At 43.6% G+C, this 72,089-nt stretch overlaps 1 long non-coding RNA gene across 1 annotated transcript; it reads right to left on the reverse strand.

The window, feature by feature from the left end:
• Positions 1-20,092: 20,092 nt before the first annotated feature.
• On the reverse strand, positions 20,093-42,023 carry LOC146864064 (uncharacterized). The gene is made up of 4 exons (XR_014976604.1): positions 41,975-42,023; positions 41,370-41,483; positions 20,892-20,955; positions 20,093-20,182 (listed from the first exon to the last, which is right to left on the reverse strand). It is a non-coding gene; the product is annotated as an uncharacterized LOC146864064 (long non-coding RNA).
• Positions 42,024-72,089: the final 30,066 nt, after the last annotated feature.

A 72,089-nucleotide genomic window follows, 5' to 3' on the forward strand; every position in this document is an offset into this window, starting at 1 on the left:
TACCTATGCGTTTATGGAATAAAGATGCACCTAAGTTTGAAACTGATTCGGATGAGACTGTTTTATCTTTTATTGACGACTATTTCACATGTTCTATACTAAAACAAGAGAAGAAAATACGTTAAGACAACAAGTTTTACAGTTTCAAACTCATCGATGTGGCAAATACTATCGACGGAAGTACAAATCAAAGGAAAGGTTTTATACTAAATGTCGTTTTGGATTTGCACGTCCAGTAATATCTAAAGGAAGAGTCAACAGTTTCATGTCAGCAGTGAGGCATACCATCACTAGAAAATCTCCCAAAAATACTTACAATTTAAAAAGAAGTGAACAGTCAAAGTATATTAATGATTACAATCCAGTGATTTTGTTGATGTGGAATGCAAATATGGATATCCAGTATGTTGTGGATAATTCCATTGCTGTTGCTCGGTATATAACGTCATACATAACAAAATCTGAAAAGACGGATTTGAAAGAAATGTGGGAAAAAATTTCCCAAGAGAGATTGGATCCTACGAATGTTCTGATCGGTTGTCATCTGCAAGTTTATATTCAAGAGGAATCAGTTTGATTAGTCTAGGTCTTGGTGCAACATGAAATCAAGTACATAAATCTGCACAAGAAATCGAATATTTAGCATTAAATGATCCGAAAAGCACAGATATTGTTAAAACAAACATGTTGGATACATACTATCCAAATAGAAGTCCGCATCTTGAGAATATATGTCTCTATGAAGTGCCGCAATATTACAGTTTTAGGAGAAATATTACAGAGAACACAAATGAAGAAATGCAATGATGGGTTCAGAAGGATGTTTGGTGAAACATAGTAAAGAAAATCTGATTAATCACAGGAAACTGAGTTGCGATACACCAGATAAAAGGGCATTTTACTATTTAGCTCTTTTGTAACTCTTCAAGCCTTGGCGTACTGAAATGGAATTGCTTGGAGATTTTCAGTCGTATGAAGATTCTTTTAATGTATGTAAAGATACCATTGAATGCACAGTTTTTCAAAATTATCTATAAATGTTGAATGAAGAGATTCAACAAGAAGCTACTATTGCAGCTGGCATTGCTAGAGACAGTTCTCAAGACAGTCAAAATTCTGCTCCACTGAGTCAAGATCCACTGGAAGAACCAATTCTTGAAAAATTAAGCAACATGAGTGGAGTTGGGAAACTTGGAAGAGAAACAAAATATTGAACAGAAAGAAATATATCAGCAAGTTACAGAACAGATCGACCATGGTTTACTTCATGAAAATAAAGAATGCAACTGCGCATCATTTCAACCTATTTGCGACAGGCAAGTGATGAAGATCTTGGAAGCATTCTCCAAGATATAAGAATTGGTGTATTGACAGAACATGGCAAAGAAGCTTTGCTAAGTCGTCTACTTACAAACTTGTTTCCATTTTTTTATTTTATTTTAACAATTTTATTGATTTGGTGCAAGCGAGTGACAATACAGCCTGTAAACTACTGGATCGGAAAACATACATACAAACCGCCAATACAAAAATAAAAATAAATATACATATGAATTTGGTTTGCCAATCCATCTCAGACCACAAATGTAAGCAACAAAAAGATAAAAGAAACATTATAAGAACAAGCGAGAGCAAAGAAAAATCCAAGCAAAAGAAAAAAAAAAAAAGATATTTTCACAAAAAAAAAAAAATAGGGGACAAAAATAGGACCAAGAGTTAGCCCACCTCCCCCTGAATCCATTGCAGGATTGGCGCCCAGATTTTCATTCCTATAGCTTTTTTTTTACTCCCCCTTGTTCTATAGATAGCATATTCCAAATTATACATTGCTAGTAAACGTGCCCTCCAGGTGCAGAAAGATGGTGGTTCTGGGCTAATCCATTCTTGAGTAATACAGCCCCGATAAATTGCCATGCAAATGAAGACCAACTTTCTGTTATATTCATTCGGTACCTCAAAAGACACTCCTAACAATATTAAATCTGCAGTTATTGTTATTGGAGCTCCAAGTACTACAGTAAGAAAAGATTGAATTTCATGTAACAGAGATGTTAAACGTGGACAACAACAAAACATATGCACTGCGTCGGCAGAAAACAGCCCGCATCTACTACATGCGGATCCAGCTGTTGACCCCCATTTCGAAATTTTTGCAGGGGTATAATATAAATCAAACATAACCATATAATGCTGTGAACGCATTCTACCTGTTAACAGAACAGAGTTAGCAAGCAAAATGGAACTCTTAATCATAATATCAACGCAGTCCAGCTTCTGTGCCCATCTCTGTTGAACAACTTGCATATCATCTGAGCAATATGATAATAGTAAATTATAATAAATACCAATCCTTTTTTTAGTGTATAAGGAGTCAATAAGAGGTATCTCCCCAAGTCCAGAACAAACCAGAGAAGTCAAATTCTTTAGAAAACTATGCAAATGGAGGTACTTAAAATAATCAACGTTTGTAAGATTAAATTGACATCGAAGTTCTGAAAATGTTATGATATGATTGTTATGCCATAAGTCGCCTAAAAGGTTAATACCCTTGTTCTGCCATCTTAACATTGTATGATCTCTAAAAATGGGGGGAAAAATATGTGAAGACGTCAAGGGAGTATATCTCACAATTTTAGGAATCCCTACATGGCGCCGGATTAGATTCCAAGCGAAAAACGCCGCTTTCAAAATCTTAAATTTTGTTTTTTTATAATAACTAGGTTCTATATTTTTTAACAAGTGTCCGCGCGCCTCGACTCCCAAGGCAAACTCATAGATTGACGGGGTATGGGATTCTAATATCTGCGTCTTAGCACCAATTATCAAGGGAGAAATAAACTGTAATGCAGACGCCAAATAATAAAACAAGAAATATGGTGTACTCCACCCGCCCCTGTCCTTAGGGAGAATCATCTTCTTGTATGCTCTACGTTGACGTTTATAACCCCACAGAAATCTGGTTGCCGTTCTCTCAAGTTGTTTAAAGAAAGTAAGAGGAAATTCTAAAGGCACAGATCGAAATAAGTATAAACATTTAGGGAGAATTAACATTTTCAACACATTATTCCTCCCATATAGAGACAAATGTAAGTGGTTAATACGTTCCAGCATAGAGTTAGCCTTTTTAAGAACAAATTTATAATTGAGTTCCGGGATAGCAGAGATTGGTGAAGTAATCTTAATGCCCAAATATGTCGCCACAGAAACTATATTAAGATGAGCCGGAGGGTTCTGGCCCACCAAAAGAATTTGAGTTTTGGACATGTTAAGTTTATACCCGGAGAAAGCACCGAACTTAGTTGCCAGCTCTTCCACCTTTGGAATAGCTCTTTCAATATCTGTAGTAATCACAACCACATCATCAGCATAGGCAAGAGCTCTATAGTTAACTCCCGTGACCAGAACAGGGGAAATATCCTCAGTTTGATTCAGCTCTTTAAGGAAAAGATCAATATAAGTGGCAAAAAGTAACGGAGAGGCTGGACAACCCTGTCTAGTTCCCCGGTGGATAGAAAACAAGGCAGATGAGTTTGTCCCGATTTTAATACAGGACGTGCGGGATTCGTACAAGACTTTCAAAGCCATGATCATCCTATGTCCGAACCCTTTCAAAGAAAGCATGTCCCAAAGATAGGGCCAGGCCACCCTGTCGAATGCTTTTTCAGCATCCAACAGGGTGATTGCTATAGGTGTATTAGTGCCTTGAGCCCAGTCCATTAGAGCGATAACCCTGCGGACGTGATCCGTAGTATCCCGCTCCGGTATAAACCCATGCTGCCATCTCGAGACAATGGTAGAAATTACCCCTGATATTCTTGAAGCTAAAATTTTTGAAAAAACTTTGCTATCTGCATTAATTAACGATATTGGCCTATAGGAGGCCGGATTAGTTGCAGGTTTATCTTTTTTCAAAAAAAACGTTACTATCGATTGTCTCCAGGAAGGTGGAGCTTTCCCTTTCTGTGCTTCTAAAAAAGTGGCCAACATATCTTGTTTCAATAAATGCCTGAACAGCCTATAGAACTCCAGAGGGATGCCATCAGGTCCCATCGCTTTGCCTGCAGCCAGAGAAAGTAGGGCCAGCTCAATTTCATCCCAAGTAATGTCAGTATCCAATGCCTGGCTTTGGACGATGGTTAGTTTTGCAACATTATCCAAAGAGGAGAAATTCAAAAATCGCTCATTAGAGTACGGTAAAGCATCTTGCTCATAGAGCTGTGAATAAAACTGCCGAAATACCTCAAGAATTTCCTCAGGATTATTATAAATCTGACCGGTGTCATCCTCTATGGCAGTAACGGCATTAATAGCCGCTTTTTGTCTTATCCTTTTCGCCAAAATCCTGCCGGAATTTTCCCCCATCTCATAAATCTGTGATCTAAATATTGCCGCCTGCTCTGCCACTTTAGCTGCTGATACCTCATAAATTCTAGCTTTATGTATATCTAAGATGGTTTTAATATGCTCGGTGTCTTGTGATAAACTAATAGTGATAGTTAATTTTTCCTCCCATTCCTGCATTGCTTTATAATAAGTATCCAACTTATTCCGAATATTTTTTTGCTTCCTAATCGAGTAGGACAATGTCTCCCCACGTACTCCTGCTTTAAAAGCATCCCAAACTATTTGGCTCGAAGCACTCCCTCTATTAAACTCAAAGAAATCCCTAATCCACTTCCCCATATGTTCTATGTATGATGGATCCGCAAGTAGCTTCCGCTCGAAAGACCAAATTCTCGCCAGAGGTATACCAGTTACGGCTATTTTAACCTCTATCAACACCGGGTTATGGTCGGAAATAATTCGAGGAAAAAGTTGAAACCCGGTATTGATACTAAGTCCTAACGTAACAAAAAAATAGTCCAATCGGCGGAGCTTCTGATGAGGGGCAGAGAAGAAAGTGTACCCTGGTGACAATGGATTTTTATCAAACTCCACGTCACACAGACCAAAATCCAAAATTAAAGCTCTTTGGGCCTCATGTAGGTAGCCAAATACCGGTCGGTAACGGCCGATTTTCGGTAATTATACCGTTACCGACCGGTATTTTGGCTTTTGAGATGTAGGGGGAGAATTTCTGTATTCGGAATTTACCGAATCGGTAAAATTACAGATTCGGTAATTTTACCGATTCGGTAAATTCCGAATACAAAAATGAGATGTAGGGGGACTGTGTGGTGTGTGTGGGGATTCGTTATTTACCACCAACTAATAGTTGGTGGTAAATGACGAATATGTGTGTAAATGCAATATTTTGCCCGTAGATGTGTGCAATGTGGCAGACACACATGCCCTCAGGGCATGTATGTGTGCCACATGTGCACACATGGCCGAATCAGGGGTGCAACAGGGTGTCAATGTGACACCCTGCCACCCTTGCATGTGCTCCCCCATTACCGAATCGGTATTTACCGATTCGGTAATGAGGCATACCTTCCCATCAATGGGAAGGTATGCCTCATTACCGAATCGGTAAATACCGATTCGGTAATTACCGAATTTTTCCGAATCGGTAATATTTACCGACCAATTACCTACATAGCATTTACCACTTCATAAATACCGAATCGGTATGATTCGGTATTTATGAAGTGGTAAATGCCAGCCCACCTACATAAGGCCCTTAATGCCTTAAATGTCTTTTTTTAAGCCTAAATATGTTGAGGTGCCCCGTATATCCAGGCCCCCTTCCAAATGAATATTTAAATCTCCGCAGAAAATTAGAGGGGAAGGCCAATCAACTAACTCTAAACTCAAGAAATTCAGTATATCAGGATCATCAGTGTTTGGGGCATATATTGAGCATATAGTCCATACTTTACTATCAATACAGACCTCAATGATCAACCATCTGCCGTACTGATCTACCTTAGAGCGTTTCAAAGTACCCAAACCATTCCTCATGAGGATGGCCACACCTTTAGTGGTAGTTCCTTGACGAGTGCATTGCAATAGCTGCATACCCAGATCATTAAAAAAATGTCTGTCATTCCAAACCAAATGCGTTTCCTGAAGACAAAATAAATCCAACCTCATATTCTGTATTAGTTGGGCACAAACACCCCTTTTTTCCCTATTGTTTAGACCACAGATGTTCCAGGAACAAATCCTTCTACCCATCTTATTAATGTTAAGCCAGACAGTATACAACCCCTATCTAACACTAATTTGACGCAAAGCTCCCCCTTAAGAAAAGAACAAAGAAAATACTCTCCTTTTTTTTTGTGGCTCCATTTGGTATTAATATTAAACTTAATATATATCACCACAGACAAATTCATAATCATCTTATAACATAAGTCATTATCCGAGCCAATTTTCCTAACCATGCTTGCCACCTCCTCACCCCTCACCCTCCGCCCCACTCTAGTCCCCCCCTACCCCACTCCCTACCCTTACCCCTACCCAAAAAGGGCCAAGGGACTGAACAGTCCCTGACGTGATGTAGTGAGAAGCAGCCTGTGCCTCGTGTCTCGCTCTCCACCTTGTGTAATACCGTGAGAAAAGCACGTAGAACTAAAAAAAAAAAAAGAAAAATTCAAAACTGATACCCCACAATCAAAGTACAACAGAAATACTCATAATACGGCTAGTAATTCCTTAGCTGCTCCCTCAGATGTTAAAAAATGCGTTCTCTCCTTATAAATTACCTTCAATTTAGAGGGGTTAAGGAGGAAGGCTTGGGCACCCTTAGCCTGAAAAGATGGTATTAGTTGGCGAAACTGCCAGCGTTGTTGTACAGTGGCATGACAGTAATCAGGCCGAACAAAAAATTCCAAGCCCTTCCCCCTACGCTTTCGAACCGGTCTAGCCATATCATACAGGGCCTCTCTGGCCAAAAAATTGTTCAAACATATCAATATAGCTCTTGGTTTGACATTACTGCCAGATCTAACGTTCCTTTGAAATGGGAATCTATGAACCCTTTGGAGTTCAACGTCCCACTTCCAATGCAATAATTCTGGAAAAGCTTCCACAAAGAGTTCACTAACAAATTGTCTAGCATTCCCCCCCTCACTCCCCTCGGGAATACCCAAAATACGTAAGTTATTACTACGTGATCTATTTTCTAGGTCAACAAGCTTCCAGTTAATCTCTTCCTTTAAACCTTCCAAGGAGGATAGTTGGGTTTTTTGGGTGTTCATCATATCTTCAATTTCAGAAATCCTACCTTCAGCTTCAGCCACCCTAGCAGTCATTTCATTACATGATCTAGCCACACGCCTTAGATTGTTTTGCAACTTGCGTACTGCCCCTTGTGTTCGTAAGTTCTCAATTCTTGTTTCTTCTCGGTGTTGAAGCATAACCTGATATAATGTACCCAACTTGATCACAGGGGCCTGGGAGTCAGCTACATTGCTTGAGGATCTAATAGTGGGAGAGCCAACACTGGTTCTTTGTATCGTCAATACGGTATTTTCCTCTGTCTCCGATTCTGGGCTGATTGTTGGGTCCTCCGCTCCCTGGTCGTAGTCGTCTGGAAAGCTCCTGAGATCCGGTACTGAGCTGCTCAAGCTGTTAGCACTTCCAGCGTCTCCTATATCCCCTTCAAGACTCTCAGATTCCAAGGCAATGGATAAGTCCAACATGGAGTAAAAGTTCCCTACGGAGTCAACTGTATCTGAATCTGCATCCCCCGGTACTGGGAACTCCTGTGTGATAACTCCAATAGCCCCGCTCCCGTCATTGACGGCCTCTTTGATACGTGAAGAGGCAAAAGCAGCCATCAGGGGCGGGCTTGCATTCTCCTTCTCATTAGCGATGTCCTTGACTGTATGATCATCACCAACTGTCCCGTTAGCTGGCTTAGCTGTAGTCTTGTCGCTATTTTGAATATTTTTCTTTTTAAACATTCCCGGTATTTTTGGGATAGCGCCAGTCCTACAAGTCCCAGAATCCACCTGAGCCGCCTGCGATGGGGCGGAATCCCTAGAATCACTGAGCAGAATAGGATCAGTAGATGCATGAGATTGAATTCGTAAGTTAGTTCTGCTATCACCAGCTGAATCAACAGGGGGCTCGTTCTGATCAGGGACCACCGCTGCCGCAATAGCCGCCCTAGTTTTTGGTTTCTGGGTCTTTGAACTCACAGCAGGGGTGGGATTTTTGGGTGCCATTTCGATTAATCTACTTCTTTCTTGATAGCGCGGCAAGAAAACCCGCTTCCCTCCTTGAGCCAAACGGCCGGAATCTAAGTCACCTTCAGGACCCCACTGCTCCAGTCTCCAAAGTCGACTCGCCACAATAATTGAAGAAGAGCACCAAACCCGCTGTAGTGAGCGCCAAAAACAGCAGCGAAGATCCGACCGCATTCCGGGTAAAACAGAAAAGACAGTGCTCTTAACTCGAGAGTGGCATTCTCCAGAAACATTTACTCGGCGCTCACGGTCCTTTGCAGCAGGCAGCCGGGGGGTAAGCAACAGATGAATTTTCACAGCTGGTTCATCCAAAATAAAGTCAGATCTCAGATTGGCATGACTGGATACCACCACTGCTTCCCGCCGCTACAGTCCAATGCGAAAAGTCAGCCCGTAGCTTCTCCGAGGCGAGCACAACGAGAGCACCTCAGCGGCTTCTCACACGAACGCCACTGCGTCCGCCATCTTACTCTCCACAAACTTGTTTCCAAATGAAAATGTTACTCCGGAAATAATATACCAAAAAATTGGAGAAGAAAAATCTATAATCTGCCTAATGCCAACACTGCGAGAATGTTCTACATTCAATGAAGAACTTTTAAAGCTGGAAAAACAACAAATAATAAAAATGGATGCTATTGATAAAATACAACACAAAGAAATTACTATTATGTTGTCTGAAAAATTAAAGAGAAAAATTGATTCTTTGTAAAAGTCTATATCTAAGACTGCTGGTTTAGAAAAGAATGTATATGTATGTGAAAACTGTCGGGTAATTTTACTGCGTAATTTGGATGTGGAGAAAGGTTTAGTAAATGGAGCTATGGGAAAAGTTGTTGATTTTGTTAATTATCCAATTCGAGATGGAATTGAATTTTTGAAGATTAAATTTGATCAGATTGAAGAAGTAAAACAGATTGGACATTGTTCTGTTAGTTTTTTGCTTATTAAAGATGTGTATGTTCATAGTAAACAGTTTCCTCTTTCTTTAGCATATGCAGTGACCATTCACAAATCTCAAGGTTTAAGCGTAGATAGTGGTTAGGTAAACATTGGAAGTACCGTGTTTAAAGAGGGCATGGCATATGTTGCATTGTCCCGAGTCAGAACTTTAGCTGGATTATATTTGATTGATTTTGATGAGAGAAAGATTAGTGCCAATGCAAATTGAGTAAGAGAGTATGATCGGTAAAGAAGACTGTATGCTCCCAACTTAGGTGAATATCCTGTATATGCAAAGCATGGAGTATGTCGAAAACGAACACGAGGCACTCTGTAGTGAGGTTAGAAACAAGAAAAAAAATCAACAGAGAGTTGAGGTTGCAAACAAAAAGAAAAAGAACACTGTTGAAGACATCGTAGGATATCAGTTAGAAAATAGTTTGGGTATCAACTGCTATGCTAATGTAGTTGTGAACATCATATTTTTTCTAGAAAGTCTTCAACAACAAATTATGGAAAATCGAGAAGAAAGATTTTGTTCTTTATTACATTCTATTTATGAAAAGTTGAAAACTGATATAACTAAAATCCAAAGTGCTTCTGGCATTCGGCATCTTCTAGATATATGTTCTGGTTGTTCACAATTTACACAGAATGTATAGCAAGATGCTCATGAATGTCTAATGTTTATGCTTGCGGTATTGGAAGATGAAGGAATACAAATTGAAAATCTGTTTGGACTACGTTACAGATGGGACCATAAATGTGATAGCTGTTCATTTTCTACTACCACTGAAATTGAAACTGAAAGATTCATATATTTGACAAAACCAGATTGCAAAACAATGTATTTTAACAAATTAGTAAAATCAGCTAATCAAAACATGGGATGTAGTCACTGCAAATCTGAAATGTTTTCAACATTATTTATAGAAAGATTTGGACAATATATCATTTTAATGATACAACGTTGTAGAGCAGATGGAAGAAAATTGGAAACTTAAACTGTCAATATCAGGAAGAACTTTCAAAGCAGTGGGAATTATTTTCTACGATGGACCTTCTACAACATCTGGACACTATACTGTGTATTTAAAGTGCAATAAAGGATGGACCCATTGTAATGATGCCCATTTGGAATTCAAAAGTCGGTTGCCTTATGAATTAACAAATTCATATCTAATATGTTTGATGCCAAAGTTCTGAAAACATCATTCGGCCTATTGGGAAGATGTCAACATGAATTAATGAGTATACTTTGGAAATCTTAAATACAAACGATTACAGAAATATAATTCGGCCTAGTGGGAAGATATGGATATGAATTAGAAGTGTGTTTTGGATAATTTCAATGCAAATGATTTGGCAAACATCATTCTGCCTATAGGGAAGATGTGAAGATTTACTGTTTCAATTATCATTTTTATTCTTTAATATTGTATTTTGAAAATCGTTTTTGAAAGAAGCAGTTCATATATTTGTTCTTTGTAGTATTTGGAATATAAATGAGTGTCCATTTTAGAAAATGTAAACAGATAGTTGAATTTGTTGTAAATATTTTGAAGAATCTGACTGCCCTGCTGGGCTATACTAAACATGTTGCCAAATCTTACCGCAAATTTCTTGACGTGGCCCTCCTGCTGGCGAATCGTCGAATTGCATGTAGATGGGGCAGAGGGCGCGCACCGAAATTTAAAGAATGGCTCACCGAATTAATATTCTGTCAGGAGCAGCTTACTAACTACGCAGACTCACTTCCCCGGGCTTCACGCCCTAGGGATATATGGGACCCTTTAAAAGCATATCTTCTCACACATCATACACAGGTCTCCCAGGACGATGCACCTGAGCGGCAATCTCAATAACATCCCCTGTTGTTATTCAGGGACTAGTCAGCGTCCATCCCCCCCCATGACGCTTCATTGCCTGTTTCCCATGCATAGCCTGGGTCGATACAAGAGTGGGTAGAGGGAATGCCATTGTGTCAGGGCTGATTATGTATTGTTCCCAATATTTCTGTCTGATAACATAAATGTAACAGGAATGTGACTTGCTGAGCAGGTTGGAATGTGTAATGCCCCAAATAGCACGGTCAGGTGGCCTTCATTATTAATAAGGGGAGTGATACTAAATGTATTCACCGTGAAACACCCTTGTAAGAATGAAATGATATGTATGCAGTTTACCAATCACATGAGTATTCATATATTTTCAAGGGTGAAATGATGTTTTTTGTTTGTGCATCAAATGTTAAAATCAAATAAAAACAGTTAAAAAAAATATATACATCTATTGAAGAATGACTTGTTTTTTTTTAACAATCTTATTGATTGTATTTTTTTTGCCCACTGTAACATGATGATCAAGATTGAAATCACTGTGTGTGGTGAAATTCAATAGAATCTGAAAACAGCAAAAAAGGCAAAGTGAATATGTTATGTAATTGTAAAATTATGTTATGTTTGTAAAAGTAGAATATTATGTGTAATAACAATATTGTTTCTTCTCTTTTACAGAAACTAATTCTAAAGTATGAAAATATTTTACATTTACATTATAATACAACAACTGAAAAAATGTTTCAATCAGTTTCATACCTACTAACAAAAAGGTAAGATTAGGTCACAAAAGCACTACCCATGCACTGATACAATCCCCTGTACACTATCCATGCAGTCCTCTGAGCACCTAAAAACTGCTCATTCATTCCGTCAATTCCCCAGGTAATACCTGTGCACTCCTGCATCGCCCAATCACTCTCCATAAACTCCAATCATCCAGCCAGTACCATGTTCTTAAACAATCACTCCACCACTACCTAAGCACTTGTAAATTCATCATTCACTCCCCTTGCAATACTCTAATAATTTAGTCGGTACCCATATACTGATGCAATGACCCAGGCACTAACCATGCACTACTACAATCACCTGTGCACTACCCCTGCAGTTCTCTAAGCAATTAGAAACTGCTCATTCACTCCTTCAATTACCCAGGTACTACCCATGCAGTTCAGCCATCGCCCTGTCACTACCCATGCACTCCTCCAATCACCCAGCCAGTACCATGTACTATTCCAATCAGTCTGCCAATAACCAAGAACTTATAAATTCACCATGGACTCCTCTCAAATGACTATAATCATCCAGTCAGTATCCTTGTATTTATGCACTAACCATGCACTGCTACAATCACCTGTGCACTACCCATGCAGTCCTCTAAGCACCTAGACACTTCTCATTCACTCCTTCAATTACCCAGGTACTACCCATGCAGTCCAGCCATTGTCCTGTCACTCCCCATTCAGTCCTCTAATCACTCAGCCAGTACCATGTACTTTTCAAATCAGTCCGCCAATAACTAAGCACTAGTAAATTCAACATTTACTCTCTTTCCAAGACTCTAATCATTCAGTCGGTACCCATGTACCCATGCAATGACCCAGGCAGTAACCATGTACTGCTACAATCACCTGTGCACTACCCATGCATTTCTCTAAGCAATTAGACACTGCTCATTCACTCCTTCAATTACCCCAGTACTACCCATGCAGTCCAGCCATATCCCTGTCACTACCCATGTACTCCTCCAATCACCCAGCCACCCAGCCACTACCATGTACTTTTCTAATCAGTCCGCCAATACCCAAGCACTTATAAATTCACCATGCACTCTCCTTGCATGACTAGAATCATCCAGTCAGTATCTATGTATTCATGCAATGACCCAGGCGCTAACCATGCAGGTGATTCTCATCCAAAGGTCTCAAAGGAATGATGAATTTGGGTGGGGTCTTCTAACTTCTAGAAGGAAAAGCTTCTCAATCAATGAAATTATGTGTTTGAAAGTCACATGGATTCATGCAGGCAGCACGCACACAGTGTGCAGCCATCGCAAATTCGTAAAATATATTTTAAAATAATTTAACTTTATTCTACTTATAAATATATGATTTAAATAATTACATATAATAATCTCTTGCTTTAAAATACAAATTAAAGTTATATATAATATAGTTTTGAAACTTAAAATTTTACGGCTAATTCATGCATATGCTACTCGACTTTACCAATATGGCGACTTGAATTCGCACACCAAACGAGATGGGTACACAATGGGTGCGCAAATTCACTTTTAAAAAATCAATGTAAATATATTTATAAAATTTTATAAAATACATTTTTTATCTTTATATCAATTAAAATAATTAGATTGTTTTTTAACATTATACTTAAGAAATAGCACATAAAAAACCTTACAAATTAAAACCATAGGTTACAGGGACATTATAGTTAGAAATTAGCATTTTAAAAAAACATTGAAATTCACTGAAAAAAACGTAGGTTTCAGGGAGGTTATAGTTGGAAATTAGCATATAAAAAACCATTGAAATTTACAGAAAAGAACCACAGTTTCAGGCACGTTATTGTTAGAAATTAACATTTGAAAAACCTTGGAAATTCACTGAAAAAACCATTGGTTTCAGAAACGCTATAGTTAGACATTTCACTCGTACAAAACCAGACAAATTCGGCAGTTATAGTTAGTTGAGCTAACTATAACTCGCGCCCCCGCAATGCACTGCTGATGACATCACATATTACATCATTCATGACATGGTCAGTGACATCACTAATGACATCACTGATCACATCTCAAATGACATCACTGATGACATCATCCACGTGATAATCTGATGCACCTCCTCACACTCTAATACAATCTTTGATACACCTACTCTGAAATACAGACTACCATTTTCGAAACCATAGACACACCAATACCAGTTAATACATATGCACTCAGTGATTCCTACGTCTACACATACATCCACTCATTCACCCATACAGTCACTCACACATGTAGTCACTCATCAATACAGCACTATAATTTGCACTCATACACCTATACAGGCACTGACACACCGCACTCATCCATAGAGTTACTCACACACCTAGTCGCTCATGCAAAGAATCAATCACACTCCAATTTACTCATCTATACAGTTATACAAGCACTGCCTCACTTATTCATACAGATAATAACATATACTTACTGTCTTATACAAACACTGATACAAGCATACACTCATCCATACAACCACTCTCTCAACCACTCACTCTCACGTATAGTCATTTATACACACCAACACTCACATATACTGCCTTTCACATATGCAGTTACTCACACATGTGCCACTGAGACATCCATTGACTCACCAATACAGCCATGCACACACTCACCAAACCCATACAGATTTTCACAGATGCAATCTTGAACCTATGCACCCAGTGAATCACCCACTCACACATCTCGCACAGAGTCACACACCCCCCACCCACCCAAACAAATACTCAGGCACCCATACAGATAGTCAGACAACCAATCAATAACCCATATAGACACTTGTGTACCTACTCAGCAATCCATGCAGCCACTTACACACCAACTGACAGACTGATACAGACATTTGCACAGTTTAGTCCCAAACCCATGCATTCAGTCAGACACGTTTAATCACTCACTTATACAGTTAGTCACACACCTACTAAATCATCTATTCAGACACTCAAACACCCACTCATACTTCAATACACATTTGTATATATATTTAAAAAACATATGTAAACTATACAGAAACACACACTCACTGGATGATGTCATCAGTGATGTCATTTGAGATGTTATCAGTGATGTCATCAGTGATGTCACTGACCATGTCATGAATGATGTAATATGTGACGTCATCAGCAGTGCATTGTGGGGGCTCGAGTTTTAGTTAGCTCAACTAACTATAATTTCTCTGGTTTTGTACGAGTGAAATGTCCAACTAACTATAACGTCACTGAAACCAATGGTTTTTCAGTGAATATATATATATATATTGTAGGTATAGTTACAACCTAGTTTCCATAGGAAAATAATTTTTTGATTTGCTAATAACTTGGCGTTCTTTAACGAATCTTTACGAAATTTTCCAAAAAGTTGCACTTTTTAGCTCAGCTACTAACTTGAAAGTTTGGGGGTGATTTGTCAAGTGGGGGCTGAGAAAAAAGGGGGGGGTCCCAAAACACGTTTTCTCCATGTTAATTTCCATGGGAAATTTTGCGACGAGCTACAGCCCGAACTGCTTAACGGAATTACCCGAAATTTGGCAGAAAGTTAGAGCTTGGTTCAGAAAGCGAGCTTTTTTTAAATGGTGTATATCCGTTCAGTAGTTTTTGAGAAATTCAAAAAATAAGAGTGAAAAAATCAATTTCCCATAGAAAACTTTCTGCAAGGCTACAGCTGAAACTACTGAACGGAATTACCCCAAATTTGGCACAAAGGTAGTGTGTGGGTCAGAAAGCAACCTTCTTTTTTAAATGGTGTAAATCCGTTCAGGAGTTGCTGAGAAATTAGAAAAATAAAAGTTTCGAGATCTGGGCGGAGCCTAAGTCCCATGCATGAGCTTCACTGTTATTGGCTGCCAACACTCCAAACGAGGAAGTGTTGGCAGCCATCTTGTGGCTCGGTAGAAGCGAGTCCCTAGAAAACAGAGAAACTAAGGTAGAAAACAAGAGAAGGGGGCATAGTAGAAACACCCTGACCCCCTAGGCCTGGCCAGGGGGTCCCAGAAGGACCTCCAGGGCCCCCAAATGTTATTTTTTTAAATCGGCGTCATTCGCGCTGGGGTCGCGGTTTTCCATGTTTTATTTTAATGAGACCCCGGGGTGGGCTAGGCCCCGGGGGCATTTCTTAAAAAATAATAGCGGGGGCTCGCTGGGGCTGCGGGTGCCCGCTGGGGTCCCCGTAGTCTCAGAGCTTCACGCATGTTGGGAAGGGGGTTGCGCGGCATCCCTCCTGGAGCTCTCCATCTGCTTATAACTTTGGCGTCATTTGACGATTCTTTAAGAAATTTTCCAAAAAGTTTCTCTTTTTTGATCAGCTCCCATCTTGAAAGTTTAGGGGTGATTGGTCAAGGGGGGCTGAGAAAAAAGGGGGGGGGTGAAAACGTGTTTTCTCAATGGATTTTCCATAGGAAACTTTAGACAAGGCTACAGGTCAAACTGCTGAACGAAATTACGCCAAATTTGGCAGGGAGAAAGGTCTTGGTTCAGAAAGCACGGTTTTGTTGAAATTGTGTAAATCCGTTAAGTGGTTTTTGAGATATTAAGGGGAAAATATATATATATATCTGGTCGGTGCCTTACGCCCGAGCACGAGCTTGCCTCTGATTGGCTATTAACTCTTCAAAGCAGGAAGTGTCCTCTGATTAGCTGCTAGCACTTGAAGCCAGGAAGTGTTAGCAGCCATCTTGTGCCTCGCATCCAGTGAAAATATAAAAGAAAGGTTCCGGGGGCAATTTAATATAGCGGAGCTCTGTTTAATGATGATTTGGACGCAGTGAAGGTTTAAGATTTATTAACAATAAAGGAGAAACAGGTGAGCGCCAGGCAGGACTTCCACTCCAGGACACCAGTAGGAAGATAACCCTTTCACGCTCCCTGTGCCCATCATCACCACTTCGGAGGTTTGCCTTTAGAAGCCAGTCCGTCGGCTCGCAGCTGTCTACCTTTGCGAGCTAGTACGCTGCTGTACCTGTACCTCTGTGAGCTAATACGCTGCTGTTCCTTTGGGAGCGGACGAATCGTAGTTCTGCCTCTGTGAGTCGAGCAGACGGGCCGCAGTTGTCCCTCTGTGAGCCTGGGTATGAACTGTGCATAAGTCTTACTATATGAGCATTGATGCCAGGGGCAAGATGGCCGGGTAGACGTGTCTCACCTCGGCTCCCGGTCCGCGCCAACATCACGAAGCTAGCAGCGCCATCAATCCTGCTTCAACTGGCTGGACGCAATCCTCAGCACTCGGGGGACACGGTGGCGGTCCAGTGGAAGTGCTACGGCTCAGCCCCGCCGCTCGGAAAAGCAGAGTTTGACATCGGGAGCGGAAGGTCGAAGCCCCGCAAAATGGTGGCCATAGCGGAGAAATGACAGAGCAGCCCCAGAAAGTATACAACCCATGCAGTGGCCCCAAAGGAGAATATTAGGCCATACTCCGGTCTCCGACTCCAGCAAACCCCTCGGAGGGACGCTGCTCACCAGGCAGGGTCAGATTGAGGTGCACCCTCGTGCCGCCGGAGCCCTCAAAATGGCAGCCGCCACCTTCGGAGGAGTGGAGATCCCAGCTGACGATGTCGGCCGCTAAGAGACTCACCGTCGCATAGGGGAGCCTACATCAGAGCACCCTCTACGGGAGCGGCTGGAGACCCCTGACATCGGCCCATGAGAGAGCTGAAACGAGGGGGCTGGCGGCGCAGGGCAGCCGGCACTTCTTCCCACACTACAAGTAAGTGAGAGGGAAAGAAGGAGAGGCCGTGTGGAGCTCATATTGAGGACGGAGACATCACTGGCCTGGAGAGAGCTACCAGCCCGCATGGCTCCTCACCCAAAGAAGGATCAATTGGATGTGCCTGACGTTAACATGGCTGCCGGTGCTGCAGCATTTTCATAAAGATCACGAAAGTGATTCCGAGGTGTCCCCCCCTCTGGGGTCCCTGCTCATCAACACAGAGTCGAGAACAGAGGGAGAGGCCCCGGACCCTGCGCCCCAATTATTGATACACTTGGATAGAATCTGGCTGGGCAAATATGTATTGACTTTTAATATAACGTCTAAAGTAGGCTATCAGTTGATGGAAATTAATTTAGAAACCAAGGGAGCACAACACACCATCAGCCAAGATTCAGCAATATAAACAATCTCCTTTGGATGTGCAAGAGTCTGATCTGCCTGGACTGACCTGTTCACTGATAACTGAGATGGTGGCTCCACTGTGGGGATGCTCTCTGTAGAAAGCCTGACGTGTGATCCCTATCAAGTGTCTTGCCTTCCAAGAGTCCTTAGTAAGTGTTACTAGTTCACAATCCAACAGGGTCTCAGCTGAGGCTGATGGGCGCCTGACCCTAATATGACCACCAGTTATGACTTTTTTTCCCCCCGCTGAAATCTTCCTTGCATAATCCTACCAGGACTGTGCCTTACCGCAAGATGGTGTCTGGAATTCATTCGGACCATGGTTTCTCCACCCCCACCCCCTCACCCCTTACACAAATTTGACAATCTCTGAGTACTCCTGATCTCCATCCTGACAGCGGAGTCCAAGCACTATGTCTGACGCCGGGTGGAGCTGCTCTGTTCAGCTATTGAGATCGGCCTTGGTTCATTCCCTGACCGTCACCTACCCAGCCGGACTTTGGGCACATATTTTTCTCCCCGTCTCCCTGTCTCGCCCACCCCCCATCATATTTCTGTAACTTTGCTTTTTCCGTGTCTCCTATCCATCTATCTGTTCCCATTTAGCACTCTTTATTTCTTTGTCTTGCTTCCTTTGCTCATATCCCTGCTCATCTGAATCTTTCCCCTTGCCCGCTACACCGCCTAGCCCCCTGTCCTTTTGGGCCCTTTGACTAAGCACTCCTTCTCCCCTGGTTGGGGAAAGATCCAATATTTATAGTCTGGAGTCTCAGCGAACCCGCTGAGAGAGTCCACAGCACCTAGGGAGCCACTCACAGTTGAGGTATGGTATGGCATCCTTTGCCAAAGCACTCCCTCTCCCCTTTTTGGGGAAGGATCCTGTATGTAGGCCTTGGAGTCTCAGATACCCCTCTGAGAGTGTCCACTGCGTATAGGGAGCCTCTCACAACAGAGATGGGGAAATGATACCACTTCCCCTGGGATCACAGCTTACTGGACTTTGGACGCAGCTTTGACTCGTCTACCGGTTTGTGTCCCCATCACCCTCCCCTCCTCTTTCCATGCTGTGTCTCTCACCCTCCCCTCCTTTTTCCCTCCTCCATTCTCTGTCTACTTCTCCTGCTCCTAACCCCCCTCCCCTGACTCTCTCCCCTTGCCTGCTTTTTCCCTTAAGTATATGTCCTTTTGGTTTGTTGCGACCTTACTAGTCACTATGTTGCCAGGCTCAAATAACTGTGTAACCTTTGTAATGATGTAACCTGCAATTATGGTCTGATACTCATGTTAATTTATGCTGGATAGAGCCGCGAATAAAGGTCTTGGCTTCTACCTAGCTATTTTAACGCACCACTCACATCCCTTATAGACAGACCCACACACCCACATGCACAACTGCGGCGTCTCCTAAAAAGAACTCCGATAAAGAGCCCTCTCGCGGGGCCCGTGGGGGACTGCAGCGCCACCCCCACGAGGAGCAACGCCCTATGATGAAGCAGGACACCTGAAAGGGTGTGTGAGGGCACAAAATTCCAAAGGAGAAATTCCCCACACTCATCCCGGCCCAACCAAGCCTCAAGCACACATAGCAGCTCTCTCTACCCCCCTTTTTTTGTTAGGAACAGCTACCCTCTCAAATTAAATACTCATGTAAAGCGCTCTGATACCTCCGGGTCTAGCCAGCGCTATATAAAACCTTTAAAATAAATAAATAAATAAATACATTGAAAAGCCATTTTGTGATTCAGTCCATCAGCTGGCATCTGTCCCAAGCATTTCTGAAAACATACCGGAGCTCTGTTTGTGAAAGATACCCCTTTCACGCTGCCTCTCCTCACATCAGCAGGTAACGCACCCTCTTCCCACATCACTAGCATACCGTCAACAACCTTCTTGGGCCCGCAAGTCTCCCTCTGCGAACCACTGGTGGGCTTGCAGTTCTTCCGGTGCGACTTCTCGGGCCCGCACTTTTACGAGCCAGGCCGCCGGTTTGCAGGTCTCTGAGAAGAGATGCAATGGAGGCAACGATGATGCAAGTCGGACACCCAACAGTACTCCGACATCCCCCAGTAGCAGCTGCTTGGCCGCCATCCCCGCTCACCCCCCACAAAACAATGTGACAGAAACGTTTTTAAATGTGGAGCCTAACAAATCGGCTGGTGTTGCAGTTTTTAATAAAAAAGATGCTTGTGAGGTTGGACAAATAAGAATCTTAGTCATGCATGGATTTTCATATAAAACATTTTATTAAAACAAAACAACAACAAATAAAACTATGTGTGTAAAATATTTTATTAAAAGAAAACAACAACAAATAAAACTATGTACAGCCATGGCGTGTCATCCCTCGACAATTTGTGAATCACAGCCTACAAGACAAAAAGAAAAATAAGATGGTACGTTATGCGTCCAGCAAAGGAGAGAGAAAGACAGGAAGAGTGGGATACAAGGAAGATAGACAGAGAGAAACAGTGTGAGAGAGAGGAAGAAAGAGAAAGAGTGAGAAAGGGAGGAAGAGAGAGAGCGGAAGAGAAAGAGAGAGAGGAAGACAGAAAGAAAGAGGAAGACTGAGAGGAAGACAGAGAAAGAGCAAAAGAGTGAGAGAGAGAAAGAGAGAGATACAAGAAAGAGAGAAACAGTGTGAGAGAGAAGAGAGAGAGAGAAAGAGAGAGAGAGGAAGACAGAGAGAGAAAGAGAGGAGAGAGAGAGAAAAAGAGTGAGGAAGAGAGAAAGAGTGAAACTGTGAGAGAGAGGAAGAGAGAGAGAGAGAGGAAGACAGAGGTAGAAAGAGTGAGAGAGAGGAAGAGAGTGACAAATAGTCAGAGAGAGGAAGAGAGAAATATTAAGAAAGAAAGAAAGAAAGAAACAGTGAAATACAAGGAAGAGAGAAAGAAACAGTGTGTGAGAGAGGAAAAGAGACAAACAGTGTGAGAGAGAGGAAGAGAGAGAGAGAGGAAGTGAGAGAAAGAAAGAATGAGAGAGAGAACAAGAGACAGAGAGAGAGAGAAAGTGTGTGAGAGAGGGGAAGGAAGAGATGGAGAGGGAGTGTTGACACTGGAGAAAATCTTCACAGCTCACCTTTATGTCACCGGTGTGTCTCCAACCACGTGCCGGGACATACTGCACCCTCAAGTTTAGTTATCTGAAAGATAGTATAGAATTAGTAATTGCAGACTATATACAACTGCACACGCGTAATTCTCTGTTTCGGCTCTGCACACCCAGGCTGCTGCATCCCATCCACTTCCACTGCCCAGAGGTGCCTAACAGCCGCTGCGCACCCAGGGCCATATTATCAAGAACGGCGATAATGTGGCGATAACATTATCGCCGCTTTGGTGGCAGGAAACTGCAGCTAAAGCGGTGATAATGTTATGGCCCTTCTTGATAGTATGGTCCCCAGTCTGCTGTAGCCCATACACTTGCACTGCCCAGAGGTGTATAACAGTCGCTGCTCACCCAGGCTGCTGCACCCCATGCATTCCCACCATCCGGAGCTGACTGCCTGCCGCTGCGCATCCAGGCTGCTGCACCCCATCCACTCCCACTGGCCAGAGGTGAGTGCCCGCTGCTGTGCAAACAAGGCTCTCTGCTCACCTTCCGCCACTGGCGTGTGTCGAAGAGAGTCGACCATGTGCCAAAGGAACCTACTCAGCCTCAATACACGCGGTCAATGGAGCTCACATTTCAAAATGGGTGTTGATTGCCAGGATGGCCACACATTATCGCAGGTTCTACACGTGTTCAACTCTGGTGGTGTTGGGGGGTCGTCATTTTGTGAATCAGAGTCTGTTAGAGAATAAGCAAGATAAGATTGTGCGTCATGCGTCCATCAAAGGAGAGAGGGAGAGAGAGAGAGAGAGAGAGAGAGAAAGAGAAAGACTGAGAGAGTGACCTTTGTGTCACCAGTGTGTCTGCAACCACGTGCCGGGACATAGTGCACCCTCAAGCTCCCACATCTGAAAAATAGTACAGAATTAGTAATTGTAGGAAAGACCAGTATGCAGGAATGAAAAGACAGAGACGGTAATTCTCTTGATGTGGTTTAATCCTCAGAACATGTTTTGTAAGCAGCAAGTATAAAGCAAGAATGACTGAACCCTGTAATGTATTATACATACTATGTGCTTGTTTTATTATTACTGTGTATTCTTGGCAACTCGCTCGTGCTAGTCACGCTAGTGGTGTCTTCATTATACTGGAATAAAGCTTCACTACTTTTCTACAAACCACTTCTCTTCTTTTCAACTTTATTTGATGAGAAGCTCTTAATTTCAAACCCCCGTTAACTTCTACCTGACAACCTTCTCACATTCAAAACATAACCTTCCCAAAGCGACACGAGGCAGCCACAAGATGTGAGAGGAATGTCATGCTCGTGTCTGCATGCTTCGATGCTCCCAACACTCCTTACCTCTTTAAAAAAAAAAACAGAAAAGGGAAAGTTTGTCAAAATTTGATGGTAAATTTAAGGGTACAAAGTATGAAAAAAATACTCAACTACTTTGCTACAGATATGGGAGTGACAGACATTTGGCCGACTGTAAAAACTGTCCTGCTATTGGAAAACTTGTTCAAAATGCAATAAGAAAGGGTAATGGCAGGGTATATATGACTGCGTACGCCTAAATCGCTGTGCAGCCTTTCTGCATTCAGGCTGCTGCACCCATCCATTCCCGCCGCCCAGAGGTATCTGCCCTCCGCTGCGCACCCAGGCCTCACTGCTCACCTTTTCGCGGTCATGGCACCCTCCACATCATGTACCTCCATTCTGGAAGGTAATAGGTCTCACATTGGGTACTGAGTCATGATATGGCCATGGCCGAGGACATACTAGTGCACCTATCATCATCGCAGGTTGTACACCCGCTCAGTGCTTGCGGTGCTACTAACTCAGTGAGAAGTGAGGCCATGTACTCTAAACTCTATATATATATATACACATATATATATATATACTCATTTGTACTTTATGGAACATGATATTCATTTATAGATTCACATATGTATTTATTTATTTATTTATTTAACCATCGAGTGCCCTACCCTCAAGATGACTAAATTAAAGTTTACACATCTTTCATCAAAACCTTAAATGTTGTTCCACTTTAATGGGAACATTACTATTTACAGTTATGCATCAATCCATAAATATCAATATTTGACTAAGGGAGATATTCACTTGTACATACATAATATTACAACTTTGATCTTGTGTAGAGCACAATTACAATCATTTGTTGTGTTTTTGAGACCTTTTGAGACCTTTTGTAACTCAATCTGAATAACTAATAAGCATCACTGGATTGTTTTTGCAGATATCATCTGTATCTTGCACATTTACGCATTAGGGACTTATCCAGTTTATTATACCACCCCAATGTCTACCTGCAACCTAATACCCCAATATGAGCTGACCACATCAAATTTTATTATTAACCACAACACTTATGTAATCAAAATTTGGTTTATATTAGACAGACCGGAATCGCATGTATAAACAGTATCACTGGGGCTCCAGTGACAACAGTGGGGAAAATAATTCTTCTCACGGATAACTATATGCATGCAATCACCTATTATTGCTCTTTTCAGGTTGTTATTTTGCAAGGAATCCTACCTATTTGCATTTATGCAAACTAGCGGAGTTATATATATTTACTTTTTACTTTTTGCACTTAGAAATCATGCGCCAATCAGGGGTAATATTGGTAGGACAACTAATACTCGCATATGCACTAAACATATGTCCTATCTGACACCAATATTATCCACTTTGTCAAAGGATGTATATTTGGTTTCATACTATGTACCCCCACAAGCATCATGCACTTTTTGCACTTTTTTTCACATTGGTTTTTAGGCCTAAAATTCATAGTTTAAGCTCAAGGCATCAAATTAACATGCATGAATTACTGACAGACTAGCATCTTGTTCTAATGAAACCCTAGCCTATGTATTTAAACCAGAAATCTATTTTATCCAATTTTAATGGTTTTTAAGGTTTTTTATAAACTTTCCTGTCAAATTACATGTAATTTTACCCGCTGTATTTTACACGTAGTTTTAACCTGGAACGAGTATGGAACCACCAACTACTAGCTAGCAGTCTGTCATCTATGTCATTTGTTGTTTGTAGAAAATGCCAATCAGCTTGCTTGTTATTCACACCATATAAACCAATGAAATGTAACTTTACCGTGTCATGTGATCAAGGCCCATGCTCGGGCTGAAACGCGTCATGGCGGCATGGTGATTTTGCAATAAACTCAATTTTTGCACGAATCTGTGGTCCGTATCCGTTTGTCAGAAGCGACATTATCGGAGTTCTTGGATATATATATATATATATATATACATATAGGAACCTAACGCCTCCTTCAAGATAGGAAAAAGCATGGCACACTCCGGAGTTGAAGGCAAGGGCTTTATTGAAATATTATGCACGTAGTGCTGGCAGTCCCTTGAAACGCTGAGGCAGACACGTTTCAAGCCTTCCAATGGCTCTCATCAGTGCCTGTTCCAGGGGCTCCGCGCTCTCTGTGATGGTCAAACAAGTTGCTGGTGAGTGAAATAACCGCTTCCTTTTACGATGCCATCGCGCTTTTCCTCCAATGGGTGGTGCTGTCCACTTGAGCTTTCAGCCTGCCAAGCAGTTGCATGCTGGTAAATGCAGTACATAAGGGTGTCTGTACAGTGACAGAGACACTCCTTACAACAAGTGATGTTCCAGATTGCTGCTATGTATATATATCCTGCAAATGGAGCAGCTTATGTTTTCATGTCAGTATGAAACCCTTAAAACATCTATCACTGAGAGCCCATGAATTTGATCTGCCTGGGTGTGCCGTATCTGCATACTACAAACTTGCCTGCTCCCTTCACTTCAAGCTGCAGTTGTAAAGAAACACCACCACAGACAACTTAATCGATGGATCTCTAAGCCTGAAATGCGCAAACGTATTTGGTTAACAAACATGTCATGCCTGGAGGTTCTCAGGAGCTGCACAACAAAAATGGGTCACTTGGGAATTCACAGTTCTATGATATTTGGACCTTTTTCAGGCTCTGTTTCAAGAATTTGAAAATGTCTCTCAACAGAACTTCATTATGCTTCATTCGTAATCATGTTCTGAGGAGACTCAGATAATATAAAACTTTTAACTGAGTCTGGTTGGCTCAGCAGACCAATGCATCCACTGCAAGCATCTGTGTTTGCCCCATGATCACTGGTTCAAACCACAGCGGTGCACTTAGACTTTCGAATTTCCTGAGATTAATACAATTAAGCTTTTCAGAATTTTATGACAAAAGCTAGTTTGCCTCTGGCATGCTCCCCATTCATATAAAAAATGGCATTTTGTGGACTTTGAACTATAATTTGATGCCATCACTAGGTCGATCCGTAAGGATAACATCCCTTATGGAGCAGAGAAGAGCCATGTAAGGAGGTTAGAGTCAATGGATAATTGTTTAGATTCCTGAGGTCTGCGGTTCAAAAGGACAGTTCTGTGAAACAACATTCCAGCTCAAGGGGATACATATGCATCGGTAGAGGACCTCAATGGAGAGCCAGCCAATGTGCAGTTAACGATAGGAGAGAAAATTGCAATTCAGATATTTCACGGAGCACTTGTGAAGCAAACCGCCCATGAAATCTTGTTAGGTTGGAAAGACTTGACCTGCACAGGAATTCAATAGACCACGCTCTATTCAAACAGAAGGAGACCGGCTGCCAAAGGATGCCATGACACTGGTTGACACCAAAGTGCGCACAGAGCTGCTCGAGTCACTGCTTTAGTTATCTTCGCAGGTTGACCTGAATGTGAAAGTGCTACGGTCTGAAAACACTCACAGTTGAAAGAATTTGCTCTTTTAGTATGGGATAAATGTAGCGGGCAAGAGGACATATGCTTAAGTATCCTGTCGAGCCTTTGGAGGGTATTGTGGTTGGCACCATTCTCGACCTGGCTGGGCACAGACCGTCATCAGCCTCCACACAGGGCCGGCCCAAAATCGGATTGACCGGGATAGCACCCTAGGCAGAAAGAACATTTGGTGTTTGTTGTGGGGGCGGAGGGTCATTGTGGTGTGACGGCAGGAGGTGTAAGGGAGGGAGCGGGGCAGGGGGTAGATGAAGTGCTAACAATGATGCTGAGGTACATTAAGGGCTGATTACAAAGTCTTTAATGGAACTCCATTGAGACAAAGAAGGATGGGCGAGCTGCTGATTGCATGATATTAAGTTAGGTAGCTCCCTGTTGCACCCCTCAGAATATTGGTGCCCCGGGCCCAGCTCCTCCATGCCCTGCCTCCAGTTCAGTATTATATTTTTAGGTCTGGCTTGACAGTACACTTGCAGCTATAACCTGCTCTTACCAATTCTTTATACACAGAGTCTGAACTTTGGCTCCACTCAGAGGAGTATTTCTCTCACATCCTAAGCTATTTGCTGCTCGGTGTATCATTGCTTCCTATGGAGTGATTGCATCTAAATGCACGAGGACTATTTAATATCACAATTGTATACTGAATGATGACTCTATCTCATCTCTATAGAAAGCAATAGTTTTCCTTTTTTTTTTTCACTGCAGCAGGCTTTTAAAAAAATATTACAGTCAAACTCAAAATGCAAGCAAGGTCTATTGGCTTTGTCAGTGTATGTTTGTATTGCAGCTAATATGCCTTGAATGCTCAAGACTGGTCTTGCTTTTCCCTGAACCAATTATACATGGCATAACAAGCATGGCAATTATCCCGTCGTCGTCTTCTCCTTCTACAAGACACATGAATACATTTAGTTCAGCATGTTGACGCGAATCCTCCTTGTGCACTTACGCACTTCTATGGAATTGAATATCGAAACAAAAGGAGCTGAACTATGGCAGAATATATTGTACACTTAAGTCTTAATCACTTCGAAAATTAGATGCATATTAAATTGCTCATTAGATAGTCATTAGCTGTGTTCTATCCTGTATTAACCTTTTCCATTGTAATATATATATATATATATATATATAATATATATATATTTTTTTTGCAAAACAAGTAGTTCACCCAAAACGCAAATTTTCAGAAATATACCGAAGAGTTAGAAAAGTAACACAGGAATCGCATATGAGTTCTTGGATCAGCTTGGGGCAGCCCTGATCTAGAAATTACTACTGCGTTATAATTGTGTGTAACACTACAGTGTGTGTTGTTATTAATGTAACACAGCTCTTTTTCTTTTTACATTTCACATATTCTCTGTTGACTTACATGACATGAGCTCGGGTAACTCTGGGGACATGGATGTCAAAGTTCGAACTTTCTGGACTGTGACAAAGTAATGAGCACTAGGAGGATGTCAAACAGGGTCATTGGAACCATGCGGCAGGGAAGGACCGAATTATGTCGCGGGTTAACTAAATTATGCAGAAATTGTGAAATTGCGCGGTTGTTTTTTCAGAGCAATGAGGTCACAGCTAGTGCATACATTCCCAGTCATCACACTGCCTATGTGTGTCACGGTCAAACATTGTCATTGCTTCCATTCCCCAGGGTGTACCTTTTTGTGCAAAACATTCATCCATACTTTCATACTTGGTCGATTATGGACATGACACGTCTGTGTGCATTTGAATGATTTATTCACATTCGGTGCAGTGTCGGAGCTGGAACAGTACATGGCCATGCAAAACCCACATTACATTGTAGCCCAGTGGAGGGCTAGCCAGAGTCATTTAGGGATTGACAAGTACATCGGAAGAGGAAGAGTACAGTCCGCAGTTGTTATGGGAAAACCAGCTTCAGCCATTAAAAACCAGATAATGATAGGCAAATCAGAGATTAATAACGTGTTTCAGAAGCAGACAGCTCAGACATACCAAATATACCGCAATGAGATGTACGAATATGGGGAAAAGGCAGGTAACCCTTCGGACCAGACAAAAGGCTACCAGAAATAATGTAAAAGAAATCAAAAATTTGGAGGGACAAGTCGAAACAGCCCCTGCTAAGATAATGGAGGTTTTAAAGCAATATTATAGCAAACTATATCAACAAGATCCGCGTGATAACAACTTAGAAACGGAAGGGGAATAACCACAGCTTAGAAAACTAGACCCAGCTATACGCTTGGAATTAGAAGAAGAGATTACGCTGGAAGAGACGCTTCTAGCTATAACTTCACTCTCTTCATGGAAGGCCGCTGGCCCACACAAAATCCCAATAGAGTTATATAAATTGCTTCATGGTGATTTTATTTTATTTATTTTATGTGTTTTATAGAGCGCGAACTTGACCCGTTAGGGTATCAGAGCGCTTTACAGGGGAGCAAAGCAATATACAGACAGATTTAGAGTCAACCAGTTACAGCTCAAGTAGCAGTATAGTGCAGGAATATATATACACAACGTATGTATTTACATTTTACATAACCGATTACAAAGAGCGACAAACCATATTTACAGAGTACATTTTCAATAATTCTAACCCGGTCCCAAGATTCTGGTGTTTCGGGAGACCCGGTAGGTAGGGGGGAGGTAGTGGGCCGTCATAGGCTATGCCAAAGAAGTAGTTGAGGTAGTGTTAGACGAGAAATTTGCCCATAAGGAAGATTTTGGCATCCTTTTTGAAGTGAGACAGTGAGGGGATTCTTCTGATGTGGGGTGGGAGAGAGTTCCATATTCGTGGAGCAGCCCCTGAGAAGGCCCGATTGTACGTTTTATTTTTCCGAAAACGTGCAGGTTGGAGCAGGAAATCCCTGGCGGATCTGGAGTTTCTGGTTCCTCCGGAGATCATGAGTTTCTGTGTCAGGTATGCGGGGGAGTTAGAGTGTAAAGCTTTGTGCGTGATGCATGCTAGTTTGAGCTGTATTCTTGCCTCCAAGGGAAGCCAGTTGAGAGCTTTCAGGAGTGGGGAAATATGATCATATTTCCTAGTGCCAGTCAGTAGTCTGGCAGCCGCGTTGAGGCAGGCTTTTAGAGGTGCCAGGGAGATCTTGGGTAAGCCCGAGAGGGTTGAGCAGCCATATTCCAGTCTAGAGATGACGAGTGCTTGAACTGCCATTTTTAGGTCAGGGGCATCAAGGAAGGGTTTCAATTTCCTAAGGTAGCTCAGATGGAATCTGGCTGTTTTAGCCATAGAATTTATGTGGTCCCTCATGTTAAGGTTTGTGTCAAGGGTAATGCCCAGGGATTTAGCCGAATTCACAATGGTCGGTGGGCAGTTTAAGGCTGTAATAGCCTTGATCCATGATTGAATCTCTAAGTTGGCATTGGGAGGGGAGATCAGGAGAAATTCTGTTTTCTTTGCATTGAGTTTAAGTTGGTTGGATGCGAGCCATTGTACGGTGAGTATCAGGGCTTCGTTCAGGGAGATAATCTCTTCGAGAGAAGAGGTTTTGATGTAGATCTGGGTGTCATCGGCATACATATGATAGGAGATGTTAGCTGCGCGCAATACTTCGGTAAGCGGTTCTAGGTAGAGGTTAAAGAGGGTGGGGGACAGGGTTGATCCTTGGGGGACTCCAACTGTGACCGGCGATGGTGAAGAAAGGTTGCCATCAATCAGGAATCTCTGTGACCGGTTATGGAGGAAGGAACTAAACCAATCTAGAACAGTGCCATCTAAGCCCATTCTGAGTTTGAGGCGTTCGAGTAATTTTTCATGGTTGACTGTGTCGAAGGCCGAGGATAAGTCCAGGAGGATTAGGAGACAGGTTTTGCCTTGGTCGAGGGCTTGGAGGGCATCATCGACTATGTGAAGCATGGTGGTTTCTGTGCTGTGCCCCGGTCTAAATCCGGATTGAAAGTCATCAAGGAGGTGGAAGTTGTTGATGTGGTGACTAAGCTGCTGTTGCACACATTTCTCCAACACTTTGGCTAAGAGGGGGATGTTGGAGATGGGCCTGAAGTTGTCTGGGGAGGCTGGGTCCAGCGATGGCTTTTTCAGGATGGGGAGGACTTGGCCGGCTTTTAGAGAGTCTGGCATTATTCCCTGCTGAAGGGAGGCATTGATTATTGAAGTCCAGCTGGGAATAATGGATTGGGCGACGACCGTAAGGCAGTTGGCAGGGAGCGGGTCATTGAAATGGTTGTTCGGTTTTAAGGTAGAGAGGATTTTGGAGATGGAGTCTTCATCATAGTCTTTGAAGATGGACCAGTGAGCGTGATTTTTGGGAGTGGCCTGTGGGAGTGTCGATGTGGGAGGAGACGGGTCAGGTGGGGGTTGGGGGTATGTGATGGTGTTGAGTTCGTTTCCAAGGGCCAAGATTTTGTCAGTGAAGAAAGAGGAGAATTCTTCAGAGGATATAAGAGATTTGGGGGTTTCTTTAGAAGATTTGGCCAGTTTGTTAGATTGGTGTTTGACCAATTCGAAGAGCTTGTGGGGTCTGTTCTTAGCTTTCTCAAGTTCTGTTCTGAAGAAGTCTTTTTTTGAGTTGAGAATGTTCCTGTTGTAGGTATTTCTGGCCTGGCGGAGGAGTTGTAGGTGTGCAGTAGAGGGGTGTTGCCTCCAGGCTCTTTCAGCTTGCCGGAGGGCTCTCCTCTCGTCATTAAGGGAACCCGTGAACCAGGGGTTTCTGTCTTTGATTTGGGTTCTTTTCAGTTTTAGTGGGGCTAGATCGTCCAGGATGTTTGAGATGGTCGCAGAGTAGTGATCATTGAGGTCACTGACTGATGAGAGATGCGAAGGGGGTGGGAGGTTGGATTTACAGCGGGCCACCAGTTCATTTCGGTCCAAGTTCTTGGTGTCTCTGATCCAGCGTTTAGGAATCGTTGGTTGCGGTGCTTTTGTCTTGATGGTGCCAGGTAGATGGAAGGTGATGGCGTGGTGGTCAGACCAGTCGCATGGGTCAATAGAGATGAGCTGGACAGATGATTCTTTGGAGATGATCCAGTCAAGGGTTGCCCCTTTTGAATGAGTAGGTAGTGAGCAGGCCTGGGTCAGGGCTTGATCTGCCAGGAGGTCTTTGATGGCGTTGACATGTGGGTCCTTGGGATCGTTCCAGTGTAGGTTAAAATCGCCTAAGAAGATATCTTTGGAGTTGGTGGGAGTCTTAGCTGAGATGATTTCCATGAGGTGGTCGGTGAAAGAGTCGTTCGTACCTGGGGGGTGGTAGAAGATGTGAAGATTACATAGTAGGGTGGAGTTGTTGCAAATAGCGAGAGCGAGGTATTCGCAGGATTCGGTAGAGTCCGCCAGAAGTTCGGTGACGCGGAGGTTGGAGCTATAGATGCAGGCGATGCCTCCTCCTTTCTTGTTAGATTGTCTATCCAGTCTTGCGATATTGTAGTTAGGGGGGACTAGGAGGTCCAGGTATGGGGATGAGGAATCATTGAGCCATGATTCTGTTAGGATTGCTAAGTCGAGTTTTTTGCAAAGGATGAGATCAGCAATATCAGCAGCATGCTTAGCTGCCGATCGGCAGTTGATTAAGAGACCAGACAGGGAGGATTTTGGTGGGATTTCGGGAGTTTGGGCAGACTGATGGACAGGTGCTAGATTGCTCATGATCACAGCTCTGTTGTGGACGGTGGCTGGCCTGTTGGGGTTGATAGTGACCAAGCGGATGGGATGTTCGAAATTCCGGTCAAAGGGAAGAGGGGTAGCTGTGGTGGGGTTATGATCTCGGAGGATGGCCAGTATTTCAGTTTCAGCGAGGTCTAGTGGACTTTGAATTGGAGAAGCGGTGTAGGAGAGGGCCAGAGCGAGGCATTCTTCCTCTGAGAGGTGGCAAGGTTGTTTACGGAGACGAAGCTGTCTCAAGACTAGAGGAAGAGGCTGTTTCGGGTGCTCAGTTAAGTGCAGGGATGTGCAGACAGGCGGGGACGTGAGGTTAGCTAGGGCAAGTACAGCGAGGTGGAGGAGGTTCGTTAATTCCGAGATAGAGATGTGAATGTTCTGGGTAAGTTTGGTAGCTCTGGAGAACAGAGAGGCCATGTCCCTATCTAGTGGGGGCGATAGAGGGCGGAAGTCCCTATCTAGTGGGGGCGATAGAGGGCGGAAGGGCAATGGTGCCGGGGCAGTTAAGTCAGTATGAGAAGGAGAAAAGGGGGGAGGACTAGTATGGCCTGTGTTATGGGTCGTAGGATCAGAACTAGGGCTCCTCTGTGGGATGAATTGCGTGCTTGGAGGGGAAACCCGACTGGTGTCAGCGGGCGTTGGGGACATATCAGTGGCATAGTCTACGTGGGGGGATAGTGGGGGGGGGATCAGGGGTCTAGGGGAGATTCTAGGGGTAAGGCCGGGCACCATGTTGGGGAGGGTGAGGGGGTCTGTGTTGGAAGACCTTTGGGGAGTTTGTGAGTGGTTAGCTACGTTGGGTAGGCTAGATGAGGGCTTGTCGGGACGTGGCATGGTTCCCCTGCCTGCGTCATGTGCGTGGTTACGAAGGAGGATGAACAGGTTGGCAAATTTGTCCAAGTTTTTGGCTGAGGCTTGGATCAGGATAATGCCATTTTTGTAAAGGGTGATGGTGAGGTCAGCGCGCAGTGTGGGGGACGGTGCTACTGTTAGCTTAGTGCCATATGGGATGTTTTTTGTTGTGCATACATTGAGGAGGAGGGTAAAGGTTTTGCGCCAAGCAGAAGTCCTTCTAGAGTAAAAAATGAGGTCATTAGTGATTATACCGTTGTCCACGCTATAGCGAAGGTCAGTGACCAAAGTCTCAGGGTGTCTTTTAAGGGTGGAGTGTTTGAAGTGTTTAGTGGCGGTTTTGGAGAGGTTGGGGGGGTAGAGTAGAGTGTAAGAATTAGCCCCTGTAGCGGAGAGGCCAGGATTTGCCATGTTGGCTCGGGTGGGCAACTCGAGGATCAGTAGAGACAGTCGTGTATAGAGGTGGGGTGCTCACCGTGCAGAGAACAGGAATAGGGGGGTGTCAGTATCGGGGGAGGGCGCAGAGTGGCTAGCAGCTATCGGAAAATAACTAGTGAGGGAGAGGATAGTAAGGTTGTCTATCAGATTTTCATCCTTAAGAGGTCAGGCCGTAGAGGGGAATGTGTTGTCTTAAACTGTAGCCAATTTAGGGTCAGGTGATGAGCTGTCTACTAGGTATGAGCGTGCTGTGATGATGCCGAAGGAAACATAGTTGGTGAGGCAGGATAAACTTTTTAAATGTTAACTGCTCACCTTGGTGATGCTTGCATGAATGAATGAATGAATGGGTCGGGGAAGGGTCAAGATCCCTGTATTTAGAAGCGCCGCCGATGATTAGGTCCAGGCTGTCATGCGTGTCTGCAGTCTTTACTCAAAACTTTACTATAATATGTTGATACAAGAAGGTGCCAGAGAGAAAAGGAAAAAAAAAAATATAAAAAAAAATATATATATATATATATATATACATATATATATATATATATATATATATATATATATATATATATATATATATATATATATATATATATATATATATATATATATATATATATACATATGCCCCAGCCAAGATGGCTGCCATGGAGCACCAGACAGGGGAGTAGTCCTATAACTCTTTTACTGACCCAGGCTTCTCTGTTGCATAGTCCTATTTCTCTTTGATCTGGCTGTTTTCCTTCAGGATATGTTTTTAGATGTTCAATACCGTGGTATTCCCCCTAATACATGGAAGGAAACAGATATAATTATATTTCATAAGAAGGGAAAACCACCAGCAGCACCTGGGTCATATCGGCCCATCTCATTGATAAATTCAGATGCAAAAATATACTCCAAGATCCTAGCAACTCGGCTCAGAGAATAATAGCCAGTTTGGTCTCACCCTGGCAACATGGCTTTGTGCCAGAAAGGGGAACAACGGATCATACTAGACAAATAATATCTTTGCTAAATATAGCCGCAGTAGGGGTGGATGAACTGGCAGTGATTCTCTTGGATGCAGAGAAGGCCTTTGACAGAGTGACGTGGCAATATCTCTGGGAGGCATTAGCGGAGCGAGGGATCGGCCCCAAAATGATAACAGCCATTCAGGCAATGTACCGTCAACCTTATGCCAGATTACAAATGATGGCATCAGGTCCGATAGAGGTGGCAAGGGGCACACGGCAAGGATGTCCATGCTCCCCAATCCTATTTGCTATATATCTGGATCCATTTATTAATCAGATAATAGAGAACTCTGTGATTGAACCTTATAAAACCAATGGATATGAGACAAAAATACTTGCATATGCCGACGATATTGCTGTAGTTACATCAAACCCAATAACAGCAATAGCAGAAGTCGAAAGATTGGCAGAGGAATTTGTGAATAGATCAGGCTACTGTCTGAATAAAGGGAAGACGCAGATAATTTTCACTAGATTGGTAAGCTTACAAGATCACCGGCAGATAGAGATTGCAACCTACCTTGGGGTAAAGATTGGGCCTGATATGGATACACTATGGGCAAACAATATTGACCCAATATTAGAGGATATATCCTCTGAGCTTCGAAGATTGGATAGTGGGTAGAGTCAATGTGTTAAAAATGAAGATCTTCCCTAGAATTTTGTATTTATTTCGAGCAATTCCCTTAGAACTATCAGCTAGTACATTTCAGAAAATGAATTCAATGTTTTCCAATTTTATTTGGAACTACCAAAAAGCAAGACGGGCTATGCGGACAATGACTCTTCCACGAGAGAGAGGGGGGTGGGCTGCTCCAAATTTATATTATTATTATCTGTCATCCTTCCTGCAAGAAATGGGCGTTCTGTTGGGTACAGATAGTTGTGTGGGCGAGGACGATTTACCCTCCATATATCAACTTATAGTGGGGAAAGAAGCAGCAGGGCTCTTCCTCAGACAATTAGAACCCAAATATTATTTAAAAAGAAACGTTCCAAATGCTTGAAAGCTGCCAGAACGGTATGGAGCAAAATAAGTAAAATTATGAACATTTCAAAATGTAATAGATATACTCCATTGTGGGGAACTACGATATTTCCACTTGAACTCTTGGATAATATGGCTAGAGAGTGGGTACAGGTAGGTATTCAGAGAGTTGGTGACCTACTTAATGATAAGTTAGACATATTACTGTTTCAAGAATTGGCTCAGAAATTTAAGATTAATAATAGATCATATTTTAAATATATTCAAATAAGGGGATGTATTAAGAATCAAGCCAGGAAACAGGAGAGTCTCAGAGCGATACCGTTAATGGAAAAGATATATCGGGGAAAAGAGAGGATTGGGGTGCTCTATAAAATACTAATGGAAACAATACCCGATGATCTGGAGAAAACTGAGACAAAGTGGGCATCTAAACTAGGGGATGATGATATAGATATAGACATGTCATTAAAGCTGAGTGAGAATATCTTTTTGGCCGCTAACCTTCAGGCCCAACATTATAAAACCCCCTTTAATTTATATTACACCCCAGTAAAACTTTACGGATGGGGTAAACGAGATAATGATCAGTGCCCCAGATGTCATCTTAGCTCAGCGGATATCACTCATATGTTTTATGCATGTAAAACTTTGATACCTTTTGTTGTATTCAATGAAGATGACACGTACACAAGGTAAGATGTGACATCGTTTAATCCGATCATCCTCTCTCAAGTGGCACATCTCAACATTCTATCATGAACTCTAGTCAGGACATACCAACCGGGGCAGGAAGGGGGGGGGGAAGGGATGTACCATTACATGAGAAACATATGCCTTAAGAGATTACAACACATCTCCTTATTTAGGGAAACAAAAAGACAAGCAGTGCACACACTTAAGGTGAGACCACCAGTCTGTCATTACTCCAAGTCTGTCCATTTTCCAGGCGAACCACATTCTTTCTGTATCTTACCACACGTTGGGGAGCGTGATACTTGCTCAACCCTGGTTGCACATGTGTGGGTTTCTTGACGACCACTGTGGTACCAACCTTGTACTCATGATCCCTGAACCCATGTCTCTGGTCATACCAACTTTTATACTTTTGTTGGTGTTGGTGAATCTTCTCTTTACTCTTCTCTAGATCAGGCACTACCCTTTTTCCACCACCCAGCCAATGTGGATTCATTTTGGTACAGGGTTCCCTCCCTCTCAAGCAAACAAAGGGTGACACTCCTGTGATGAGATTGGGTTTGGTGTGGTATGCCCAAATGCACTCTCTTAGGGAATCTTCGACATTAATTAACCCAGTGGGAGGTGTAATCTACTAGGACGAACATAAACTTTTTTTGCTGACCCAGAACATCCATGGGACCAATAATGTCCACTGCCAGTTTGGTCCACGGACCTTTCGGAACTTCAACAGGTGATAAAGGAGCATTGCGTGGAATTTTACTTTTGTCACTATTAGCACAGCTAATGCATTCCTTAACCTTGAGTTCGACCATAGAGTCCATTCTCGGAAAGCAAAAACAACCCCAGACCTTGTTTTTCGTGAGGCTCCTGCCCAAGTGACCTTCATGGGCTAGGTCGATTATTTTGTCCCTCAGATCCTTAAGTGGGACTGGTCTACTCCCTCGATGTATCACATCCGACAACAAGGAAAGTTCATACCTTACCTCCCAAAAGTCTTTGACTGAATCTGGAACCTGCAATCGGCTCTCAGGCCACCCATTGAGGATGAACTGTTTGAGGACACCCATGTCTCTATCTTTCCTCACATTCTCATCCCACTCTTCTTTAGTTAACGATGGGAGGTGAATGGCTAAAATAGGAACATCTAGCTGATCCTCACTCCGATAGTCCAAGAGTGGTGACCTGGATAGGTAATCGGCAATTACATTTTCAGGACCTGGGAGGTATTTCACCTTGAAGCAGTAGTTTTCTAGGCCAAGAACCCACTTCGTTATGCGTGGAGAATTGTTATGCACACTTTTGGATGAGAACATCAAAGGCTTGTGGTCAGTGTGTATAACAAATTGTATCCCCCACAAGAAAAATTTAAAATGATTCACTGCCCAGAAGCATGCTAACGCTTCTCTTTCAATGACTGAGTAGTTCCTTTCTGCGGAGTTGAGAGATCGTGAAGCGAATGCTATAACCGTTTCTTGTCCCTCTCCTCTTTGTGAAAGCATCGCTCCCAATCCTTTATTGGATGCATCCGTCGTAAGTATGGTTTTTTCTTAGGATCAAAAGATCCTAAAGCTGGTGAATCAAGGAGACGTTCCTTTATTGTCTCCACCATCTTGTTGTGTTTCTCCTCCCATAAAAATTATTTGTCTTTTTTTAGGAGCTCATGCAATCCATTGCATAAGTCAGCGAAATTTCTTACAAACTTGGACATGTATTCCACCAGACCAAGAAAGGATTTAAGCTCATCTTTATTAGAGGGATAAAGGGCATCCTTGACAGCTTGAATTAAGCTGTACTTCGGCTTGAAGCCCTCTTTGGATATGGTGTGACCCAAATAATCTACCGAAGTTACCTTGATCTTGCATTTGTCAAGTTTCACAGTTAACCCTGCCCTAGACAGTCTTTGGCACACTGTGTTAAGGATGACGTCATGTTCCTCCTTCGTCGATCCATACATAAGTATATCGTCCTGGAAACAGAGGGTATTGCTGACGCCCTCCAAAATTTGTTGCATTACCTTTTGGAAAATAGAAGCCGCTGAGGCATGGCCGAACGGCATCCTGATAAACATGTAGGACCCAAACGGCGAGGAAAATGCCGTCAGAGGTCTAGATTCTGGGTGCAACTCAACTTGATGGTAGGCCATCGACAGATCAATGACCGAGAAAAAACAACCCTTCCCCATGGTGCTTAGCATCTCGTTTATATTGGGAAGGGGAAACCTCTCTACCCAGATATTCTCGTTGAGACTGCGCAGGTCCACACAGATGCGGATACCCTGCCCATTGGCTTTAGAGGCTAGGACAAGGGGAGCCAACCATTCGGATGCTTCCATAGGTTGGATGTCGCACAATTTGTCAAGTTCGGCTTTGAGGGTTTCTCTAAGGCGAAAAGGTACAGGTCGTGCTTTGTGCACTACAGGTTTCGCACCTTTCCTAACTTTGATTTTGTGTTGGAAATCCTTTAATTTACCTAACCTCTCAGTAAAAAGGTCAGGAAAAGCATCTTGCAAGAGTTTATTGCTGGTAGGAATGTCTACTAAAATGACTTGGTTTTTGTCATTGGGGTCTAGGATGATTCCCAATTCCTTCTGGTGTTGCCATCCTAACAGATTCGCCCCCCTCTCAACCACATACACCCTACCCACAATGGATCTCCCCTTAAAGTCTATGTGACTACTAACCATACCCACCAAAGGAATGGGGTCTCTGGTGTAACCTTCGGGCAATATATCAGGAGGGACCAGAGTAGATCTGTTGCAACCAAGGGATTTCTCAAAGTCTACAAGGTTTACTAACGTAAATGGGGAACATGAGTCTGCATACAGCTCTAGGGGTTTGTTGTCAATGAGTATAACACATTTTGGATAATTAGGCCTGGATAATTCGTGACTGTCTTTTATTTGAAAAATGAATCTTGCCTGTGGTTCCCCACTACTGCTAACAACATTAGTAGTACTACTTGCCCCGTCTCTACATACCCTGGCTAAATGTCCTCTTCTGTTGCATTTTTTACACATGACACCGCGTGCCGAACAAAAGGGACTGTTGGCCAAATGGTTGTTGCTACCACACCTAAAGCATTTCAAACCATGTTCCTCCTTACTCGCGTTATTGGTTGGTACACTCTTAATGCCTTCTCTGTAGTTTACTTTGAGTACTTCACCCTTGGACGCTTCACACTGAACCAACGCCACTACCTCTTCCTTAATTTTCATCTCTCTAACGCACTTAGCGGTATGTTCTATTGATTGTGCGATTGAAATTGCATCTCTTAAAGTGGGATTTTTTGCCAGCAACTTTTCTTGAACTTTGCCGCTGTTAGTACACCTAACTAGTTGATCCCTTATGAGGGAATCGTTGAGATCCCCAAATTCGCACAATTGGGTGAGACCTCTTAGGGCAGCTATGTAATTATTAATAGATTCACTCTTCCCTTGAACTCGGCTAAAGAATTTGTGGCGTTCAAGCACAACGTTGACTTTGTCCCCGAAATGTAACTCTAATTTCATGAGTGTGATATCAAAAACGTCAGCATCGTCCTCATCCTCCAACTGCGGTTCAGGTAAGGTTTCATAGACCTTGCATCCATGAACGCCTAAATTATGTAACAAAATATGTTGTTTGCGTAAAGGAGAGAATTTTTCTCCCCCCATAGCAATTAGGTAAGATTCAAACAATTTGGTCCAATCCTTCCAATGAATCTCGGGATCCCCACACTCATTTAAGAAAGATGGTGGTTGACTCATCCCTGGAGTACCCATCTTGGAGTGTGAGGAGCGGGCAACACAAAAGATGCTGTTCAAATGGGACAAACACAAAGGGCAGTCCTTCCACACCCCGATTGAAGAGTGATAATGAATGTGTGTGTGTCACAGAGATAACACACAAGGGGTGAGACAGTCACCCAGGTGGCAAAACACTAGAACGCAGCACCAACTTGGGTGGCAGACAGTCTTTCCACAACCCGATTGAAGAGTGATAATGAATGTGTGTGTGTCACAGAGATAACACACAAGGGGTGAGACAGTGACCCGGGTGACAAAACCTTAAAACGCAGCACAAACTTGGGTGATAGGTCATAAATTGCACACAATGTGAGCGTGTCACCATGAACAACGCTGAATGAGGATGAAGCCCCCCAGATGATACGCACATGTGAGCGTGTCACAGTGTAGACGAAACGATCTCAGGGCACTCAGTACATGCAGACACAGGGTGGATCTTACTTGGGTGAAGATTCTGCATCCTGTAGACGCCGTGAAAATCCGATACAGCAACAGCCGGGACTAGACAGGAGGACCGGCTCTCTGAGGTTGATGCGCCGGAGGGTTACGAGGAAGCTGGATTGAAGCGGACCGGCCCTCAGCTTAATGGTGCGCCGGAGATGAAGGAAGACCGGAGGCGGAGCAGGAATCCTTCACAGGAAGAGTCACCGCCCATGAGCCTTTGCTTCTGACAGGAACGCCAGCACCCCGCACACAACTGACGACTTGAAGCAGGCGCCCCGCCTCGGGGGAATCTCCACAGTCCAGCAGCTGAAGCAATGCGGGCACCCCACCACGGGCAGGATACTACGACGTCAGGAGCAGCAAATTGAAAGCAGCTAAAGGAAAGTTCTGTAGCAGGAAACACGGAAGGAAAGGTACTGGAACACCACGGAAAAAGTTCTGAGGTGACAAAGCAATGTGGTGATTCGAAGGTTCACATATCCCCAAAGTCGGCTTCACAGGTGCAGATAAAACACTTGAAGCCCTAACAAGGCAGGCAGTCCTCGAGTTGCGTGAAGCGGAGTAGAAATAGTGCCGGTACCGCCTATAAGTATGGACAGGTCAGCCGGGGATGAAGTCCAAAGGCAGATAACGGGTGCTCACACAAAATGCCCGGAAACATGAGAGATAAACAAAGGGGAGATGATCAGCTGCCCCCTTCGCAGGTCGTCGCCAGTGTTGTATTCAATGAAGATGACACGTACACAAGGTAAGATGTGACATCGTTTAATACGATCATCCGCTCTCAAGTGGCACATCTCAACATTCTATCATGAACGCTAGTCAGGACATACCAACCGGGGCAGGAAGGGGGGGTGGAGAAGGGATGTACCATTACATGAGAAACATATGCCTTAAGAGATTACAAAACCTTTGAAAAACTTTAGAAACTTTTTGGTATGAATCGATCAATTGTACAATCAAAATAAGTGCTTCGCTGATGCTTTTGGGATATGATAGTCGAATTAGACTAGCATCGATACATCGGGATTTTGTCTTTGCCTCAATAGCAGTCGCTAGGCTACTAATTGCCACGGCTTGGAAAGACATGGAACCACCGGTATATGCACACTGGCTTTATCGTTTACTGAATATATACAATATGGAAATGGCTCTATATAAAAACAAGGGCCATCGTGCTAGGAAAAAAGGGGATAAGATCTGGGCCCCAGTAACTAACTGGTTAGAAAGAAGTCATGGCGAGTTGGAGGAGAGAACAGGAATAGGGTAAAGGGTATAAGAGAAGATTTGAAATTGAAATGGCTAAGTCCTTCCATGGTTCCTCTATGCTATATTTTCTCTTCGATTCCTATGTATGTCTGATTTTATTAATTCTGACTGTTATAAGATTGATGTATAATTTTTCTATTTCCTTATTTGCATGTCTGTTTAAAGATGTACCTGACGGCATAAAATAAAAAAAAATAAAAAAGAGAATTTATGTACCCAACTGAATATCTGTCTCATTATATCTGTATTTGATTATAATGGCATTATGACAAGATGATTAACTGGTACCGGTATTTGCATCAATGCTTATTTGTTTCATTGTATCAATGCTTGTTTGTTGGTCATAAGAACTAGTAATGCTCGTGCTTCAATTAAGAGTCCCTGCGCGAATGCACTTGTTATGTAAATAAACTATTGAGCCTGCATGAGTATTTCTGGAACTCTCAGCACTACGTAGCATGCACGTGTAACACCTGAAATCCCAAGCGCTACTAGACTATAAAAACCCCACCCATTGAGCTGCCGGTGCTTCGCTTCATAGAACAGCAACTCACCTGATTCCGGACCGGTTCTTCAGCATTCCATGACCTTCGGCACTTCCTCAGAGCTCTTCCCACGCCCTCCTCCTTCCTGGTGCAGTCCGGCTCGATAATGTTTCCGGCTCCCTGCTGAAGACAGAACAAAAGGGTTACCTGGCAACACTCCGGATCCCTGTAGAAGAATGGGGGCTCCTGGGGGTGGCAATCGCAGATTGTCCACCCCCGGGTAGCTTCGGGCGATAGTTTGGCCGGACAGGTGGCGCGCGCTCTCCATTTTGATTGGTGGCGGCGCGAGCGCGAAGGTGACGTAACAACCGTCGCGCATTGTGGCTGAGGGGCGTGAGGTAGGCGGTTGCGTTTTTGGGCGATAATTTAGTGACTGCGTGTATTTTTAGTCATGGACGCAGCCGCTTCGGTTCGCGAAGCGCTGCGGGTCTTATGTGAGGCAGGGCGGGAGTACTTGGTGATGCCTGGAGTCCTGTCACAGGCGTGGGTGGGCCTGGAAAAGAAAACACGCAAGGCAGCAGGAGGGGTGACAGCTGTAGTAGCAGCATGCCTATCGAGTGAAGGCTCTCCAGTGCCTTCACTCGGCGTCAGCAATTTTAATGAAGACACCTTACCGGCGAGTAGCGCGCTTCTGCCCCATTCTCCTGGAATGGTGTCAGTGCCGGCTCTGATAAAGAGAGGGAGGGGCAGGCCACGCACACGTGCTGCTAAAGATTTGTTGACACAGCAGCAAGGGAAGACCGTAAAAGACTTGTTTTCTCCTCAGACTGATCAGGGAGTGTTGGGGAAAGAAAATACACCACCTAGTGACTTGTCACGAGAATTACATGAGTCAAAAGGAAAACAGCAAGCATTGTTTAAACAAAAGCATGATATTTGTATATTTAACAAGAACCAACTAAGTGGTTCACGCTTTCTTACACAGCCATCAGCGGAAAGGTGTTTGTCACCAATTTTTTCCAGGGCAGGGGATGACCTAATGTCGCAAACAGTACATGTAACCAGTACTTTGGACAAGCGTAGTTCCATGTCACAAAAGTTTAATGATGGGGATTTGCTGTCATTGGGAACGGGCGGGGGGGCTTGGGTGGGGGATTTCTTTGCAGTTTATTCAGGCGAGGCAATGGGAGGTCAGGCACAGGATGACTTGAAAGAGGGGTTTGAGGGGCAGTGGGTTTGGATGCCAAAAGAGATTATGGATACGGCCCGTCTCTCACAGTTAGAAGAGGGCAGATCACATGTAGCTGCAAGTTCAAGCGCCTTGCAGCCCCCGTGGGCGAGACGCTGCCATGCACAAAAAAGGGCAGTGGGGGCACGCCTGCCAGGCTTTTTGCGTCCTGCAACGTACGAAGTTCGAAGGAGGGGGATTTTTTGGCGAAATTTCCCACGCCGTTGGATGCCAAGAAAGCTTCTCGTTTTGCGCGAGGAATTCAATGGAACGTATATGATGGGGGTATTGGGGACGGGGAGCTTCCTGGTTGTAGTAGAAGGGGTGGTAGAGCAGGTGAGGAAGGGATGATAAAAAACACGTCAGTGGAAATTGATAATGCCTCTTTAGAGGATGGGGAAATTGAGGACGAAGACGCCCTGGTGTGGGATTTTTCTCTTTCTTTTGGGGAACAAGGGGGGTCTACTAAAGATATTTCCAGACATTATTTTTCGCAGGACAAATCAAATGTTGATGCACTGAAGGGGATCAAGACCGGACGGGATACTAAGGGGAGGAAGAGGAGAATAGTGTCGGAAGAAAGACCAGCCAAGAGAACAGGTGAGGCGCTTCTTAAATCTCGTCGCAAAGGTTTATGTGTTGATAAAGGCGTGGGCACGGAGGGTGGTGTCGTCAAGCAACATTGGCAGAGGCATCCAGTCAGGCAGTCACAGAAACGGTAAGCTCAGACACAAAACATCATGAGCCCGTAAATACAGATAAGGGGACAAAAGCTGAGGGTAGTGCACAGCAGTCAGGTTTGAAACGCTTGCCTTATATGGGTTTCTCGATGCCATTGGGTGCCCACTTGTCCAAAGTCACGAAAGAGAAGATCTGGAGAGGGGATTTCGTCGATGTATTTAAGCTCTTGCATAGAGAGGTCCAGGCAAAAGAGGGTTCCAAGGAAGAGGCTTGGGAGTTGGCTAGGAGACCTAGGGTGCCAACTAATATAGATACCTGGACCTCAGCATTTCTCATCTTCGCGAGTATATACTGTGAAAGGTTTCCTGACAGGTCAGTGGCGATTTTTAAATATATAGATACCATCCGGAAAGCGGCCATTGAATTTGGTGGGTATGCATGGCTGCATTATGATGAAGAGTTTAGGGCACGATTAGTTCTTACACCCAAGAAACCATGGGGCGAAGTGGACAATGAACTTTGGGTGCAATGGATGTATCCACAAAGGCCCCCTCCAGCCATGCATACTGCGAGTGGTTTAGCAGTGCACAGTCGGCCCTTTCAAAATAGGCCCACCCTGGGGGGGTGGGCAGTTGGAATAGACACCAGACTTCCAATTCTGGCGCCTACTGGAACTTTAATAAGGGATTTTGCACAAGAAATCCATGTAAATACAAGCACGAGTGTTCCCGTTGCGAAGGGAGACATGCCGTCACTCAATGTTTTGGGGAGCAATTACATTTGGGGGGCGGTTTGCCAGGAAGAGGTCGGGGTGGAGGCTTTCAATCTGGAATCAAGGGCTTCTACACCAATTGATATAGACAAATTGAGTGCATATTTGAAATTCTATCCTGACAAAAATGAAGCATCACTGCTCGAATGGGGTTTCAAGGAAGAGTTCAAGCTAGGATACCAGGGACCCAGGTGTCGCCGTTTTGCAAAAAATTTAAAGTCTGCAGAAGAGTTCCCACATGTCGTTAGGAAGAAATTGTTGACAGAGGTAGCAGAAGGCAGGATGGTAGGCCCCTTTGACACTTGGTCGTTGGAGGATCTTATCGTATCACCCCTGGGTGTAGTTCCTAAAAAAACAGAAAGGGAATTCCGGATGATTCAGCATCTCTCCTGGCCGCAAGGTGCATCTATCAATGATTTCATTGCTAGGGAGGATTCTATGGTGAAGTTTGCCTCTGTGGATACGGCTTTAGGCATGATAAGGCGTTCAGGACAAGATTCCGAGCTGGCAAAATGTGACATTAAGTCGGCTTTTCGGTTATTACCTGTTCACTCTTCTGATTTCTCCTTGCTAGGCATTCATTTTGAAGAAAAAATGTTTGTGGACAAAGCCCTTCCAATGGGTTGTGCGACATCTTGCAGGCTTTTTGAATCCTTTAGCTCCTTCTTGCAGTGGTGTTTTTCATTGGTAACGGGCCACGAGGGAGTAACACACTATTTAGACGATTTTCTGTTTATGGGAGCTGCAGGTTCCCAACAATGTGGCACAGCGTTGAAAGATTTTCAATCATTTGCTCAGGATATGGGTGTTCCCTTAGCGCCAGACAAAACAGAAGGGCCTAGCTGCTGTTTAACTGATCTGGGTATTGAGGTCGATACTCAGAAGATGGAAGTTAGACTGCCGGTGAAAAAGGTTCTCGAGATGACCAGGCTTTTGGAACATGCCATAAGAGCGGATAAATTGAAATTGATTGAAGTGCAGTGTTTACTTGGCCATTTGAACTTTGCCTGTAGGGTGGTTCGAGCAGGAAGAGCTTTTTGCAGACGTTTGGGGTTTGCCATGTCAGGCATTCAGCTTCCGCACCATAGGATCAGAGTTACTGCCAATATACGGGCTGATTTGGAAGTGTGGTTACACTTTTTGAAAGATTTCAACGGCGTTACAATCTGGTCGTTAGATGAGGATTTCGTTTGGGACATACAGTTCTATTCTGACGCATCTGGTGCCCATGGTTTTGGCATATTTTGGGAGGGGAAGTGGTGTGCGGAGCATTGGCCGCACACGTGGATTGCTGAAAAGAGAAGCATAGCTTATATAGAATTTTTTCCCCTTATAGTGGCATTGACTATCTAGGGGCCGCAGTTAGCTAACAGAGCAGTGGTTTTCAACGTGGACAACAGAACTGTAGTTGATCTAGTCAATGGGCAAAGAGTCAGAGATACAAAATTACTAAAGCTGTTGCAAATCTTTATGTTAAAATGCTTACAGTTTAATATGATTTTCAAGGCTAAACATATTTCGGGAGTGGCGAATAACATAGCAGATGCCCTCTCTCGTTTCCAGTGGGCGAGATTCCGTGGTTTGGCACCCGGAGCAGATTGTCAGAAGACACCGGTTCCCCGAGAGGTGTGGGATTTGGCGAGTTGACCACTCATCATCTAATCGAGAGCTCCTTAGCCACCAGCACCAAGTTGGCTTACAGACGTGCTTGGCTGGAATTTTTAGAATCAGGTGCTAAGTATAGATCTCCTAATGGGTCAGGTTTACAGCAGCGTAATGACGACATAATTGGATTCCTAATGGGCAATATCCAAAGGAATATATCTTCCACCACTATAGCCGGCAAATTGGCCAGGGTGTCATTCTATGGAAAGTTCTTTTGGGGATATGAGCCTTCAGCAGGTGAGATGGGCCGGAGAATATTGCAAGGTTGGGCAAAGACGAAAAAGAGGGGCCTGTACAAAAGAGAACCTATATCGCTGAAATTATTATACAAGATTATATGTGTCCTAAGCGGGGTCTGTTTTTCTCATTTTGAATATCACTTGCTGAAACTATGTATGATTTGGCTCTTTTTTGGAGCATTTAGAATTTCGGAATTGTTGGGCACAGTTCACAATGAGGGCCTCAAAGTTCATAATGTTTCCATGTCTCACTCTGCTATTTCTATCTTCTTAGAACAGTCAAAAACGGACCAGATTGGTAAGGGGTCGAAGGTGGTTTTGCAGGCTATAAATGGCCCCTTATGCCCAAAGCAAGCATGGTCAGATTTTATGTTAGCGGGGGGGGGGGGGCAACATCAAAATTTGTTTTTAGACATCAGGATGGATCACGGCTCACAGCCTCCCAAGCATTGGCGATTCTGCGCAGGACGCTAGTAAGGGTGGGTGAAGATCCCGTTAATTTTGGGACACATTCTTTCCGAATAGGAGCGGCTTCAGAAGCCACCGGGTGGGGTTTTTCCCTCAGTGATGTTAAAAATTGGGACGCTGGACTTCTGATTGTTGCTTGCGATATATTCGAAATTTGGAAGGCGAGGTTCCTAAGTTATGATACTAATTGGCTTTTCTTTTCAGGTCCTTGTGCCAGTGACACATTGTCCCAACGCCGAGTGTGGATCATTGGACACTCTTTTATTAAGTGGGCCGCTAAACAAGCGGAGAAAAGGCAGTTTGGGAGAAATTTGGGTTTCCGTTCCGAAGAGATCCTGCTGTCATGGTTTGGTAAGAGCAGCATGAAGTGGGGTCAGCTTTTGCCTCTCCTCAGCGAACTGTTTTGTAGAAATAAACCGGCAATGTTGCTGATTCACCTCGGTGAAAATGATCTCGTGCAATTGTCAGGTTTTGGTTTACTTATCAACATAAAAATGGATCTAAAAATCCTGTTAAAAACATGGCCTGAAACACATTTGGTTTTGACAGCATTAATGCCACGAAGAGTTTGGAAAGGAGCAGAAAGGTTTACAGCAGTAGAAAGAGCAAGAAGGAAAGTAAATAGAGACCTTCATCGTTTTTGTCACAGTGCCGGAATAGATTGGTTGACTCATGAGTCGATTACGAAAGAGGACTATCAATTTTTTAGGCACGATGGCGTTCATTTATCTTTTATAGGTAATGAAATTTATCTGCTAAATATAAGGGAGAAAGTTTAGAAAATTTTTCAGTTTAGCATGTGGTGTTAGGTTCACGCTGTTTTAGCGACAGCTTTTTTCCTGTTTTAACCCCTTCAGTGCCCGCCCCTTTCCCCGCCCTGTGCCGGCCGTTGCATTAGCGGGCGGGGTTTATGACGAGCTGGTCTCGTCATGGGCACAGCGCAACCGCGGCCCATGACGAGACCAGCTCGTCATGGGCATTGAAGAGGTTAATAACAAATGGTTCTGATGTTTGTATTTTCTTTTTACGACAAAGACATGGATTTCCTTCCTATCCCACAAACAAGTACCACCCTCCGAGCCTCCTTCTTCCCCTCCTCCCCCCCCCCTTCTTTTTGTTTTTGTCCGTTTTTGCTTCTCATAAACACTTTTCCCTGCTTTCTCTAAAATTTTTAAGATTTTGCATAGTAGGTTTTTGGAAGGTATCATTTGGGGAATTCTTATTCAAATGCGTTTGGAAATTGGGGCTATTGTGAGAAAATTTTGAGATCTATGGCAAGATTATATGTATGAATAAAGTTCTCACCTGTTTGGCGACAGTGGTGGCATGTGTTCTATCAACTGCGGACGTGCGTCCAGTCAATGGAGAGTGTTTGGTTTTAGGGTGGGGGGGACAGGAAAAACTCCTGTGTGAGGGTTTTTCCTGGTGGCAGAGTTGGAGGAGATCAAGACAGGCAGGAAGGGTTGGGGGCATCAGGAATAGTTTCGGGCAGAGGGAAGCAAGGGAGCGAGGTTGGAGGCAAGGGGTAGGCAGGAGGGGTAGATAGGGGTTTGGGGAGGAGGATTAGGCCGAACAACGTTGGGGAAGTTGGTTGTTGGGGAAATTTTGTAGGGGTGAGGGGTGATAGTTCATATATGTATTTTGTGCTAATGATGTATTAATTTGCCACCTGTCCAATAAAGCGGCCTTTTACCCCACTTATTGGCTTAAGGTCATTATTGTCGCCCGATGGGGGCTCCTGGGGGTGGCAATCGCAGATTGTCCACCCCCGGGTAGCTTCGGGCGATAGTTTGGCCGGACAGGTGGCGCGCGCTCTCCATTTTGATTGGTGGCGGTGCGAGCGCGAAGGCGACGTAACAACCGTCGCGCATTGTGGCTGAGAGGCGTGAGGTAGGCGGTTGCGTTTTTGGGCCCACCCTCCCTCCCTCTATTGGAAGTTCATAATCTTTAAGGTATATATAAAAAAATAAAAAAATACCGGTTGGGTGGTTGTTGCTTGGTCCGATGGCAGAGTTGGAGGAGAGCAAGACAGGCAGGAAGGGTTGGGGGCATCAGGAACAGTTTCGGGCAGAGGGAAGCAAGGGAGCGAGGTTGGAGGCAAGGGGTAGGCAGGAGGGGTAGATAGGGGTTTGGGGAGGAGGATTAGGCCGAACAACGTTGGGGAAGTTGGTTGTTGGGGAAATTTTGTATGGGTGGGGGGTGATAGTTCAAAATATGTATTTTGTGCTAATGATGTATTAATTTGCCACCTGTCCAATAAAGCGGCCTTTTACCCCACTTATTGGCTTAAGGTCATTATTGTCGCCCGAAGAAAACAAAACGGTTACCAGGCAACACTTCTAAAGTACGGTAACCTTTTATTAATTTTAAAGGTGTTAAAGCAATAAGACTTTCGGATATTTTTTAAAAAGCAAACAGACATTGAGAGCAAGTAATTCTGACTTTTAAAAAGAAGGAGCCTCGTCTTTTTAAACTGAGCTCACGGAATCACAGTTTCAGAAGACTAGTAATAATTAATGAACCAAGTGTTTACCGAAGATATTTTTCTTTGTAACTTGTGTGCAGCTTAATCACTGGTAATTAATCTGCCAGCTCTCAGACTAAGGCAAGAGTATTGCATTCCTGCTTTTTCATGTTTTATTTCTTTTCTTTGTTTAGTGCACCAGATTCCTTTGAGGCTGCGCTTTTATTTGAAAGAAGGTATGTGCATGGTTTGAAGTGACTAAACCTTGACACCAGGATACTAACAACATTAATAATTTATGTGAAACGCATTATGGTTGATGTTATTTAAAGATGCAAAATCCGTCAAATTACATTGTTTTTAGAATTATTTTTTTGGTGTCATTAAAGGATACCAGGTGCAAAAAAGAGTTAACTGTGAGACCTTCTAAAAGAAGTGAATCAGTGGGCATTCCTAATTTTGGTAGGTTATTTTCATTTTAACATTGAGCTAATATTCTGAGCAGACATAAGGAGAAGAGTTCAATGTCTTGGTAAGTGTTATTGTTACATTTACATTTACAGATACAACCATTAAGGTATTTCTGAGGCCCACAAACACTTAATCTTCAGAGAAGCAACCACACAAACCTCTCAAAACGAAGACGGAGATCCTGTGTGTTTTCTTGTTTCTCATTCCCATTCCCCTTTCCCCGGAAGGTAGATCAGAGCAACAGGCGCAGTTATTCCCTGCGGCTCTGGTAGATCTTGGAGGGAGTTGGGACCTAGCAGCATTGAAGAGGAAACAACCGGAAATCAGGTGGGTGACTTCGTGACAGCAGGCTGATTGCTGTGTCATTGGTAAGCAAACAAAATATGGCAGTCCATGTAGAGGTCCAAGGTGAGTGTCGCAGAGTGTTTCGGGGACAGTGGGAGGTGTTGTTACAGGGCATGATGCAGAAGGCAGAACCAAGCTGAAACAGGGCATATGGCGGAGAAGATTTCTACTGGCTCCTTCTCAATACATAGGTGGAATCACCCACATCTTCGTCCTCTATGTCATCTGCCTGACATGTGGGTGCTGATGTTTGGTCTGAAGCACTGTGTGACACTGACACATCAGGGGCCGGAGATGTGTGTGTAGAAGTACCAGCAGCATTCATCAGTGACTGACTTAGTGGCAGCAATACGATGATGAGGATCTGCAGGGCATGGAAGATACCAACAACTTTTCGCTGGTGTGCATCCGTGGCAGCCAATCTTTCCGCATGCATCCGCTCCAAGTTCTCCCTTGTCCTCAGCATCTGTCTCTCAGCTGACATTGTGAGGCCACTCTGACTAGACAGTTGTTCTCCTCTCAGGGTCATGACTCCAGCGATGTCGGGCATGGGTTCTTGGACATCATGGAGCGAAATGTGGGTGTCCGTTAAGAATTGTAAGTGGTCCCTGATGTGACTTAGACACCCACGTATGTCATCTAGTTTGGCTAGCATGAGTTTGAACCCCACCCACACATGGTCAGCCACCTCCTTCTGGCAGTCTAACACCTGGCCTTGGAATGCGGTGTGTTCTTCGGTGAGGGGCTGGGAGCCAGCCGTGGTGGTGGGTGCTTCCTGCTGTGTGGTCTGTGCAGGGGGTGGGGTCTCCTTGATGCAGCTGGGCTGCCCTGCTCCTGGAGGTGGGTTGCCATAGCTGTCCATGAGCTGTTGGAGGACGTTGGTGTCGAAGGTGGGGAGGTCCTCTTCGTCATCAGTGAAGAGTTGTTGGGTCTGCTCTGCAGGAGGTGTTGATTGTCCCTCTGCAATGTGAAGGGGAGATGCATTTTAACATTGTGTTGACATGTATGTTGATACATTGTTCAAGTTTACATACAGACTGCATGACAATGTGACTGTTTGGGAGGAGCTGACAATTTGATGCGGGACAGTGGACATTTGGACTACATCACGGATGTGAGTTTGTACACGTACATTATCATCTCACAGTTTCCTGCTATGCCAGATGTGATTGGCCAGTTTCTACACACAAGCGGAACCAGTTGTGTACTCTGTTCTGTAGTGAAAGTGTTGCACTTTGTACCACATTCTCGTCAATGTTGTTGTGCTGTTATTGCTATGTGTGTGTGCTGCATTGTGGGAGAGTTGTCCCTGCAGCTGTGATTTTACTGCCCCTTATCCCTTTGAGGCGGTGTGCCTTTGACTTCTGTGCTTCTACAGTGCTGAGATGTTGCAGACTTGGCTAGTTTTGGCTCTTGTGTGGATTTTGGACTCTTGGGCACGATTTATCCGCAGATGTGTTGTTGACGTCAGGGGTTGTTTGTGCATGTGGATGTGTCAGAGTGTGACCTGCTCCTTTCCGGATGTGTTCCACACTCAGCCATCTCAGTGTCGTGGCGTACACCATGTCATGATAATTGGACTGCAGCCATGCTATTCGTCATGCAGTGTCACCTGCATTGTCAGTGTGGCTCACAGACGCGCAGCTTTGCTGGTGTTCACACTTGTGCATGGGTTGGTTGTGAGATTGGTGCTGTGTGGGGAGGGATCCCTTTGTGCCCATAGTGGACGGGGGCCTACTTGCTGTTTGTATGTGTGCTGCACTGTGCCAAGGGGATCAGGGACATGATCCAGAGTCATTGTGGGTGTGCAGTGTGTTCTACTTAATTGTGCATGTGCATGTGTGCCATTGTGCCCATCTCCCCCGTTCCCCCAGTACCTGTTCGGTACTCACCCTGTTGTCAGGTCATGTCGAGCAGTGTCCGGACCCCCAACTCCTGCCACCGTCTCCCCACTGATGACTGTGGACACCATTTCCTCCATTTTATCCAGCTCCTGGTGTTCCGCTGGACTGCCACCTCCAGTCTGCATTGCTGCCTGATGGTTGTCAGCAAGTATCTTCTTGGTTTTGGCCTTTGCATCATTTCAGCGCCTCTTGACGTTTCCAATTGTCCTCCTCCTCACTCCGACTGCATTCACCTTGTCCAGGATGGACTGCCATATTGCATTTCTATTCGCCAATGACACGTTGGAGGGGACGAACAGTTGTTGGTGGTGTTCTATCAACTCCGTGGTGATGATCTTGTTTTCCTGCGGACTGAACCTCGTCTTCCTCGTCTTCTTTTCCTTGCCCTTCCATGACCCCGAGGTCCCAGGCTGGTCCTCCTGGGGACTAGTGGGGTTCTGGCCATCCTCTGTACTTGCTCCGGCTTCCTCCATTGTGCTACACAGTTTAAATTATTTTGTTTGTATTTTTTGGTGCTTTTATCGTGCATTTTCCCACATGACGCGTGGGAATTGCAGGCCTGTTGCTGGTTATCGCTGATTTTTGTATCGCGATTTGGGACATCGCTGCTTTTTTCACGTTTCGCATTTTTTAGGCGTTGTGTTAATTTTAACGCGGTCATTTGCCGCGTTATCGTGAGACTATCGCATGGTACCGCCGTGCTGGGAATACAAAGTTAACACAGCGTTATTTTCCCACGATAGACTGCGATGTGAAAAGTTGAGTTAAGCTAATTTTGCGATAATTATCACACGTTCTTGAGAATATTCCCTAATATTTTTTAAATCCTTCAATTTATGCAGCAGATTAATGATTATGGGGAAGCATTTAATTAATTATGCGGTAAGTGCCGTGGCCTCAGAATCACGTAATTTCAGTGGCCATGCGGCCAGAATAAAATTCCACCAGTGTAATTGAGCAAATTCATATTGCTGACCTTGTCAAATTTAGAATTTTCAATTACTCCCCTAGTATAATATTTCAATTTTATTAAAACATCTGCATTTATGTATTTATTTGTTTTTTAGTAAAGCATGTGAAATACATGCAAAATGATCTTTTATATGTTTTGAGATGGGCCAATAAATGAGTTGCAACCACACAGTACACATGCTATTTTTTGCTTAGAGAGTGTATAGATTGGAGGGCTGTACAGTTTTTTTTGTATCCCTCTCGAAGATGTGTGAAAAACAGAGCAATTTCTTATTGTTAGCTACGTTTTTTATTTTGCCCCTTTGCATGAAAGGTAGGACTTGTGCAACTGTTTGTCACACACAACCTTATTTAATACTACATTATTTTCTTCATAAGATACATTTTGCAGGAAACAGTTTGTAGTATTCTACTTAATTCCATTCTGCTCAGAAAAGTACAGAAAAAGGCCAACTTGCAGAGGAAAATTCTGCATACGTATTGTGACGTATTTGGAATTCCAGTAAGGGTTAAATGTGGAACGTAAAGGTAAACCAGAGAACTTTGGGAAGTATGCCAACAAACTCAGAAAACATTGGAGACTGGGCATCTTGAAAATAGCAACAACAACCAAATACAATTACCTGGGGGTCTGGCTTACGAGCAATGGCAAACCCACGGCACACATCTATTCCACTGAAACAAAAGCTAAGGCAATGATGTGTGCCCTATGCAAACTGAATTCTAAACTAAGCGGCCCATCCACTAAACCCATCAGAAAGGTCATATGCGCTAAGCTGCTACCCTCTCTCAAATATGGTCAACTAGCATTCCCGGCGGCTTTTAGTAACATCTTGGAACAAGCCAACTGTCAAGCGTTTAAGCGAATTTTCCAAATACCAACACATGCCCAGAATGCAGAGGTCCGATTGGAATTCGGGCTAAATAAACAGAGTTACGAGCATTGGGCCTCGATTATGCGGTTCTATCGAGCGCCCCCCCCGCACTCAATGAAAGCAATTTTAAAAGCAATATTTGAGAAAGGAAATAACTTGTGCTCTAAAGGCCTGCACACCGCTAGCACTGAATTGCACCTTGACATGTCCAACTGGCAGGATTTTATTCATCAGCCCGGCACCCTAAAATCGATCTTAAAAAAACAAGTTAGACTACTGTCTAAGGAAGAGGATATGAAGGAACTGAGTCTCTCCAGCAGCAACATCAGGATACTTGCTACCTCTTACGAAGACCGCCTAAGGCAGCCATATCTTGATGCCGCTTTAAATAAATCAATTTTAAAGCAAATCTTAACAGTGAGACTCATTGTGCTGCCGATAAAAGATGTTAACATCCGCTGGAAATCTTTAGAGGTGGTCAGCCCTTGCCGACTCTGCCAATAGTACGAGGAATCCATGGCTCACTTGGTTTGCATATGCCACTGCTTGGCACACGCACGTCGCACTTTACTAAAACCATTGTTTTTAAAATACGGAACACGCACATGCCAAGATGCGATGCTTCTTTTCAATTTGGACATACCAATGGAACTGGCAAGATTTGTGAAATTTGCACACAAGGTGAAAGAACTCCTAGGCAACGCCTCGCACATCGCACTTTATAGAAATCTCCGTGGCTAAAGGCATCGAACATGTACCTATACACCCGCCACGAAATCTCTCTTGGTCCTATATAGAGGAGTGAAAATCGGCACCTTAATGAAAAACTCTAAGACATCGCTTTAATCATGGACTAGATTTGTTTGAAGTCTTTGATAGTTGACCACTTGCACCGCTTTTATGTGTTTTATTGTCTAATGTAATATTTTTAAATCTTTAAAGCTTGCACTTCATTGTAACAATTTTAGTTAATTGTAACAATAAAAATGTATTCAAAACTCTCTGAAGAGCAAAAATTGTCAAACTTTTTAAAACTTCACCAGCATAAAAAAAAATCACAAAAATCAGACTCTCCACATTCCCCATTATAGTTAGTTTGTGAAAAGTCATATATAGTTACAAAATAACTGATAATTATGAAAAAGGGATTACCATCCAGGAGACGCTGCAACTTAAAATCTACTGTTTATATGATTAATGAGATGCGCTCTGATGATTGTCTGGTCACCAGCCTTCAAGGAGTACCTGTGCACATTACCTATCACCAATCTCAATGCACCTGGACTAAATGCAGCTGGTTAAAGGTGATCAGAAGCAGCTAGTGATCTTTGACATTGGTGGGGCAAAATTATGGCCTTAATTTCCAGCAAGAGACCCGAGTTGTATCTAGAAGGTTTTGGGGGGTAGGGGTCTCGTATGGCACTCTCACATGCACACTCTCCCTCACCCATACTCACTTACATTCACTCACTCATTCTTATTTTCACTCACACTCATTCATTCTCACTCTCTTACTCTAACTCCTTCACACTGCCTTCTCACACTCTCATTGTCACTCATGTGACCATCCCTCGAGGTGTGCTCATCAGTGCGGCCAGAGATTGGATGTGCACATGGTCTACACGCCTTTATGACCCAGTGACAGGAACTGTGAGATTGCCTTGGCTTCACCCTCAACGCCCAGAGCTCTCCCAGAGGCGACTCTGGTAACATTTGCACTATACACTAGGAAATACCGATGAAAAGACTATGGAAGCGCAGTATCCGGGAAAACCAACCACTCATAAGCAATGCCAGATGAACGCGATGTAAACAGTTAATGAATCGCTTTTTGCTGTCGTTGTTGAGAAATATCTTTGTGTACTGTTTTCTGCTGTAAATTTAAAGCCTTGCAGGGGGCATGGATTGTGAGGCAGCAATGTCCTAAAGCTGATCAAACTGGGGACTGCGGGGAGGCTGACTGCAGGGGGTGACAGAGGGTACTGGGAACCCGACTTAGCTGTGCTAGGAGGCAAGGCAGCACAGGCAGTCTCCTTCTGCAGGACCAGCTCAGTTCTCAGCCCTGGTTGTGACCCTCTGCAGGTCCGACTGCATCAGAAGTACAGCTGCAGCAAGCAGAAAGTCATAGCACAGGGCCGGCTTTAGGGCAGTGCAACTGGGCGCTGACCTGTGAAGGGGGCGCTGTGACCTCAGGGGGGCGCTGTGCTTGGCAATATCTTATGATAGGAGAGATGAGGGGCACTTTTGCATGTGGTAGCGAGAGAATCCGAAGAGGCTGTCATGGGACATGGGGGAGCCAAGAGAAATTTTTGCACAGGGCGCCACCAGCGCTAAAGCTGGCCCTGTCAAAGCAGGTGCTGTATTAAACAGATCAGTGGTCGAAGTGGGCGGGATCAGCAGGGCACAGCGTGCCCCTACTTTTTCAATTTATTAGAATCCGTTCCCCTAGTTTTTTATTTTAAAAATGCGTTCCAGGATGGACGCAGAAATAGCCAAGGCCTATAGATAACGCTCGGCCGTTCGTGGACCGGCAGAGAAGGAAAGGGACTCTGCCTTTTCCTTCTTGCCCAGAGAGGACAGGGACAGTGTACACTTCTGCTCTGCCACTGGCAGCTCCCCACCCTCTCTTTCTTTCTCTAATTCCCTCTCTTTCTGTCTCTGTCTCGCTCCTACTCACTTGCTGAAAACTGTGACTTCAAGAAACGGCTTTTAGCCTCTCTTTTCCTTCATTCGTTCCCCTGTGAAATGGATCCTAAAAAGAAAGAAACGCTTTTGCTTGAAATGTCCTCTTTTTCTGACATTTTTCTATTCCAAAGTGCAGCCTCAGGCCAGAGAGAAAAAAAGGTACAAAATACGAAAAATAAATACCTAAATAAAACAAGACAGAGTGGTAGTAAAGTGGCCAGATTGGTTTTTTTTCACACCCAAGCATATTAGCGCCACTTTACAGAGTTTGCCAGTGAAGTGCTACTTTAGTTTTTTCTTCTTTCTTTGCATAACATTGCTTCGCCCAGGTGGGGTGGTGCTCCATTACCAGAGGTTCTGCAATACCTGGTTGATGTGTGGGGGGAAAAACGCTTAAACTGATCCTTATCAGCATTTTTACTTATTTTAGTTTATAAAATGTGTACCGTGGCTGTGTGTTCAGGGATGTGGTCTTTTTAAACCACACTGCCTACGTTTTGTAAGGATTTAAGCAATGGACATTGAAACGGGTCCCTTCCGGGCCCTGGAACTTTTCAGCCAAAAACACTCACTGATTTCTGAATAATGAATGCAAAAGCGTTAAGGTAACCATGTTGTTCCTGCCTACATTTCACATGCTTTTCTTAATGTTGCATTCCCTATGAGTGTTTTTTTTTCTTCCAGGATGTTGTTACTTTTTTTTCAAGCAGTATATTACTCTTGCCTAGTGATTAATTTGTATTGAGTCGCATCCAGTTGTTTATAGCGGGTCACAGTTGGGGTTGAAGCTGAAGGCAGTGCAAGTTTCTCTCAGTTGGGCAGTATGGTGTTCAATGAGGGAGCACATTCCCATGCTAGACATTAGAAGGCTCGCTATGTGGAAAACATTTACAAACTAGAATATTTTGCTATTCATGTTTGAACTGCTCTTGTGGGTAAAGGAAGGAGCATTGCTGATGACAGAAACTACATGGCTTGGAGACAAATGGCTTGTGAGTCCACTTTTAAGCATATTTGGGACATTCTGTGATTGGAAACATATCCCAATTTATGAATGTATTTTAATGTCACTAACTCATATTAAACCTTAAACACGTGTATGCATTGGTTGAATTAAATAACATAATAAGCTATAAATGGTCTGAGAAATGCCAAATAAATACAAAATTTGGGATCTTTTGCTCTTTGTGGTCACACCTCTGCCTCTGCCCACTGACCCAATCTTCAGGTTATTCCTGCCCCCTGATTCTCCGCTCACAGTTCCTCTACTTTTTTTCCTCCACTTTGACCAATGAGACAGTTACATTGTGCGTGCACAGTTAAAGCATGCACTGTGTATCTGTTTAATACATGTAATCCTACGTCACTGAGTCATCAGCGCTCATGACCCTGATGACGCCATGTCACATGGTCATAGACTAGCTTACCCCTTACTTCTGATGGAGCCAGGACTCATAAAAAAAAAAAAGACTTGCTCGGATGCGATCCTCTCATAAAATCGTAAGACAGTATTAATTATGTGTTGTGTAAAGTAACGTACACCACAATCCATATTCTAGTTAGAATGACGCTTGCATATGTGTTTTACTAACAAGTAACTCGAGTGAAACTTAAAATGGCTTGCATGCGTCAACTACATCTACCTAGTATGATGATCTTTTGCTTGGATGGAAATCTTTGCAGCTGCACAATCGCATCTAAAATGGCCGCTCGAGTGCTCACATGTTAAGCATCTGCCTTGCTGAAACTAAAACATGCAACTTACTAAATACTAATGCGGGTAGAGCTATTATAAGTAATTGGGATTAGAATAGAGATAGGTGGTATACAGTGAAATCATTTTACTTTGATTTTAATATGTTTCTTTCTGACTTCCCTATTAGTTCGTATTTGGGCCTTTGTGCGATGCTAAAGCCAATATTTCACGTGACTCCTCACGCAGGCGCAGAAACAAAAAGCTAGAAGCCATGATGCTGTCATTGAAACCCGTCCAAATCCAACTTGTAACATATCCTGGGAATCTGATGGACATCCGCAGTGCTGAATGAAAGTGAACGCTAAATGTATACATTGTTGTTGATAAAAATGTGACTACGGGTGCGAAATAAAGCTTGGGAAAAAAATAATGGGTGGGAATATTAAAAAAAGAACTAAAGAAAATTATTAAACTTAGCATGGTGTGATGATCATCCCTCCTTTGCCTGTCCAATCAGAATTAGGAGTTTCATAAAGTCGAAACATTAAGGGGTGGTACATGCCATTAGGAAAGTATAATTGAGGTAGTTTAGTTAGTTAGTTATGGCTCGTGTTGCTGAGATGCTGAGAGATCGGGATGCTGTCCGAGAGCTGAACGAATGCTGAAGAAAATCGAATTGCAGAACTTAGAACCTGAACCTAATTAAATTAGAAGAAGATCGCGGAAGAATCGAGGAGGGAAATAGATAAAGAATTAGAAGAAGATCGTGGAAGAATCGAGAAGGAAGATGGTGTTAGAGATTGGTGAGACGCAGGCGTCGGATCTAGAGGAGGCCATCTATCCTGTCCTGAATCCTGTCCTGAAAACCTGTCCTGAAGCCTTTGTCACCTGATCTTTCCCAGGGGACCCTCCCAGTTCCTTGTCCAAAGGGTTGGTTTCCACACCATCCTAGGTAATTATACTTCAGTGTAGTATGTCATTGTACTTCTCTCTCTGTCCTCTTCTTTCCTGAGCACTGTCATTGAAATGTCTCGTTGTTACAGATAACTGACTAATTGGTTCAAGTGTTTTACTTCCTTGGAGAAACGGAGTTCTTACTTTATACATTTTCTGCTCTCATGAAAATAACTAGATACACATTTAAAACCTTCCAGAGTCTGTGATTATTTTAAACCAGAAAGAAAGATCAATGTCATTTCACCATCAACTAGTTCCAACTAAAAGGTCCATTGACCAGAGGAAATAACTTTTTTATCAGTGAAAGATTAGTTGAAATCTGACAGGTAACTAATCTTATAAAAATAAGTAATTATTAAAAAAATTGACCCCCAGCGGTATCTACTAGCCTATGTGAATGTGTGTGTGTTTACGGGCCCAGGTGAATATATGGCAGTTGAGTACCTGAGGTTGGTAACCTGCTGGATCAGTTTTATGGTAGCAGAGCTATGGTTTTTATTGACTGGTTTGGTGATTATTGATTATTAAGTCATGTTTTAACAAACCAGTTTGTTGTTGTTTTATGTTGTCTGGAAATTCCCGGGTCGGGAATAGCAGGTGGTAAATGGAAACCACACTGCAGTGAGGTTACTCGCCTGTTGGAATAGCACTGAAAAGCTACGTAGGGCTGGCAGTGTTAAATTTGGGACTATTTTCGTATAACAGTGAGAATGATTGATAGCAAAAGAGTTCGCTGGTGAAACTTTGGTGTTATATCACCTAGAAAGAATAACATTGAAGGAGTAACAGGTTAGTCGTAGCTTGAGTGAAGGGTAAACGAAAAGGTTTTACTTGCAGTGTGTGAAAAGTAAGCGGAAGGTTTTACTCGTAGTAAAAGAAAGCAAATTATTCTTTGGTTTTAGTGGAACAGACAGAGTAGCAAATGCTTTCACATTGTTATTAATGAAGATCTCAAGAAGAATTGTAAGAAAATAAGTTTTTAGTGTTACCTTGTGAAGGAGGGGTCAGTTGCTGGAGTTGTACTGATGTCACAGAAGGCCGCGCAGGAATTGATTGAAACAACGGGCGTGTGACTGACGCGAAATTGTAAAGGAGGGTCAGTAGTAAGGAGTGATACTGACGTCACAAAAAGGCCGCGCTAGTATTGGATAGATGAATAGTGTGAGCCCGAGTTTGATTGGCCGAAAGAATAGAAGCCACGCTGAGATTGGTCAAACCTCAAGTGTAAGCGAGAATCTAATTGGTTGTCAGAATAGTAGCTGTAATAGTATTGAACAGTGGAGTTTATATGTGGAAATACGATCCAACACTAATAGGGAATCGCTCAGACAAGAGATATTTAGGATTTGCCAGAGACGAATATATAAAAAGATCTTCACCTAAAATGTACAGAGAAAAGAGAAAGATGTTCTTTATGCAGAAAATAAAAACTTACTTTAAAAAGATAAACCCATTAAGACTAGAGAGGGAATTCTTATTCCACCACTGAAGACACCTGCCTTATGATGATGGAGAGAGGCTACCATACATGTGTGTGGTTAGAAAATTGGATAGAATACACCAAAAGTGATGGAGTGAGAGATTTTCCAGAAAATAGTACATTCAATGGGAGAATCCTTCATAATTTAAGAATGCGGATGAATGAATTAGAGCCTAGACCTAGATTAACCCAGTATGAGGCATTAGAAGAATGGGAAACTGAGTCATTTGAGTGCAACAGATCTAGAAGTAGCAGAAGTTATAGAGGATTTTTCCCTAGACAGATGCGTGAATCAAGAGAAAATCAGATGAAACCATGGAGACAAGCAATGGTTACTGAGGGACTGTATCCTGTATTGATGGCAGAGGAACAGTCAGGAGGCAAGTGTACAGGGAAAACTAAGCATTTATCCATGACAGGCTGTGGAGAGTCAGAAGATGAGTTTATGGAAGATATTTTAATGAAAATTCCACCGCCATATCAGGCATGACCTAGTAGAACTACTCCAAGTGCCCCTGTCTTGGGACCACCTTTGATTCCACAGGTTACACATGACTCAATGAATGAAAAGGAAAGCGAAGCAATAAATAAAAATACAGCAGAATTAATACAGAAAATAACCCAATTGAATACACATTCTGAAGCACTGACTATGCCAGTGACTATAGGTCCAGTTGTTCCATTATGTGGGGATAAAGCGAACGGTCCTAAACCTCCAGATAGGACAACTCCCCAAATCTAACCTAGAAAGAAAAGATAATAATTGATGATCAAGCAAATGAATGTGATTCGGTAATCTCACTAATGGATTTACCGATAAGAGGACAGATAAATGAAACCCCGAGAAGAGTTGCACCTAGTTGTTCAAAGGAAATACACTTAGAAACATCTACAGGAGCTAAAAGTGCTACAATAGTATCCCCAGAAGAATTAGAAAGATGGGCACAAGGAATGGATAAACCGAAACCTCAAATGAAGGTTTTAGATATATACAAATTGAAAGTGGAATTGTGGGATTAGACAGATTAAATGCTTACAATGAAGAAGAATTATTGTTTATTTGTAGAAGCATCACTAGAAATACAAAGATATTTCATGAGAAATTGACAGATCTTGCCTCCGAAATGGGGATTGAAATAGGGAGATCGAAAGTACTACAAAAGCCATATAGAGCAGAATTTAGTGATAAGATTTGGAAAACATGAAGATGTCTGGAAGGAAATTACAGGTTAAAGAATTAATGACCATCTTATAAAAATGGGGAGACTTAGACAAATGGAAAGCTAGGTGGATAAGGAAAAAGGAAGAAGCACAGGTAAATCAAACAACTTCAGCATTTCTATTCAAAGAAAGAGGAAAGGCAGTAAGATTGTGTCCAATGAGAGAAGTTCCAGGAGGAGGATATGTGCATGTTCCATGGACTCGACAGGATATTTTGTCATTTACTAATGACTTCCCAAAGTTAAGAGAAAAACCCGGTGAATGGTACCGACAGGTTGAAAGGTTTGTGAAGGTTTTGAAGGTTTTGTTGAAGGATTTGGATGGTCTATTTGACATAGTGGTGCCTGTTGATTTATGGACAGAATGTAAAATTCAGCAGCACATGTTGTGCTGGCAGGCAAAACCGATCGATGAGATTCTAAAGTATGCCAAGTATTGCGGAGATGATATCGATAATAGACGTAAGAAAGGGTGATGTGGGCTCAAGTGAAATTGGCAGAACATCAAGAGCAAAGAATAAACAGTCAGACTAATGATCAAGTGAAAGGACAGGGTCAGTTTGATAATAATGGGGGAAAACAAAGAGGACGAATGAATAGGGAGGAAGCAAAGAAGACATTTCCTTGTCATGGGTGCGGAAAATTGAGACATTGGAAAAACGAGTGTAAAAATATTCAGAATTATAATGGCCCAAATCAAAATTGAAATCCGCAGACACAGAATGAGGTGATAATGAATCAACCCCAGCAGGTTGTGAATCCACAGAGTAGGTTGCCACCTCCCCCAATGCAAAATTTTGTGAACAGAGCAAAATATAGTACGGACAGCGGATTTCCAGGAGAAAGTGGTAAGAAAAATTCTGTAACTTCACAGTTTCTTTTGCAGAACAGTTATCCTCACAGTGAAAATCAATGACGGTGCCTGAGGGGGGAGGAAGAGGAGTGCGTACTTGGCGCATCCTTACCGGTAGATCAGTCAGGTCCATATATAGATGGTAAAGTAGAAGGGAAGGAATATTACCTTTTTGTTGGACACTGGTGCTATACGTTCTACTGTGAGTACAGCAGACATTCCAAACCTACCCCTCTCGGGAGAAGCCATCGAAGTAGTAGGCGTTTCTAATAAACAGATCAGAACCCCAATTAGAGAACCAATGGAGGTGCGCATAGGTAATTTCAGGGAAATGCACAAATTCATGGTGTGTGACTCCAGTCCTGTAAATCTGCTAGGGAGTTATTTATTGTGCAAAATGAATTGCACGATATTTTGCATACCGGATGATGTTGCGATTCATACAACTGATGAGGATGGTGTCTATAAAATAATGCTAGCAAAACAATGGACAGAGGTAGATGAAATGTATTCACTAATGACAAAAGATGATTTACCTGATGAATTAAAAACGAATGTGAACCCAGAAGTATGGGATTTTACAGGAAAAGAAGTGGGATTAATGGCAAACATAGACTTAGTGAAAGTGACAGTGAAGGAAGGTGCAGTTTATCCAAATACTTGACAGTATAAAATGAGTCCTGAAGTTATGGCTGGTGTTGCAGCAGAAATTGATCGAATGATTAAACAAGGCATATTGAAAGAAATAATGAGCAGTCCTTGTAATTTGCCTATAATTGGTATCAAGAAACCTAGCGGAAAATACAGAATAGTCCAAGATTTATGAAAAATAAATAACATTGTCGTGCCTTGTTGCCCAGTGGTGCCAAATCCAGCAGTGATTCTGTATCAGATACCATGGAATGCAGGATTCTTTACTGTAATTGATTTATGCCAAGCATTTTTCTCCATCCCTTTACACCCAGTCAACCAGTATCTTTTTTCATTTAAGTTTGAGGATCGTATTTTAGTCTGGAATCGAGTTCCTCAGGGGTGCACAGAAAGTCCTTCAATATTCAATCAGATTTTGAAAAAGTGTCTAGAAACGTTAATGATGCCAAGAAAATCAGTTCTAGTACAAAATATCGACGACTTACTCGTCGCCTCAAAAATCACGAGATGATTGTGTTACTAATTCAATTGTTCTATTAAATCACTAGGCTGATGGTGGACACAAGGTGTAACCAGAGAAATTGGAATTTTGCAGCACTGGAGTCAGATATTTAGGACACCAAATAGAACGAGGAGTGAGGAAAGTGACCCCATATAGAATAAAGATAATAAAACAAATGCAGTTACCACAGACCCAAAGAGAGAGTAGGATGTTTCTTGGTGTGGTAGGGTACTGTGGGCAATGGATTGTAGGTTTTTCTTTGTTAGCCAAACCCTTAATACAAATGACCAAGAAACGAGCAAAGGACCCAGTAGAATGGAATGATGAAAGCATGGAAGCATGTGAGACTACGAAATTGTTTGTGTGAAGCCCCTGCCTTAGCTATGCCAGACTACAAAAAATAATTTGCACTATTTTGTTGTGAAAGAAATGGTTGTGCACTCTCAGTTTTAACACAAAGACATGTTTTTAAGTCGCCGCTCAGTAGCATACTTCTCTGCTACTTTGGACCTGGTAGCGTCAGCATTACCTGGATCTTTGAAAGCAGTAGCTGCTACCTGTATGAGTCTAGAACAAAGTGAGTCAATCGTGATGGGACATCCGGTAAAGGTGTATGTTCCACATTCAGTCGAGATTCTTTTAACAAGAACTTGGACGACTAAGTATGAAAGAATCATTTTGGGAGCCAAAAATGTTACAGTGATCAGGTGTATTATGCTAAACCCTGCTACTCTATTGCCAGATGTCTGTGGAGAGGAAGTGAGAGATGAGTTTGAACATGACTTTTTGGATGTGACTGAATTATGCACTAAATCCCGTCCAGACATACAGGTAGAGCCCCTGAAAAACTCTGAACATGAGCTTTTTGTAGATGGCTTGTGCATGAGGCATGAGGAAGGAGGATTAAGTGCTGCTTAAGCTGTGTGTACAGTGGCTGGAATAGTTGAAGTATCCTATTTACCAGGAGTTAAATCTGCACAAGTAGCCGAATTGATAGCTTTGATTAAAGCCTGCAAAATTCTGAAAAATTGGAAAGTAACCATCTTTACTGATAGCCAGTATGGTTACGGGGTTGTGCATGATTTTGGCCAATTTTGGATGCAGAGGGATTTCATGACTTCTTCAGGATCCCCTATCAAAAATGAAAAATTTGTAAAGGAATAACTAGAAGCAATACAATTGCCAAAAGAAGTGGCAGTGGTCAAGTGTGCTACACATCAGTCAGGAGATGACTATGTGGTAGCAGGTAATCGATATGCTGACCAGGTTGCCCAGTACTGTGCCCGGAAACAAATTGGCAGTAAACAAGAAAATTGAAACAAGTGGAATCAGCTGCCAGCTTGTGCTACTCTCAGGAATAGAAACATGGGATTAAGTGAGACAGCTGCAAGATGAGGTAGAAGTGAGTAAAAAGGAGGAGTGGATAAAAATTGGGTGTCAGGGGAGAACAGAAGATGATGTGTGGATTTATCAAGACGGCAGACCAGTAATGCCAGATTGTTTACTTTCACAAATGGCCAGGATGTATCATGGAGACACACACATAGGCAGGGAAGCCATGATTAGGCTCTTTAGACAGGATTGGTTTAATCCAAGGTTCGGGAATGTTGCAGAGAGTCTTTGCCAGAGATGTTTAACATGTCAACAATTGAATCCAGGCAGAAAATCAGTGGCCAGCTGGGGAAGAATTGGAAAGGCAGAAGGACCATTTGTGAAGTTGCAGATAGACTTTATACAATTACCAGAATGTAGGGAACTGAAGTACGTCCTTGTAATTGTTTGTCTGTTTCCCGGTGGGTGGAAGCATACCCTACCAGAAGAAATGACAGTATTACAGTTGCCAAACTGCTTTTGAGGGAGCTAATTCCACGATTTGGTTTTCCAGTAACTTTGGAATCAGATAGAGGATCTCACTTTAATAATTAAATAATTCAATTGATCTGTGAAGCATTTAAAATTGAACAGAAACTGCACTGTGCATATCGCCCAGAGGCTTCTGGAGTGGTGGAGCAAAAGAATGGCACAATTAAAACAAGACTGGGAAAGGTGTGTGCATCCACCTCACTTGAATGGCCAGATGCCTTACCTCTTGCTCTGATGGGACTCAGCAGTGTTCCTGACAGAAGCACAGGATTGAGTCCCCATGAGATTATCATGGGAAGAGCAATGAGACAAGCATTTATACCAGCGCACAAACTGTTGAATATAACTGATGATCTGGTATTCAACCTTTGGAAAGGATTGGCTGACCTAGGGCGTTCTGTCTCTCACCAGGTTGGAGAAGATGCAGTTGCTAGGCAGCCGAATCAATCACATGATATGAATCCTGGTGACTGGGTGGTAGTGAAGAATCACACTCGAGAGTCGTGCCTAGCACCCAGGTGGGACAAGCCACATCAGGTTAAATTGGTCACAAAAACAGCAGTAAAATGTGCGGTAATACCTAATTGGATACACGCCAGTTATACCAAAAGAGTAGAGAGGGATAATCAAATTGTGCCACAACTTAATGAAAATAAAAGAATACTTGAAAAAGACCAGAAAAGTGAAAGTGCAGTGCAAGCCAAAAAGGTCAGAAAGGGTGATAATTGGCCAGGTGGTGTTAAAAGGCTAAAATATTGCTTAAAAACATTAAAGTGAAGAACCTGAACAAGTAACGAAATCACTAGTCAGTCTGGGCAATTGACTGAGAAACCTAGGCGAAGAAGCCAAAGACTACAAATTTTGAACAATAAGTTCAAAGGTCCTGAATGGACTTATGTGATTCTTGAAGAATTAGAGAATCTAGATTTGAATGATGAAAGTGACGAAGTATTAATTGCAGAACAGATTGATGAAGGAGAAGTGAGACCCCCTTGAAAGGCTAAAATATAAGTTTCACAAAAGCAAAGAAAAGAAGAGAAATCTTCTTAATCCAAAATGGCTGGTGATAGGGTTTCTGGAAGACCAAAACAAAATTGTATAAAGAAATGTTGTTGGATATGTATATGTAGCATGTTTTAGTACTTATGATTTGGTTAGTATAAACAGTAGCCATCCCTTATTTGATGGTGACAGAAAAGAAAAATAATAGAAACACTAATGAAAAGGTAGCTAAGATACAGTAGCATTAGAAGCACCAGATGAGTTGGAGTTACATTCCACTGTGGAAAATAATGACACTGCTTTAAATGTAGTCACAAAGTTATTAGTTCAATATGTAGATACTATGGAGGTTAGTGATTGTTATGTGTGTATGACGTTACCAGAATCCGTAGCAGAAGGTTGTATTTACCACCACTTACCATTAACATATGGTATTTCATGTAGTATTTTATCAAGTTTATTTTATAGAACAGGAAAGTTGCAGTATTATTATTCAAACGTAGATGTGATTTTTTCAGAGGTTCCTATTCGAAAGAGTATGAATCCAGTTCTTAGTACTAAAGATGCACAGTTTATGGGTGAATATTTCTTAACCATGAAAACAATAGATATAGTAGAAGCACACAAAAACAATCTAACATGTTCATTACACGAAGAAGAAAAAGTATTTTTGAATTTAGTAGAGCAAAGGAGACAGGACTTTCAAAGGAAAGCTTCAGAGAAGAAACCTCAGATTCCTCAATGGGCTGAGAAAGAGGAGATTTATACAGCTGGCAAGACTCACGCTGCAGTGTCCCTGGATCTTGAAAAGAAAGGAAAGATCTGCCTCCATAGATTAAAAACTGACTATAACAATGCATTTATTGGTTCCAGTGAATGTGAACATAATTTCTTAGTTATTGGGGGATGGGTACTAAAAGGTGGAACACATCCAGTTTTTCCTGGAGTCTATTATGTATGCGGGAATAAAGCCTATTTTAGACTGCCTGCACATTGGTATGGGAGTTGCCATTTCAGAATAGTGTTCCCTAAAGTTTATCATGTAAAGAGAATCACTGGAAGCAATGAAAACACAAAAGAACTAACACGTATAAAAAGAGCTAGTTTCTCAAAAATTGTAGGTGACATATTTAGTGTATTGATACCTTCAGTGGGAGTCATTCTGAATTCACGAAGAATTTGTCAGTTATCCACAGTGGTTGATCGTTTATTGACTGATACTCCTGGAGGGTTCTTGATGATCAATACAGAAATGGTTGCAATTAGGTCAATGGTGTTACAAAATCGACTTGCTCTTGATATATTATTGACAAAAGAGGGCGGAGTCTGTAAAATGCTGAATGCGCAACATTGTTGCACTTATATTCCTGATAAAAGTGTCATAATTGAAGGGTATATTAAAAATATTTCTAAATTGAAAGAAGACTTGAAACCACTGGAAGTTGACGGTGTATTGAAGAAATAAACAAACAGTATTACTTCCATAGGGAATTGGTTTACTAATATAGGCAAGAGTATTATAGGCCAAATAATACTACCCATATTCGGGATAATAATATTAGTTTTAGCAATTATGATACGATGGAAATGATGTAGAAAAAGAAAGAGATATGAAGTGAACAAAAAGGGAAAGAAAAGAAAATATAAGGAAATTCAGTTAGAAGAAATGAAAGGCGAATTGTATAAAAAGATGAAAAGTTTACAAGGCAACAATGAGGAAGGAAACAAAAAGATTGAAAAGGGAACTGAAATGTGCTAAAAGTTGGCATCTGATTGGGTGATGGGTAATTTGTGATGGCACAAATGTCATCAGAGAGGGAATTGATGGAGCAAGGACTAGTAAAAAAAAAAAAAAAGTCTTGCTCGGATGCGATCCTCTCATAAGCTCGTAACACTGTATCAATCAATCAATCAATAAAGACGTTTGTAAAGCACGCTACTCACCCGTTAGGGTCTCAAGGCGCTGGGGGGGAGGGGCTGCTGCTACTGCTCGAACATCCAGGTCTTGAGTAGCCTCCTGAAGGTAAGTAGATCTTCGGTCTGCCGTAGGAGGATGGGGAGGGTGTTCCAGGACTTGGCAGCGATGTAGGGGAATGATCTGCCACCGGTGGTCGCTCTCTGGATGCGGGGCACGGTGACAAGGGCGAGGTCCGCGGAGCGTAGCTGGCGGTTCGGGGTGCAGAATGTGAGTTGTTTGTTGAGATATGTTGGTCTGGTGTTGTGAGTGCTTTGTGTGCGTGGGTGAGGCACTTGAAGGTGATCCTCTTGTTGACGAGAAGCCAGTGCAGGTCTCTTAGGTGGGGTGTGATGTGGCTGTGGCGAGGGATGTCGAGGATCAGGCATGCAGAGGCGTTCTGTTTGCGTTGCAGTTGTTTCAGCAGTTTGGCCGGGGCTCCCGCGTAGAGGGCGTTTCCGTAGTCCAGTCTGCTGCTGACGAGGGCCTGGGTGACCGTTCTTCTAGTGTCGGTGGGGATCCACCTGTAGATCTTTCATAGCATGCGGAGGATGTTGAAACAGGAGGATGAGATGACGTTGACTTGCTTGGTCATGGAGAGCATTGAATTGAGGATGAATCCCAGGTTGCGTGCGTGGTCGGTGGGTGTTGGTGTTGCTCCCAGGGTGGTCGGCCACCAGGAGTTGTCCCAGGCAGAGGGGGTGGAGCAGAGGATGAGGACCTCTGTCTTGTCGGAGTTCAGCTTTAGGCGGCTGTTCTTCATCCATTTGGCAACGGCTTTTATTCCTTCATGGAGGTTGGTTTTGGCGGTGAGAGGGTCCTTGGTGAGAGAGAGGATCAGTTGTGTGTCGTTGGCATAAGAGATGATGTTGAGGTTGTGCAGTCTGGCGACGTGGGTGAGCGGGGCCATGTAGATGTTGAACAACGTTGGGCTGAGGGAGGATCCTTGGGGTACGCCGCAGATGATCTTGGTGGCTTCGGATCGGAAGGGGGGAGGCGGACGCACTGCATTCTGCCGGAGAGGAAGGTGGTGGTCCAGTCCAGTGCTTTGCCTCGGATTCCTGCATCGTCGTGGTGGGTGCGTAGGGTGCGGTGGCAAACTGTGTCGAAAGCGGCTGATAGGTCCAGGGGGATGAGGGCCGCAGTCTCGCTGTTGTCCAGCAAGGCCCTGATGTCATCTGTGGTGGTGATGAGGGCAGTTTCGGTGCTGTAGTTGCTGCGGAACCCGGACTGGGACGGGTCCAGGATGTTGTTCTCCTCGAGGTAGCGGGTCAGCTGTTTGTTGACAGTTTTCTCGATGACCTTCGCCGGGAACGGGAGCAGGGAGATGGGCCGGAAGTTCTTGAGGTCCTTGGGGTCTGCTTTGGGTTTCTCGAGCTGGGCGTTGATCTTGGCGTGCTTCCAGCTCTCCGGGAAGGTCGCGGTCTCAAAGGAGATGTTGATGGCTTTGTGGAGGTGGGGTGCCTATGGTGGTGCTGGCTTTGTTGAAGATGTGGTGAGGGCACGGGTCTGATGGGGAGCCGGAGTGGATGGTGCTCATGATTTTGATGGTGTCGTCATTGATGTTGGTCCAGTTGAGTAGGGGGTCGTCGTGGGTGGTGGCCGTGGGGTCTGAGGTGTCGTTGGCTGCCGTGGTAGACTGGTTGTCGAAGCTGTCATGGATGTCTGCGATCTTGCAGTGGAAGAAGGAGGCCAGGGAGTTGCACAGGTCTTGCGAAGGTGTGATGTCGTTGGTGCTGGAGCTGGGGTTGGAGAGTTCCTTCACAATCTTGAAGAGCTCTTTGCTGTTGTGTGCGTTGTTGTCGAGGCGGTCCTTGAAGGAGGTCTTTTTGGCGGATCTGATGAGGTGGTGATTTTGGCGCATGGCGTTCTTGAGGGCTGCTTGGTTTTCTGGTGTCTGTTCGGGGCGCCATTTCTTCTCCAGCTTTCGGCAGTTTTGCTTGGAGGTCTGGAGGTCCGCGGTGAACCAGCTGGCAGTCTTGTTGGTGCGACTGTTGGAGGGGTTCTTGATCGGGGCGAGGGTGTTGGTGCAGTCGTTGATCCAGTGTCTGAGGTTGCTGGTGGTGGCATCGGTGGGGTCTGTGGGTGGGCTTTGAGCGAGGGTGGTGTGTAGCTGGTTTTCGGTGATTTTCCTCCAGCAGCGGCGGGGGATCTGTTGGGTGCGGTGGTGCGTGGTAGGCTTCTCGAAGGTGAAGTGGACGCAGCGATGATCGGTCCAGTGTGGCTGAAGGAAACATAGGAGCTTGCAGAGAAGAGGGAATCAAGCGTGTGTCCGGTGGAGTGGGTGGGAGTTGTGACGAGTTGTTTGAGTCCGAGGTTGGCGAGGTTGTCGAGCAGGGTGGTGGAGTTGGTGTCGTTGTTGTTCTCGAGGTGGAAGTTCAGGTCCCCGAGGAGGATGTAGTCCGTGTACCCGAGGGCGTGCGTGCTGATGAAGTCGGCGATGGAGTTGCTGAACTGTGGTCTGGGTCCGGGAGGCCTGTAGATCAGAGTTCATCTGAGGGTGGTATTGGGATCAGTGCGGATCTGGAAGTGCAGGTGCTAGGCGGTGTTGAGGTTGTCATCGGATTTGGTTGAGACCATGAGGGTGGATTTGTGGATGATGGAGATTCCACCTCCTACTCCGTTGGTGCAGTCTCTGCGGGTGATCTTGTAGCCATCCGGCATGGCTATGGTGATGTCAGGTGCCGAGGAGTCGTTCATCCAGGTCTCTGTCAGGAAGGCGACGTCCGGGGAGGACGTGTCGAGCAGGTCCCAGAGTTCAACGGCGTGTTTGCATGCGGAGCGGGTGTTCAGGAGTATGCATCTGAGGTGATTGCGTGATGTCCTGGTTGGTGGATTTGCGGGTCTGCTGCTGGTGAAGCTGCAGTTCTGGCAGGAGAAGGGTCCTTGGGTGCGTTTCGGGGCGGCCTGGAAGCAGAAGTGTGCTCGTCCGGTGTTGAGTGCATGGAGGGTGCTGGCATCGTAGCGGAGAAGGGCGCCGTGGCGTTCGCAGGGGCCAGGGGTTCTGGCGCTGGGCGTTGTCCAGGCGCTGACGGGCACAGACGGGCTTGCCTCAGGCACGCCTTCGGCGCGCCAGAGCGCGCCCGCTGCGCAGCCGCCATAAGAAGCTGAGGTAGGAGGGAGGAGGCAGCTGGGAAGGAGGGCGGACGAATGGGAGTGGGGGGGAGGGGCTGCAGGGGACACAGCGACAGAAAAGCGGGACCGGCGAAGGACACAGGAGGCAAAGACGGGCACAACTAACATACACCATAATCCATATTCTAGTTAGAATGATGCTTGCATATGTGTTTTACTAACAAGTAATTCGAGTGAAACTTAAAATGGCTGCTAGCGTGGGAATCTATACTGCGCATGCGTCAACTACATCTATGTAGTATGACGATCTTTTGCTTGGAGGGAAATCTCTGCAGCTGCGCAATCGCATCTAAAATGGCCGCTCGAGAGCTCACATGCTAAGCAACTGCTTTGCTGAAACTAAAACCTGCAATTTACTAAATGCTAATGCGGGGAGAGCTATTATAAGTAATTGGGATTAGAATAGAGATAGGTGGTATACAGTGAAATAATTTTACTTTGATTTCAATATGTTTCTTTCTAACCTCTCTATTAGTTCATATTTGGGCCTCTGTGCGATGCTAAAGCCAATATTTCACGTGACTCCTCACGCAGGCGCAGAAACACAAAGCCAGAAGCCATGATGCTGTCATTGATACCTGTCCAAATCCAACTTGTAACATGTCCTGGGAACCTGATGGACATCCGCAGTGCTGAATGGAAGTGAACGCTAAATGTATACATTGTTGTTGATAAAAATGTGAATACAGGTGGGAAATAAAGAGTGG

Source organism: Triturus cristatus, chromosome 2_1 (assembly GCF_964204655.1).
Source record: "Triturus cristatus chromosome 2_1, aTriCri1.1, whole genome shotgun sequence".
Lineage (NCBI taxonomy): Eukaryota > Metazoa > Chordata > Amphibia > Caudata > Salamandridae > Triturus > Triturus cristatus.